Below are 72089 nucleotides of genomic sequence, written 5' to 3' on the forward strand. Positions count from 1 at the left end.
TAACTACTCTCAAGAACCACCTCAATATACACCACCTACATACCCTTACCAAGATGAACCCACCTCCAATTATGAAACTTTCCTCCCAAACAATGAACCTTTCCTTCCACCATCACCTCCCGATGAAGCCCCCACGCTTGAATCTCATATCCTAAGGCGACACGAGGAGGATGAAAAGAAGTTTGAGGAGCTAGGAGCCAAGATGGCTATCCTAGTGGAAGCCGTTAGCAATATGGCCTCCTCCCAACTAAGCCTAAGCAACCAAGGCACTCCCATTGACGAATGTGGAGAAGCAATTAAGGAGCATAGTGAGGGAGTGAGTTTAGAGCTTCAAGGTGAAGAAGAGGAGTTGAAGCAAGAATTACCACAAGGGGAGGAAGTTAAGACAATTGAGCCGGAAGAAGTGGTTGAAGCCTTTGAAGAAGTTGACCAAGAGATGGATTCAATCATTGAAGAATTCTTATATACAATTGAATCCTCTCCAATTAGGTTTGACATAGAGGGTATGGAAGAAGATACCTCACCTCTCATGCCCTTGGTGAGCAATGAAGAAGAGATTGAATTGGAAGAAAGCCACCAAGAAGAAGAGGTTGAAGTTGAGAAAAGTTGTAAAGAGGTGGAGGTAATCAAGGAAGAGCACAAGGGCGTAGACCTCGCATTGGCTAAGTGTGGGGAGGTCCCCCTTCTAAGTCACCATCATCCAACACAACATTCAAGTGGGTAAAATTCTTATCCATAAGCTTTACTTTCTCACTTGAATATGGTTTGATTGAAAATGATGGTCAACTTAGAGCTCTTTGTGGAGTTAAGAGTAAGAGAGAGTTGTGTAGTGGTTGAAAAAATCACTCTAAGTTCATAATGGATGCATGCTCGAAGTTGAATGGCAATGGTTGGTGTAGAACCAAATCGCATGGATCTAGGAGAATGTTTGGATGCTTAATTGAGAATTCTAAGGTCATGCCACCCAATTGGAATCATGATGATCAGTTTGAAGATAGGTGTCAAAACAAAGTGTGGGATCCCGGATCGCACAAGGAGAATCAAGTTTGGGAGCCCATGGCTTGTGTGGAACTCCATCAAGGCTTGGAGTTATCATCTTTGAAGACTAAAGCTTATTGGAGATTCAAGCATTGGTGGATGTTCAAGGATAGCTTCAAGCACAAGCCACCTTAAGAGGAGCTTTCCATAAGTCCAACTTAAGGACAATAAACAAAAGTGCTAGGTGGGAGACACCCCATCATGGTAAATTCTTTTCATTTTTTCCTTTTGTACATATAGGTAATTAGTTTAATTCCATGTTTTATTTTGTTTGTTGAGTATATTTGGTAGTATAATATGTTAAATAAGGTTTTAGGGTGTTTTGGTAGCTTTTTGGAGGTTTGGAAGGCTTGGTTTGGTGCAAGAACTTGGAAAAATTTTGAAAAACAGAGCACCAACCCGCGCGTGCGCGCACCTGGCGCGTACGCGCGCCTCAAGCATTTTCGACCATTGATAAACCACTATTTTATGGTTTATCTTGTGCTCAATTGAGTGGATTTTATCAATCTTTCATACACTTATTCATACAAATTGCATGTTTTACATTTTCCTTCCTGATTTTGTGCTATGATTGAAAACATGCTTTTTTGGGCTTTAAATTTGCTATGTTTAATCCTCTCTTATCACCATTCAATGCCATGATATGTGTGTTAAGTGATTTTAGAGTTTACAGGGCAGGAATGGCTTGGAGGATGGAAAGGGAGCATGCAAAAATGGAAGGAATACAAGAAATTGAAGGAACTGCAAAGCTGTCAGCCTGACCCTCTCGCACTAAAACGGTCATAACTTGAGCTACAGAGGTCCAAATTATGTGGTTCTAGTTGAGTTGGAAAGCTAACGTACGAGGCTTCAATTTGATATATAATTTACCATAGTGGCTGTACATCTAGGCGATGCGAACGCGTGCTCCACGCGGACGCATTGTAGTGACAAAAATCAGCGTGGCAGATTTCGTCCCCAGTGATTTTTGGGCTGTTTCTGGCCCAGTTTTCGGCCCAGAAAACACAGATTAGAGAATATAAAGCAGAGGAATCCATTCATTCAGAAGAGGACTTGGATATTCACATAATTTTAGGATTTAGATGTAGTTTTAGAGAGAGAGAGGCTCTCTCCTCTCTCTTAGGATTTAGGATTTATGATTTAGATTTTTAGAATTAGGATTCCTTTCAGTTTATGGTTATTTCTTCAATCACAGGTTCAATGTTCCTTTAAATTACTTTCTAGTTTTATTTATTCTATTACTTTAATTGTTATTTATCTTTTCAATCTGGCTTATGAACATTTCCATGTTAGGACTTGAATTTATGTTTAAATGCAATTTGAGGTATTTCAGATTTAAGATTTCTTTCTTTTATTTATGTTACTGCTGCTTTCCTTCTGAAGGCATTTTTATTCGAGTATATTTATTTTCTCCTTTTGGCTTTGGTTAAGTAATTGGTAATACTTGAGTTATCAAACTCAGTTGTTGTTTGAACATTGGAATTTGCTGATTGATTTGAATTCCAATAACTCTAGTCTTTTCTTAGGAATTGACTAGGACCTGAGGAATCAAATTGATTCATCCACTTAACTTACCTTCATAGTTAGAGGTTAATTAAAGTGGGAGCAAAATCCAATTTTTATCACACCTGATAAGGATAACTAGGATAGGACCTCAACTTCTTATACCTTGCCAGAGATTTTATTATTATTAATTTATTTTTCTTGCCATTTAAATTACTTGTTTCTTATTTTCAAAATCCCAAAAACATATCTTTTTACATAACCAACAATAAATCATACCTCCCTGCAATTCTTTGAGAAGACGACCTGAGGTTTAAATACTTCGGTTATAAATTTTATTGGGTTTTGTTACTTGTGACAACCAAACTTTTGTAAGAAAGGAATTCTTGTTGGTCTAGAAGCTATACTTACAACGCGAATTTAATTGTGAAAATTATAGATCGCGCGAGAGTTCTGTTCTTCAACCATCCACACGGACACGCCATGTACGCGTATGCGTGGATGCAAAAATTCCACCCCCAGCCAAAAACCTGAGAGTTAGGCCTGCGCTGTGCAAACATTGGGCCTAAGGCACAAACCAACCCGTGCGTGCACGCGCATGAACGCTGTGCGCGCGCGCGCCAATAGCGTCACCTACCCCCTGGTATAAAAATTAGAGAGTTGTGCCTACTCAGTGCCCGCGACTGACGCGCAGGCGCACTTCACGCGTCTGCGCCGGTTAAAAAAAAGAGTTTTTTTCTCATCTTCCATTTTCTTTTGTCCATTGCATTCGCATACTTTTATTCTTTGCATTTTCATTTTGTTTTTATAGCCTGTTTTTACTTTCTTTTTTGAGCTTCTTATTTGAATAATGGTGTTGAATGCTCTTACTCAATTGTTGAAAATTTCTTGGTTAATCTTGGTGCTTCTTGACTTGTTTGATATTGTTGGGTAATGAAACTTTTAAATCAATGCTAAATCTTGTATGACTCTTATATTCTTTGAGCATTGATATGAACTTGCATGTCTTTCATGACCCACTATTTCTAGTCAAACTCGATGCTTTTGAGTGCTCTTCATTCTTTGACTCTACTCTTGCATCAAGTATTAGTTGATATGTCCTTTTCCTATATTGCTCTCTCACTTACATGTTGTAGCTACCATATAGTGAGAACCTTACTCTTATTTGGCATTAGCCCTCGCCTATGTTCTATTCACTTTGATATCTTTGTTGTAGACTTAATTTTCTTTCTTTTTCTTTCCTTTTAGGTTGGCCACCGAAAGAGGAAAAGGAAAAACTTCTAAATGGGGCAACAAACAAGTCCTTCTGCACAACCTCTTGGAGGAGCTCATCAATTGTGGCAACCCATCCACATTGCTCTTCTTTGCATGCACCGAGGACGGTGCAAATTTCTAAGTGTGGGGAGGTCGTCCGACCGACCTCCATGGGTAACAACTTCCTTTTTCAACACCAATTCTTAATTTTATTTGTTAGTTAGTTGTTGCATTGCATGATAGGTTGCATGATAGTTAGAATTTGTACATATTTCACCATTTCTTTTTATGTTAGGACTACTTGGTTAGGGTGATGATTTCTTTTCCAAGAAACTGTTTTTAGGGCACCCTACAAATTTGAAAATTTTTTTGTGTAAACTTGCTTGAAGAATTTATTTTGGAACATGATTTTTGAGCTAAGGACACAAGCATGTGAGTTTTGAGCCCGATTGTGTGGTTACATTTTATAACCACTTATTTCCATTCTTGTGTGCATTATTCTCTTTCTATGATTGTAATCTTTGATTTGTTTGATTCTTTATGTCCATTATTCCATGTATACATGCATTTATATGATTGAGGCCATCATTTCATTTAGCTCACTTACCCAAATAGCCTACCTTTCATCAACCATTGTTAGCTAAATTTGAGCCTATTGAATCCCTTTTGTTCTTAATTGTAGCACATCACCACCCCTAAGTGAAAAACAATAAATCTCTTTAATTATGTTTAAATCATATGCATTAATACTCTTGTATATGCTTTATTACAAAAAAAAATTACAAAATAAAGAAAAAAATATATAAAAAGAAAAAAAATATAAAAAAAAAGAAAAAAATAGAAAAAGAAATAAAAAGGGAACAAAAATGCCCAAAGTAAAGTTCAATAAAAATCAATGCATATAGAATGTGAATTAAAAAGAATGCATGTGTGTGAAAAAGTGGGAATCATGGGTAGCTAGGCATTGTACTAGAATTGTATAGGTTGTTATATGTGTTTGGTGAGAGCTTAGGTTAATCAAAGATTCAAATTCCAAGCTCACTTGACCATATGCATCCTACCTTGACCCTAGCCCCATTACAACCTATGAATAAGTCCTCATGATGAATGTATGCATGCATTGAATAATTGTTGATTGTTAGATGAAAAATAAATCTTGGAAAGCATGAGTAGAAGAGAATTGAGTGAATCGATCCTATACACTTGAGCGACTAGAGCGGATACACTTCCGGTGAGGGTTCGATTTCCCGACTTTCATGAGCTTTCTTCTTGCAAGTCTATTTGAACTTCATTTTGATATTTGAATTGGTAGAGTTTGTGAGTCGTCATATGACCTTTGCCCTACCTGCATATTGGTGCGCAGAAATCGTGACGGTTCCATTCCTTGGTAATGGCGCTAAAAACTCAATATGCACGTTCATAATCTTAGTTCTTCGTCACAACTTCGCACAACTAACCAGCAAGTGCACTGGGTCATCCAAGTAACAAACCTTACGTGAGTAAGGGTCGATCCCACAGAGATTGTCGGCTTGAAGCAAGCTATGGTCACCTTGTAAATCTCATTCAGGCGGATTCAATTGATTATGGAGATTTAGTAATTAAAAGATAAATAAAATATAAAATAAAGATAGTGATACTTATGTAATTCATTGGTGAGAATTTCAGATAAGCGTATAGAGATGCGTTCGTTCCTCCTGAACCTCTGATTTCCTATTGTCTTCATCCAATCATTCATACTCCTTTCTATGGCAAGCTGTATGTTAGGCATCACCGTTGTCAATGGCTACATCCTGTCCTCTCAGTGAAAATGTTCCAATGCGCTGTCACTGCATGGCTAATCATCTGTCAGTTCTCGATCATACTGGAATAGGATCCATTGATCCTTTTACGTCTGTCACTACGCCTAACACTTGCGAGTTTGAAGCTCATCGCAGCCATCCCTTCCCAGATCCTACTCAGAATACCACAGACAAGGTTTAGACTTTCCGGATCTCAAGAATGGCCGTCCATGGATTCTAACTTATACCACGAAGATTCTGATTAAGGAATCCCAGAGATACTCATTCAATCTAAGGTAGAACGAAAGTGGTTGTCAGGCACGCGTTCATAGGTTGGGAATGATGATGACTGTCACGATTATCACATTCATATTGAAGTGCGAATGAATATCTTAGAATCAGAATAAGATTGAATTGAATAGAAAAATGATAGTACTTTGTATTAATTCACGAGGAACAGCAAAGCTCCACACCTTAATCTATGGTGTGTAGAAACTCTACCGTTGAAAATACATAAGTGATAATGGAGTTCATTGGTTTCGGCCCCATAGGGTAACCGGAGTAACCAAGACTAAAAATGATCCGAAGATGTAAATACAATAGTAAAAAGTCCTATTTATGCTAAACTAGTTACTAGGGTTTACAGAATTGAGTAAATGATGCAGAAATCCACTTCTGGGGCCCACTTAGTGTGTGCTTGGGCTGAGCATTGAGCTTTACACGTGTAGAGGCTTCTCTTGGAGTTGAACGCCAGTTTGTAACCTGTTTCTGGCGTTTAACTCCACTCTGCAACCCGTTTCTGGCGTTTAACTCCAGAATGTAACATGGAACTGGCGTTGAATGCCAGTTTGTATTGTCTAAACTCGAGCAAAGTATAGACTATTATATATTGCTGGAAATCCCTGGATGTCTAATTTTCAACGCAATTAAGAGCGCGCCATTTGGAGTTCTGTAGCTCCAGAAAATCCACTTTGAGTGCAAGGAGGTCAGAATCCAACAGCATCTGCAGTCCTTCTTCAACCTCTGAATCTGATTTTTGCTCAAGTCCCTCAATTTCAACCAGAAAATACCTGAAATCACAGAAAAACATACAAACCCATAGTAAAGTCCAGAAATGTGATTTTTATTTAAAAACTAATAAAAATATACTAAAAACTAACTGAATCATACTGAAAACTATGTAAAATCAATGCCAAAAAGCGTATAAATTATCCGCTCATCACAACACCAAACTTAAATTGTTGCTTGTTCCCAAGCAACTGAAAATAAAATAGGATAAAAAGAATAGAATATACTATAAATTCCAAAATATCAATGAAACTTAGCTCCAATCAGATGAGCGGAAGTTGTAGCTTTTTGCCTCTTGAATAGTTTTGGCATCTCACTTTATCCATTGAAGTTCAGAATGATTGGCATCTATAGGAACTTAGAATTCAGATAGTGTTATTGATTCTCCTAGTTCAGTATGTTGATTCTTGAACACAGCTACTTTATGAGTCTTGGCCGTGGCCCTAAGCACTTTGTTTTCCAGTATTACCGCCGGATACATAAATGCCATAGACACATAACTGGGTGAACCTTTTCAGATTGTGACTCAGCTTTGCTAAAGTCCCCAATTAACGGTGTCCAGGGTTCTTAACCACACTCTGTTTTTGCTTTGGACCTTGACTTTAACCGCTCAGTCTCAAGTTTTCACTTGACACCTTCACGCCACAAGCACATGGTTAGGGACAGCTTGGTTTAGCCGCTTAGGCCAGGATTTTATTCCTTTATGCCCTCCTATCCACTGATGCTCAAAGCCTTGGATCCTTTTTATTACCCTTGCCTTTTGGTTTTAAGGGCTATTGGCTTTTTGCTCTTGCCTTTTGGTTTAAAGAGCTTTTGGCTTTTTCTGCTTGCTTTTTTTTTCTTTTTCTTTCTCTTTTTTTTTCGCCATCTTTTTTTGCAAGCTTTTGTATTCACTACTTTTTCTTGCTTCAAGAATTAATTTTATGATTTTTCAGATTATCAAATAACATGTCTCCTTTTTCATCATTCTTTCAAGAGCCAACATATTTAGCATTTATAAACATCAACTTCAAAAGACATATGCACTGTTCAAGCATTCATTCAGAAAACAAAAAGTATTGTCACCACATCAAAATAATTAAACTAGTTTCAAGGATGAATTCGAAACCATGTACTTCTTGTTCTTTTGTAATTAAAACATTTTTCATTTAAGAGAGGTGATGGATTCATAGGACATTCATAGCTTTAAGACATAGACACTTAAACACTAATGATCATCTAGTAAAGACATAAACATAATTAAACATGAAGCATGGAAACCGAAAACAGAAAATAAATAGACAAGGAGATTAAGGAATGAGTCCACCTTAGTGAGGGTGGCGTCTTCCTCTTCTTGAAGAACCAATGGTGCTTTTGAGCTCCTCTATGTCTCTTCCTTGTCTTTGCTGCTCCTCCCTCATAGCTCTTTGATCTTCTCTAATCTCATGAAGGATGATGGAATGCTCTTGATGCTCCACCCTTAGTTGTCCCATGTTGGAACTTAATTCTCCTAGGGAGGTGTTGATTTGCTCCCAATAGTTTTGTGGAGGAAGGTGCATCCCTTGAGGCATCTCAGGGATTTCATGGTGGGGAATTTTCTCATGCTCTTGTTGAGGTCCATGATCTCTTGTTTTCTCCATCCTTTTCTTAGTGATGGGCTTGTCCTCCCTCTATGTCAATTCCAGCCGAATTGCAGAGGTGGCATATGAGGTAGAGGAAAGGCTAACCTTGCCCAAGTGGAGGACTTGTCAGCCACCTTGTAAAGTTCTTGAGGTATAATCTCATGAACTTTCACCTCCTCTCCAATCATGATACTATGGATCATGATGGCTCGGTCTATAGTAACTTCAGACCGGTTACTAGTAGGAATGATTGAGCATTGAATGAACTCTAACCATCCCCTAGCCACTGGTTTGAGGTCATGCCTTCTTAGTTGAACCGGCTTGCCTCTTAAGTCAATTTTCCATTGAGCTCCTTCTTCACATATGTCTATGAGGACTTGGTCCAACCTTTGATCAAAGTTGACCCTTCTTGTGTAGGGGCGTGCGTTCTCTTCCATCATTGGCAAGTTGAACGCCAGCCTTACATTTTCCGGACTGAAATCTAAGTATTTCCCTCGAACCATAGTAAGTCAATGCTCTGGATTCGGGTTCACACTTTGATCATGGTTCCTAATGATCCATGCGTTTGCATAGAACTCTTGAACCATTAGGATCCCGACTTGTTGAATGGGGTTAGTGAGAACTTCCCAACCCCTTCTTTGGATCTCAAGTCGGATCTCCGGATACTCATTATTTTTGAGCTTGAAAGGAACCTCAGGGATCACTTTCTTCTTGGCCACAACTTCATAGAAGTTGTCTTGATGGACCTTTGAGATGAATCTCTCCATCTCCCATGACTCAGAGGTGGAAGCAATTGCCTTTCTTTTCCTCTTTCTAGAGGTTTCTCTGGCCTTAGGTGCCATATATGGTTATGGAAAAACAAAAAGCTATGCTTTTACCACACCAAACTTAAAATGTTTGCTCGTCCCCGAGCAAAAGAAGAAAAAAAGTAGTAGAAGAAGAAGAAAATGGAGGAGATGGGGGAAGAAGATGTATTCGGCCAAGGAGAAGAAGAGAGGGTTATGTTGTGTGAAAATGAAGAAGGAGTGAGGGTTTTATATAGGAGTGAGGGGGTGTAGGGTTCAGCCATTAGGGTTGGGTTTGGGAGGGAAATTAGTTTGAATTTTGAAGGTAGGTGGATTTTATGGGGAAGAGAGGATGGATGTGAGTGGTGAAGAAGTGATGGGAAAGAGTGATTGAGGTGATTGGTGAAGGGTATTTGGGGAAGAGAGTTAGGAAAAGGTGTGAAGAGGAGAGAAGAAGATGTGGGGATCCTGTGGGGTCCACAGATACTGAGGGGATCCTGTGGGGTCCACAGATCAAGTGGGGTCAAGGACTTAACATTCCTGCTCCAATTAGGCGTGTAAAACGCCCTTGCTGTGCAATCCTGGCGTTTAACGCCAGATTGCTGCTTGTTTCTAGCGTTAAACGCCCATATGTAGCCTGTTTCTGGCGTTTAACGCCATGCAGATGCTTGTTTCTGGCGTTAAACGCCAGCTTGGTGCTTGTTTCTGGCGTTAAACGCCAGACAGATGTTTGTTTCTGGTGTTTAACGCTAGACTGCTCTTCCTCCAGGGTGTGCTATTTTTAATGCTGATTTTCATTCTGTTTTTTATTTTTCAGTAATTTTTATGACTTCACATGATCATCAACCTAAAGAAAACATAAAATAACAATAGAAAATAAATAAATATAATTAGATAACATTAGGTTGCCTCCCAACAAGCACTTCTTTAATGTCAATAGCTTGACAGTGAGTTCTCATGGAGCCTCACAGATGTGCAGAGCATTGTTGGGACCTCCTAACACCAAACTTAGAGTTTGAATGTGGGGGTTCAACACCAAACTTAGAGTTTGGTTGTGGCCTCCCAACACCAAACTTAGAGTTTGACTGTGGGGGCTTTGGTTGACTCTGCAGTGAGAGAAGCTTTTCATGCTTCCTTTCCATGGTTACAGAAGGAGATCCTTGAGTTTCAAACACAAGGTTGTCCTCATTCAGTTGAAGGACCAACTCTCCTCTGTCCACATCAATCACAGCTCTTGCTGTGGCTAGGAAGGGTCTTCCAAGGATGATGGATTCATCCTCTTCCCTCCTAGTGTCTAGGATTATGAAATCAGCAGGGATGTAAAGGCCTTCAACCTTTACTAACACGTCCTCTACTTGTCTATAAGCCTGTTTTCTTGAGTTGTCTGCCATCTCTAATGAGATTCTGGCAGCTTGCACCTCAAAGATCCCAAGTTTTTCCATTACAGAGAGTGGCATTAAGTTTATTCCTGACCCCAGGTCACACAGAGCCTTCTCAAAGGTCATGGTGCCTATGGTACAGGGTATTAAGAATTTGCCAGGATCCTGTTTCTTTTGAGGTAATTTCTGCCTATCCAATGCATTCAGTTCATTGGTGAGCAAGGGAGGTTCGTTTTTCCAAGTCTCATTACCAAATAATTTGGCATTCAATTTCATGATTGCACCAAGGTACTTAGCAACTTGCTCTTCAGTAATGTCTTCATCCTCTTCAGAGAAAGAATACTCATCAGGGCTCATGAAGGGCAGAAGGAGGTTCAATGAAATCTCTATGGTCTCTAGATGAGCCTCAGATTCCTTTGGTTCCTCAAAGGGGAACTCCTTATTGGTCACTGGACATCCTAGGATGTCTTCCTCACTAGGATTCACGTTCTCCTCCTCCTCTTTGGGTTCGGCCACACCATGTAAGGCTATGGCCTTGCACTCTCTTTTTGGATTTTCTTCTGTATTGCTTGGGAGAGTACTTGGAGGGATTTCAGTGACTCTTTTACTCAGCTGGCCCACTTGTGCCTCCAAATTCCTAATTGAGGACCTTGTTTCATTCATGAAACTCACAGTGGCCTTAGATAGATCAGAGACTATATTTGCTAAGCTAGATGGATTCTGCTCAGAATTCTCTGTCTGTTGTTGAGTGGATGATGGAAAAGGTTTGCTATTGCTAAACCTGTTTCTTCCACCATTATTAAAGCCTTGTTGAGACTTTTGTTGATCCTTCCATGAGAAATTTGGATGATTTCTCCATGAGGAATTATAGGTGTTTCCATAGGGTTCACCCATGTAATTCACCTCTGCTATTGCAGGATTCTCAGGATCATAAGCTTCTTCTTCAGAAGATGCCTCTTTAGTACTGTTGGATGATTCCTTCAATCCATTCAGACTCTGAGAGATCCTATTGACTTGCTGAGTCAATATTTTATTCTGAGCCAATATGGCATTCAGAGTATCAATTTCAAGAACTCCCTTCCTCATAGGCGTCTCATTACTCACAGGATTCCTGTCAGAAGTGTACATGAACTGGCTATTTGCAACCATGTCAATGAGTTCCTGAGCTTCTGCAGGCGTTTTCTTTAGGTGAATGGATCCACCTGCAGAATGGTCCAATGACATCTTAGATAATTCAGACAGACCATCATAGAATATATCCAGGATGGTCCATTCTGAAAGCATGTCAGAAGGACACTTTTTGGTCAGTTCCTTGTATCTCTCCCAAGCTTCATAGAGGGATTCACCTTCTTTCTGTTTGAAGGTTTGAACATCCACTCTAAGCTTACTAAGCTTTTGAGGAGGAAAGAACTTGGCTAAGAAAGCCGTGACCAGCTTATCCCAAGAGTTCAGGCTATCCTTAGGTTGAGAGTCCAACCATATTCTAGCTCTGTCTCTTACAGCAAACGGGAAAAGCATAAGCCTGTAGACCTCGGGATTAACCCCATTGGTCTTAACAGTATCACAGATTTGCAAGAATTCAGTTAAGAACTGAAAAGGATCTTCTGATGGAAGTCCATGAAACTTGCAATTCTGTTGCATCAGAGAAACTAATTGAGGTTTCAGCTCAAAATTGTTTGCTCCAATGGCAGGGATTGAGATGCTTCTTCCATGTAAATTGGAATTTGGTGCAGTAAAGTCACCAAGCATCTTCCTTGCATTGTTATTATTTTCGACCATGTCTCCTTCTTTTTCGAAAATTTCTGTCAGATTTTCTCCAGAGAGTTGTGCTTTAGCTTCCCTTAGCTTCCTTTTCAGAGTTCTTTCAGGTTCAGGATCAGCTTCAACAAGAATGTTCTTGTCATTGTTCCTGCTCATATGAAAAAGAAGAGAACAGAAAATATGGAATCCTCTATGTCACAGTATAGAGATTCCTTTATGTGAGTAGAAGAAGATATGAATAGAAGAAGGAGAATCCAAACACAAGGGTGAGGAGTAGGTTCGAATTCTTAGTTGAAGAGGAGTGTTAGTAAATAAATAAATAAATAGAAGGAGGTGAGGGAGAAGAATTTTCGAAAATTAGATAAAATAAAAGTATTTTTGTTTTTAAATTAAAAATTAAAAATTAAAATTAAAAATTCGAAAATTAAGCAAGGAAAATTAAATCAAATTGAATTAAATTTAAAACAATTAGTTAATTCAAAAAGGAATTTTGAAAAAGGTGAAGATGATTTTCGAAAATTAGAGATAGAATTAGTTAGGTAGTTTTGAAAAAGATATGATTGAAACAAAAGGATAGGATTAATTAAAAAAAAAATTTGAAAATTAATTTTGAAAAGATAAGAAGTTAGAAAAGATTTTGAAATTGATTTTGAAAAGATGTGATTGAAACTTATTTTGAAAAAGATTTGAAAAAGAAATTTAAAAAGATTTAATTTTGAAATTAAAGTTGATTACTTGACTAACAAGAAACTAAAAAGATATGAGTCTAGAGTTTAAAGATTGAACCTTTCTTATTAGGCAAGTAACAAACTTAAAAATTTTGAATCAATCACATTAATTGTTAGCATTAATTTCGAAAATATGAAATAAAAATAAGAAAAAGATTTTGAAAATAATTTTGAAAGGTTCGAAATTATGAAAGAAAAAAAATTGAAAAAGATTTGATTTTTGAAAAAGATTTGAAAAAGATAAAATTTTTAAATTGAAAATTTGATTTGACTCATAAGAAACAACTAGATTTTAAAAATTTTTGAAAAAGTCAACTCAAATTTTCGAATTTGATGAGAAGAAAAAGGGAAAGATATTTTTTTGATTTTTGGATTTTTAATGATGAAAGAGAAAAACATCAAAAAGACTCAAAACATGAAAATTATGAATCAAAACAAGAAAAATATGCAAGAACACTTTGAATGCAAAGATGAACACCAAGAATACTTTGAATGTCAAGATGAACACCAAGAACTTATTTTTGAAAAAGTTTTAAGAAAAGAAAAACATGCAAGATATCAAACTTAGAAATTTTCAATAATTAGACTCTAACAAATTAAAATTGCATATGGAAAACAAGAAAAGATGCAAAACAAGAAAACATGAAGATCAAATAAGAGGATTCATCAAGAACAACTTGAAGATCATGAAGAATGCATGATGAATTTTCAAAAAATTAAAGGAAAATTAAAACACATGCAATTGACGCCAAACTTAAAAACTGATATAAGACTCAAACAAGAAACATAAAATATTTTTGGTTTTATGATTTTATTAAAAAAAATTTTGGATTTTTCGAAAATTATTTAGAAAAAGCAAAATAAGGATTTCAAAATTTTTAATAGGAATTCTAGGAATCTTGCAGTGTTAGTCTAAAGCTCCAGTCCAGGAATTAGACATGGCTTACTAGCCAGCCAAGCTTTTAGTGAAAGCTCTGGTCCAAAACACTAGACATGGCCAATGGCCAGCCAAGCTTCAGCATACAAATCAAGCATACAACAGCTGATACTTCATCCAACTTCATATGCTGATAAATGGAAGCCTCGGTCCAAATGAATTAGACATGGCTTTACAGCCAGCCAGGCTTCAACGTGCTTCATGAAACTCTAGAATTCTTTCTTAAAAATTCTGAATAAAAATATATTTTTGAAAATAATTTTTTTTTTGAAAATAAGAATAATAAAAACAAAAAGGTTAAAATTAAAATAAAATTACCTAATTTAAGCAACTAGATGAACTGTCAGTTGTCCAAACTCGAACAATCCCCGGCAACGGCGCCAAAAACTTGGTGCGCAGAAATCGTGACGGTTCCATTCCTTGGTAACGGCGCTAAAAACTCAATACGCACGTTCATAATCTTAGTTCTTTGTCACAACTTCGCACAACTAACCAGCAAGTGCACTGGGTCGTCCAAGTAACAAACCTTACGTGAGTAAGGATCGATCCCATGGAGATTGTCGGCTTGAAGCAAGCTATGGTCACCTTGTAAATCTCAGTCAGGCGGATTCAATTGATTATGGAGATTTAGTAATTAAAAGATAAATAAAATATAAAATAAAGATAGTGATACTTATGTAATTCATTGGTGAGAATTTCAGATAAGCGTATAGAGATGCGTTCGTTCCTCCTGAACCTCTGCTTTTCTATTGTCTTCATCCAATCATTCATACTCCTTTCTATGGAAAGTTGTATGTTAGGCATCACCGTTGTCAATGGCTACATCCTGTCCTCTCAGTGAAAATGGTCCAATGCGCTGTCACTGCATGGCTAATCATCTGTCGGTTCTCGATTATACTGGAATAGGATCCATTGATCCTTTTGCGTCTGTCACTACGCCCAGCACTCGCGAGTTTGAAGCTCGTCGCATCCATCCCTTCCCAGATCCTAATCGGAATACCACAGACAAAGTTTAGACTTTTCGGATCTTAAGAATGGTCGTCCATGGATTCTAACTTATACCACGAAGATTCTGATTAAGGAATCTCAAAGATACTCATTCAATCTAAGGTAGAACGGAAGTGGTTGTCAGGCACGTGTTCATAGGTTGGGAATGATGATGACTGTCACGATCATCACATTCATATTGAAGTACGAATGAATATCTTAGAATTGGAATAAGATTGAATTGAATAGAAAAACGATAGTACTTTGTATTAATTCATTAGGAACAGCAGAGCTCCACACCTTAATCTATGGTGTGTAGAAACTCTACCGTTGAAAATACATAAGTGATAATGGAGTTCATTGGTTTTGGCCCCAGTGGGGAACCGGAGTAACCAAGACTAAAAATGATCCGAAGATGTAAATATAATAGTAAAAAGTCCTATTTATGCTAAACTAGTTACTAGGGTTTACAGAATTGAGTAAATGATGCAGAAATTCACTTTCTGGGGCCCACTTGTTGTGTGCTTGGGCTAAGAATTGAGCTTTACACGTGTAGCGGCTTCTCTTGGAGTTGAACGCCAGTTTGTAACCTGTTTCTGGCCTTTAACTCCACTTTGCAACCTGTTTCTGGCGTTTAACTCCAGAATGCAACATGGAACTGACGTTGAATGCCAGTTTGTGTCATCTAAACTTGGGCAAAATATGGACTATTATATATTTCTGGAAAGCTCTGGATGTCTACTTTCCAACGCAATTAAGATCGCGCCATTTGGAGTTCTGTAGCTCCAGAAAATCCACTTTGAGTGCAGGGAGGTCAGAATCCAACAGCAACTGCAGTCCTTCTTCAACCTCTGAATCTGATTTTTGCTCAAGTCCCTCAATTTCAGCCAGAAAATACCTGAAATCACAGAAAAATACACAAACTCATAGTAAAGTCCAGAAATGTAATTTTTATTTAAAAACTAATAAAAATATACTAAAAACTAACAAAATCATACTGAAAACTATGTAAAAATAATGCCAAAAAGCGTATAAATTATCCGCTCATCACATATATATGTTCTTGGAGATTGACTTACTTTTAACCAAGTAAGTAGAATTATTTTTGCACTTAGTTGCATTCATATAGATAGGTGCATATAGTTTATTTGCATTGAATAAATGTTCATACCCTTTTCTTGTCCTTCTTTATTCTTAGCATGAGGACATGCTTAGTTTAAGTGTGGGGAGATTTGATAAATCCCGATTTTGTGGTTTATCTTGTGCTTAATTTGGGAGATTTTATCACCTTTTCCCACATTTATTCAATAAAATAGCATGGTTTTGTAATTCTCCCTAAATTTGTGCTTAAGTGTAAAAACATACTTTTTAGGTCTTAAAATAGCTGAATTTAACTCACTTTAATTCCATTCGATGCCTTGATATGTTTTTTGAGTGACTTCAGGTTCATAAGGCAAGTATTGGATGGAAGAAGTGAGGAGAAAAAGCATGCAAAGTGGGAGAACTCATGAAGAAATGAAGGAACCGTAAAGCTGTCAAGTCTGACCTCTTTGCACTCAATCAACCATAACTTGAGCTACAGAGGTCCAAATAAGGCGGTTTCAATTGCATTGGAAAGCTAACATCCTGGGCTTCAAAATAATATAAAATTCGCCATATTTTGCTTTGTGTTTAGGGGCGGGCACGCGCCATGTACACGTGCGTGCCGATGCTGCTCATGGCCCACTAAAGTGAAATCGACCCCAGCGATTTCTGAAGCACTTTGGGCCCAACCCAACTCATTTCTAATGCTATTTCATGCAGAATTCAAGCTTGGGCAAGGGAGAGCAATTGTTTGTAGCATTAGCATCATGTAGGTTAGTTTCTAGAGAGAGAAGCTCCCTCTTCTCTCTAGAATTAGGTTAGGTTAATCCATCTCAGACCTAGGCATGATTTCTTGATTTCATCTTGTTTTCTTTTACAATTTTTTGTTTCTACTACTCTATTCTTCTTAGTTCTCTTGTTAATTTTACTTTTATATTTATGAATACTCATGTTGAATTTGTTTATATTTAAAAAAATTTAATGTTTGGTGTTCTTTTATTGATGATTTGAGTTGTTGATTTACTTTTCTTGCAATTGGTAGATTGGTAGATTTATTATTCTTGCATTTTTACCATGCTTTCCTTTTATGCCTTCCAAGTGTTTGACAAAATGCTTGGTTGGATTTTAGAGTAGAATTTTATGCTCTTGTCTTGGGAAGGTAACTTAGGAACTCTTGAGTTACTAATGTCCAAGTGATTGACGATTGGGAGCCATTAACACTAGATCTCACTAATTAATTTGGTATAGAACTAGGACTTATGGACTTGGATTGACATAGCTCATTTGACTTTCCTTTATTAGTTAGAGGATGACTTAATGGGGTTGATCCTTGCCAATTCTCATGTTGTGGTTAGTGATAAGGATAGAGATCCTTGACCGCCAACCTTTGCCAAGGCCTTTTTAGTTGTTAGTTTATTTTCATTGTTATTTACATTTCATGTCGCTTATCCCAAAAACCCCCCAAAATATCTCATAGCCAATAATTGAGCACTTCATTGCAATTCCTTGTGAGACGACCCGGAGTTTAAATATTTCGGTTAATTTTTATTTGGGGTTTGTTACATGTGACAACCAATATTTTTTTATGTGAGAATTGTTTGTTGGTGTAGAACTATACTTGCAACGAAAATTCATTCATTTTATGTGAAATTCTATACCGACACGACAATTTTCACTAATCAGATACAGATAGCTAGAGAGATTTGGGGAGGCAGTTATTTAGATAAGCATAAGCTGCCTCTTTGAATTGTGCTTGACCTCTTTAAGGAGGTCAGGTATGTAGTAGGGACCACCCTCTTAGGCAGGCCTTTTATCCTTATTGAGTCTGACTTTTGTGTTTTGGGTTAGGTTATGAACAAGAAGTATGTGAGTCATTCTTATATTAGCATAGCATTCCATCAGTTAAGTGCCTATCTTACGTCCAAATTGGGCAGAAAATCTCACTTTCTCCTCAACACGGTGTAGCAGAATTGTGCCTCCTGGGATTTCAGCATAGAACAAACTTGACTCCCTATCAGCTTGTGTCTTTAGAAATTTTCTTCCATAAAAAATGCTATCAAATTTGTCACAATAAAGATCATAAGAATGAATATAAACTCTAAAACGAGTTAAAGTGTAGATCATTTTCCAGAATAAACAAATTGAAATTAATTTCTCAAGTCATGTCATTAGTAAGTTAGGACTAATAGGTGCGCGAAGAAACTGAGAAATAATTTGATAAATTCCCAGAGAAAAAGTCTTTGCTGAGGAACCCGAATGATGTTGGCAAAAAAATGCATGTAAACGACGAGAGCGGTGCCGTGAGCTGCAATGGCAACGAAGCCGACGGTGGCATGAGAAAAAGTTTTTGCTGGAGGAACTGGATTCTTCTTCTTCTTTGTCCAGATGGAGAGGAGAACGATAGAGAACGACATTGTGACTGTTGGTGCGTGCTGCTACTGCATGTAGACCGACGGAGAGGGAGCGCGACTACGAAGAAGGGAGAGGGTGAGGATAGGTTGCTGTTGTCCGGGTAGGAGATTAGGGGTGATGTTACTCTTTATTGGTAGACTGATATAAAATGATGAAGAATAATTTTTTAGATTTATTCTTCTTTTTGGTATGAATTGGGTAACAGAGATTAGATTAGGGTTCATGAGAAACGAAATAATTTTTTAGTATATATGATTAATGAAATGTATTTTGGTTTTGATTTTTAAATTAATGATTTAAAATTTTAAAACTAAAATAATTTAAATTTTGACTAAATTAAAAGGATTATGGTAATTTTTGTCCAATATAAAAAAAATAATATTTAATTTTTTTTATAAAATTAAATAAAAAATATTTTTTATTTTTATTAAAGTACAAAGGTGATTTAGTAAAAGTATTGATATGATATATATTCAAAAAAAAATTAATTACAAATGTGAAAAATACAATCCACATTTAATGTTTTAATTTGTCCATAATTTTATTGTACCTGTATGTATGAATTTATCATCGTACCGAAATAAACACTATAAAATATTATAAAATAAAAGAAGAAACTCCTACATGTTCTATCATTTGAGTTAGGGTTAAGTACTGTTTTCGTCCCTAAAATCTGAGGTCAAAATCAAAATCGTCCCCGACCTTTTTTTGTTATTAAAACCATCCTCAACATTACAAAACGTTATAAAATCGTCATTTTTCTACTTTAATTTTATTTTTTACCAAATTACCCTTAATTAATAATTAATATAAATAATAAAATTAATATTAAAAACTAAAAACAAACCCTCCCCCTCCACCTGCACCCCCAGTCCATTCTCTTCCCTTTCTTTTCTCTCCCATCCAAGTAGAAAATCTACAAGCATAAAACCTCACAACAAACTCAGATTATGCAATACAAACATAAATTCCAGTTCACACAGAAGAAGAAGATGAAGAAGACGCAGAAGAAAAATTAAATTTCTGTTTCATAGTCCAACCACAGCAACAACAAGTAAAATCAACAAAATGACAGTTCAAACAACAATTCAACAATCCTCATTGTCAAGTTATAGTTACAAACATGCGGTGTCACAATTTCAAAAACAACAACAAAATTCATGCCAAACTTCAAACCAGATTTGAACAAAACCGCATCAGAGATATCTTCTTCCAGGAATAAGTTCAACCGATTTGAACACACAAGCAACTCGAATTTCAATTCTGCAATCAGATTTCTTGATTCAGGGACCAATTTACCTGTATGCCGAAACGTAACCTTTGGATGCCGGTGGTCATCCATGGCGGGGAACAAATCCGATCGAGAACGAAGCAGCGGCAGATCAGACAACAAGTAGCGGCGCGAAGGACGGCACCTCCGTGAAGGGAGGGCAGATGCTCGTGACGCCCTGGGTTGACGGAGTGGCAGAAGCGACTTGCACCAGAGATCCTCGAAGGTGTGGCGGAGGGTTCCGGCGCGTTTCTCCGATCTTGGCAAGACCAGTTCCACTCCTTGCGGCGGTCTTTCCTTGGGATCTCGAAGAGGAGGATCGAACGACGAAGAAGCAGGTGGCGGTAGCGTTTCCAGGGAATTGCGATGGAGCACGAGATAGCGATGGGTTGCTGCAGCTAGCAGTGGATTCAGCAACAGACGGTGCGAACGGAACTGAGGGAAGGTGGAGAAGGAGCCAGCGGAGCCAGACGGTGGTAGAAGGTTTGTTTTTAGTTTTTAATATTATTTTTATTATTTATATTAATTGTTAATTAAGGGTAATTTGGTAAAAAAATAAAATTAAAGTAGAAAAGGACGATTTTATAACATTTTGTAACATTGAGGATGATTTTAATAACAAAAAAAGGTCGGCGACGATTTTGATTTTTGCCTCAGACCTTAGGACGAAAACAGTACTTAACCCTTTTGAGTTATTAACTTATTATCTCCTACATATAAATCTTTCTTTTTGAGTCTCGAAAAAACAAGAAGAACCCAAGTCATATGGTGAGGAAGCAATTAAGGATCCTTATTGGCAAAGTGCTATTAATGATGAATTATGTGCTCTAAAGAGGAATAAGATTTGGTTACTTACCACCTGACCACCTGGAAGGATATTTAGTCTCAATCTCAAGATTAATGGCACTACTGAGTGAAACAAAGCTAGGTTGGTTCGCTCAAACAGCCGAGCTAAATTACTTTTGAGACATTCAGTCCAGTTGTGAAAATGACAACACTGAAGATTGTCTATCTTGGCAGCAACTGTTATGTAGAATTGGTCTATTCACCATCTGGATTTTAACACTGCCTTCTTAGGTAGAGATCTATCAGGATTCAGGAGCTATGTTCATCAAAGTCCCACAAGGATTAGAAGTCTTGAATCCAAGTCTGGTGTGTAGATCAAATAGGTCACTCTATATATGGCCTCAAACGAGTCAGTAAACAGTAAAATACTATATTGAGATCTGTTTTAGTATCAATATACAGTGCAACTATCAAGATTTTCAGGAACAACTCTTGCATCAACTTCTGATTATCAAAGATTGATAGGAAAGTTACTTTATATACTTCACCAACACTAGACCAAAAATTAGCTATGCAGTACTGAAGTTAAGCCAATTTTTGGACTCTGCAATTGATGAACACTTTCAAGCAGAATTGGTGGTATTGTGATATCTAAAAGGTGAGTCAGCTTTGCAATCGTTTAGGAGGTAGATTTCAGGATAATGCTTCTTAGGGACTTCAATTGTGACTTGAAAGAGTAAAAGGTGGAATTGATGGATTATACATGGTCCCAACGTGAAAGGTGGTGTGGCTTGAGCTAATTGGCAAAGGAACTTATTTACTTGTTTTAACTAAGTTTGTTTGTTAAGTTAATTATTATTAGGATTCATTGTAACTAATTTATTGTATATTAGTTTGGAGCATCTATGAAAGTGTGATTCATCATTATCATTCAATGAAGTAAACCTAGATGTACATCAATACATAGTTCAAACCTCAAGTAATTGAGATAATATTAATCTAACTTGTAGATCATATATTAGATATGTTATTGTATACAAAAGAAAGGGACTACTCTAACAAATGAAATAATTTTAGTGCGTAGTAATTGATTCTGGAGTACATTATTCAGGCATTATAATTATTTTACACCTATGTTATTTGATGAAAATTATTTTAAAAAATGTCTGCTGTGAGTTTTGTTGAATAAGCTTGCCAAGGAACACTTGTTTAAAAAATTTATTCAAGCGCGGATCAATGTCTAAATCGGACTACCACATGTAATTTCATTTAAAGCTCGTCCAGAACAAGCGGACAGTCAATGAGTTATAGCTCAAACGACATAATCTCTTCATCCTCACCTATAGATGTTGGATTCGAGTCACATTCCTAACTTTATAGGGAAAAAAAAAAAAAAAAAACAAGCAGACAGTCGGATACCAAAGTCTTCCCTCTCAAACATGTGCCAAAACAATTATACCAACTCAAGTAAATCTTGAAATGGAAAACAAGGTTTTATGCCAACATATAGCTAGTAACCAGCATGATGAAAATCGATAATCGCACACTTGAAACCTTTTTTAAAAGTGAATAGTTTTTCTTTGAAGTCTTCAATAGCCTTCAATTCTCTTTGCCAACCATAATACGAGAAGCTCATCCTCTTTAGTACTAAAGCATTTTCCACAATAAATTTAGCCAAACAAAGCTCATGCTCACTTCCATGAATTCTTCCAAATTTCACCACTTCTAGGGTGGACACCAAGCATTTGGGCACGGCAGCAGAATTCAATATCTCTTTCTCAAACATAGATATTCCCTGATTAATTAACAATGATCAATCATTTTTTTTTTAATCATTTCAAATATCTAGCTAAAAATAGCACAATGCATATCGTAAATTGGAAAGGGTTAGAAAAATAAAAAATAAAAATTCTGGTTAAATGAAATCTGAAATATTGGTAGCTCGAAATAAGGGGCACACTAATAAATAAATAAATAAATAATGATATATTCTTCTAATAATTATATTGTAATTTTTTAATACGAAACTTTTAAGTATTTTTTATTTTTTTAATAAATTAAATACAAATTAATATTATTTTTTTGTTTAAAGTTAAGAGATGATTCAAATATTTAAAAGTATGTAATATTACTTTTTAGTTTTAAATCTTACACCTTAAATTATAAATACTAACCTTTAAAATTAGCTAATATTGACTAACCTAATCTTCCATACTTTTTTTTTTAATTATAAAAAAATTTATTTTTGTAATTAAATTCAATAAAATTTCTTTTTTTATGTTTCTCTTCCTTCTCCTCTTTCAACAACAAATATTTCTCAATCCTTAAGTTTAAGTTATTGAATCAACTTAATTAGTTTGAGTTAGTTATCAAAATACTTTGTCACTTAGTATTACCATTGTTATAATACACTTATAATCATTGCAATAACAATCCCTTACTAACAGCATTTCTGCTAATTTCTGCCAACTCTTATTTATAATTGTGTTTAATGGGAGTGTTTTTGTGGATGTGTCTAATAAAAATGTTGGTTGTATTTAATAGAAGTGTCTTTATAGATATATATATTTTTTAGATGTATTTCTTTATATAAATATTTAAAATATAATAATTAATTATTGTTAGCAATAAATTGAAAAATAATATGTTGGTACCCTATACTTTTCCTTACAATAAATGGTGACTTATAAACCTCTTGTGATCACTAACCTTAAATTCAAGGGTCCTGATAACTGGGGACATCTGAAGTAAGCCTAACAGAGTTTCACCATTAACCAAGTCAAGCTCAAGATGGGTCAACATTTTCATCCATGGCAAAGTAGTCAAAGAAACTTTGCATTCTGCCAGAACCTGCATAACTTCAAATGAAACTTCTTTGCAAATATAAAAGATTTTTGTACAAATATATAGATATAGCAAATGTTTCGCATGTGTCCAAAAATCTTGAATTATACAATATATCTATTATCAATAACAAAGGATATATGAGAGAAATTTTGTATATAATTTTTTTTTAAATGTTCTTTATTATATATAACTTATAATAAATATGTTAATTTCGAGAATTAAACTCATTTAACTTTTTTATTTTAGTATAACAATTATTATTCACGTCTAATTTATAAACAAGTGAATTAATAAAGTAGTATCTATTAGCAAACTAGGATTATAAAAAAACATTTTAAGTGTATCGGAGAGTACCATCAATACTCCCGTACACTTGAAATGTTCCCAGGATTATAAGTTATTTATATATATACGTGTATTATTGAAAAAAAAAAAAACTAAGTTAACAATTCTAACGGTTATTATATAAAAAAAAATAATAATAAAATTGTTACCTGTGTGCCCACAAGGTTGAGGCATTTTACTTGAGTGAATTGTTTAAAAAGTTTAGAAATACGAATCTGTGTTTCTTGTAGAGTCACATTTTGAGGTCTCCGTAAAATGATATTTGCAGTAGCACCTTGGGCTGATGATGGATCACCAAAAACAAGATCTTCTAACATATAACCACGCCATGTGAATTCGGTTAGACGCGAAGAACAAATCTTGATCATAGCAGCAAAATTATTAAGCGACTCCTCGCCAGATACAGCTCTGCTGCTGCTGCTGTGTTTAACGGAAAACCTTTCAAGCAAAGGTACTTCGAAAGTCACACATTTTACCCTTAGCCAGTAGCAATTTTTTGTCTTCAGCTCTTTGAGCACAGGGCAACTAAGTCTCACATCTTTCAAGTGATAAGTAAATATAATTCCAGACAGGTCCAAGAATTTTAGGTTGCTGAAACGGAAATGACCATATGACGGCGTCGGAATTCGAATAGCACAACGACTCATTTTCAAGACCAATTCTTCGATATAATGTTCGTTTTTCATAAAGAGACAATGAGAAGAAAGAGCTGATAAGTTAAGATCATGATCTAAACGAAGATCAAGTTTCTTGACACGTCTACTCAAGATATTTGCCATCCATGTGTTCACAACGGATGGGTCGTATTTGTTGGAAATAGCAAGAATCAAACTCTGGACACTTGAACTTTCAATGAGGAGGAGAGATCTGTTCATGAAGTCTATAAAGTGTTGTTTTCCTGTCTTCTTCTTGCCGTGATAGAAAATGTGCTCATCCAATTCTAGCTTGGTGACACATGTCCAGCGGCCTATCCATGTCTTGGATAACACGCTTGTACGGACAGCGTCTCTGATGGGGAGACAAGAGAGTATTTGGCTTATGATTTGTTCGGGTAGGTTGCTCATTATGTCTTTGCCTTCGTCTGACTTTTGCCTTTTGCGATCCATGTGTTTGTATCAAGTCCGATCCGGTCCCTACAAATACATACTTTGTAACATTAGATACTAATAAGTAATAATATATATAAATCTATGTGGTAGCAAGTTGAGGAAATTGATAAACACTCATCACTACTATCCAATCGATCCTACCTCTAATTGCGTACGCAGAAATCTTAATTCATAATGCCTTGAGGCACAACATCGTGGCTTTATGTTACTTATATACTATTAGATGTGAGAATGATAGAGATTGAGGGATGTCTAGAGGCACAAAGCAGGAGTTTCTGATCTTCTAATTAAGTTGGACTATTATAGGATATTATTAGGATGGTTTAGTAATGTTAGGGATTCTAGATAGTCACACGATCATAAATTTTCATATTTGTCGCTAAAAATATCATTATTATTTGGCGTTAATAATTAATCCCTTAAATGAAACTAAATTTTCACAGTCATATTGAAATTCCTGATGTGCCTAATTTGACTTTGGAAATTTCAATTGTAGTATGATCGTTTTTAAGATTGGACTTTGGATACTATAGTAATTTTTCGACTCATTTTCAACCGTAACTTTACAAGTAGAGTGATGAGTTAGCATTCTCTTATCACTGTCATTTGCTTTTGGCACCCCATTAAAGTGACTTTATTTGCAACATTTTCTATGAATTCTAAAAGACAAATAACGTCGTTTCACTGTAGTACAATGTGGTAAGATAGTACCAGCTCATTCCATTTAAATTTAGCTCCCAAATCAGTTATTATGTATTTGTGTAAAAATATAAATATAATTTAATTTATTTTTAATATGTATTTTATATATATATATAATAATTAATTTTAATAATTAATTTTAATATATATCTAATATAATTAATTTTTATTTAATCACATTTATAATATCATATAAAATAACATTTATCTATCCAACCGAGCATCAAGTTCATAATTTTTTACATTAAATTATTCAATTACATAAAAAAATATATTATAAAAAATATTAATTCATATAAATATATAAATTCTGATATTAAATGTATTTTATTTTATAAAATTATAAAAATTATATAAAAAAGGGACCAAAGTCGTGTTAGTGTCAGATAATGACATTTAATTAAGTTATTTATAGAGTTGTCATGTCAATACTAAATTTAATTAGTTTTTAAAAATGTAAAGAAAAATCTATTTATATAGTCGCATATATAATATCTTCGAGAATATTCATCTATGTAAAACCAGCTTAAGATCAATCTCACCTGTTTTTAATAATATAGAGAAAAACATATATTGTCATAGCTGAATTAATTTATAATATCACAGAAAATAAATTATGTAACTAACCAAGAACTAATATATAATCTCATAATTTCTCATATTAAATTTTTTAATTATATAAAAAATTATATTTTAGAGGATGCTAATTTATATTAAAGGTTTATTAAATTATATTCAAATATTTTATGTATTTTTTTTAAATAAAAAACTCAATACAACAAAGTGGAGTATTAATGAAAAAGTACTAGACAGATAAAATAAATTAATTCTTAATTACCTTCGACAATGTCATCAACTACAACCTAAAAGATTAAATATCTCCACTCTTTGTAACTCCTAATCGACCTGTTGACTACTTTCGCAACACCTATTTCTTGATTTCTGAAAATTTTATCATTCTTTTCCAACCAAGTACTCTAAATGATAACAATAAAACCAAACTCACCAACATTCTATCAATTTGACTACACGATTGACCCCTGAACCACGTAAACTTACGGTCATTCAGTTCTATATTCACCAATTCTATATCATGTATCCATGTTCTAAAGTCTTTTGCTGTTGCTGTTAACACACTAGCGCATTTCCTTTCTTCCAACTGCACAACCTCATTGAAGTCACCCATGTAACAAAGAAGAACCTGACATATTCCCGATAAAAAAACTCAACTCTTCCCACATAGCAAGCTTCTCCTCCCTTGTATGGGCACTATACACCAAGCAAACTGCACAATGAAAATTATTGTTTGTTAATTCTCCTTCTATACACAACCAGTTATCTCCTTTGTAACAATTACTCAACATGAATGTCATATCATCCCACATTATTAATAAACCTCCAAAAACACCGTTCGATCCCAGAAATTCCCAATCCACTGCATCATTACCCCAAAATTGCACTATATCAAACTTACTAATCACCTCCTTCTTTATCTCTATCAATCCTAACATATTCACATTATTTTTACACTTAAATTTTTTACCATTCTCCACTTTTCAACACCCGTAAACCCCTCACATTCCACAAACTAAAATCATTTAAAAACTTTATTACACACCTTATTTCGATATTTGGGGCGACTCCTTCTTGCTTTCTCTTTCTATTTTACTTGCCTTCTTTTTTGTGCCAATACTTCATTCTGAGTTTGCAGAATAGCCATAAGATCCTCATCCTCGTCATATAAAACAGCTCCTGATTCGACCACAGCTCCTGCAGCTCTGTTTTTAGCCATATCTTTATCCCAACTTCTTTCATGCTCATCTTGATTAGTTTTACCGTCTGCATCCTGCTCTGAGTGTCCCGAATCTTCTAAGTTCCTTATAGCCCTTTCATCCTCCAACCCAGTTTTCTCCACCACTGTATTCAATACCAAATTAACCCCTTCTTTTCATTTATCCCCATATTCCTAAGTCTCTGTTCTTTCAGAGATTGCTTCGTTACTGATTATTTGAGATCCCATAGATTCTGCACTCACCATAATTGTCGGATACACCTAAGAATTATCCGTTTGCGTTTTCAAAAAACCCCCATACCACTCATCCAAATTCTCAACAACAGTTACCTTTCTATCCTTGTCATGCTCTGTCTCCCGTAGCCCCTATGACATCATTACGCCGCATCCCATCCCAACTCCAACAGTTCCTTCTGAGCTTCTAGTTCTTCACTTCCATGGTGTTCCAAGACAACTCTCCCTTTCTCTTTCATCTCAATATCATTTTCTTTACTTCTTTCCTGTTTTTTATCAGGAAACTCCCTGGCATCTTCATCATGCATAGTGGTTTTTTCTCGGACATCAATCCTTCTCCTATACTTAGCCTCACCCACAAAGATCTCTTTACTCCTTAATCGTATTCCATTCATCTCCTTGATGGCATTTAATGCCCCTCCTTTTGTAGTATACCTGATGAAAGCAAACAGATGGATCTGGCCATACCTCTCTTTACGTGCAAATAGATGTCATTTATCCTTCCTATCCACTTGAACATATGAAACAATTCATTCTTCGAAACATTGTCTGGTAAATTATCTACAAAAATTGGGAATGATTTACTCTCTAATCGGAGATACGCTTTTCAGTTCCAAACCTGTAGGTCTTTCTCAACATGGGGTTGCCTAGCTTTACATCCGCTTGCATTAGATATAGACGGAGTATGTACTCTCATATTGCGAAACAAGAGTCTCGAGAAAAAAGTTGTGATCGGTGAGAACGAACAGGAATTAGAAACTTGGAGCACGCCTACAAGAGAAACAAGGAAGCTCCTGAGTGCGACAGATGACCGCAGTATCCTACTCCTTCCGGCGACAGTGGATGACTAAGGTTTAAAGTACTATATATATTTTATGTGTATTTATTGTACAAACTTTATTTTAAAAAATTATATAAAAGAAGAGACTAAAGTATTATATAATGAGCTAATAAAACATAAATTTTTAAATTTTCTATGAATATATAATACTAAACTTATTTTGTTATCATATAGAAAATAACGTCTATCTACATAATTACATTTATAATAGAATAATTTACACTAATAAAATAAATGGAGTTTAAAATTATGCAGTTCTATATTAAAATTAGTTACATATTTTATTTTAAATATTTTTATATAAATCGAATCAAGTTGATTTGATTTATCATGTATATGTTGTATCAGTAATAGTAAATTAAATACAACATATACACTGTAAATCGAATTAGTTTGATTCGATTTACTACTGATATTTTTTACTTTTAAGTTCATTAACTTTAAAATATAAATATCAATAAAAAATACCCTTTATTTGGATTCAAATAAAATATTAAAAAGATCAAATCAAATAAGAATAGAAATCTAACTTTAATGTTTTAGTTCAAATTTCAAAAAAAATTTACATTTTTACAAACTTATGAATTTAAAATGGAACAACAAAAAATTTATAAAAACTCATTAAAAATCATTATTTGACTCATTAGCATCTAAAGAATCATTACCAAGACTTTTGATATTGAAAAATTTATTCTAAAGTATAACCCTGGCATAAGAGTTATTAAAACTTAAATTTTTGTTCAGAGTCAGAAATAACAATAGTTATATAATATAAAAAAAATTAACTATATTTATATAATATGTAATTTAAAAAATAATTAAATATTATATCAGAGGTTACTCATAAAAAAGGTCTACAATCAAGAGGTTACTCAGAGGTGTATCAATTTTAGGAAAAGTCTTTATAAACCTTCTATAAAAACCTACATGTCCTAAGAAACTCTAAATTGCCTTTACATTAGTGGGTGGTGGTAATTTTTCAATTACCTCCACCTTAGCTTTATCAACATCTATTCCTTTACTTGAGATCCAATGCCCAAGAACAATACCTTCAGTCATCATAAAATGACATTTTTTCCAATTCAAAATAAGGTTTATTTCTTGGCACCGCTTCAAAACTAAGAAAAGATGTCGTCTCAGACAAGAATCAAAAGAATTACCAAATATAGAAAAAAAATCATCCATAAATACCTTAATAAACTTTTCAACCATGTAAAAAAATATGAAAAGCATACACCTTTAAAAAGTTGTTGGGGCATTGCACAATCCAAACGGCATCATTCGGTAAGCAAATACACCAAAAGGACAAGTGAATGTCGTCTTCTCCTGATCTTGAGGGTCCACTACAATCTGATTATATCTAGAATAACCATCTAGAAAATAATAAAATGTATGTCCAGAACTTCTCAAGCATCTGATCAATAAAAGGTAAGGAGAAGTGGTCCTTCCTAGTTGCAGTGTTGAGCCTCCTGTAGTCAATTCACATACGCCACCTGGTGATGGTTCGTGTAGGAATCAGGTCATTCTTCTCATTCTTGACCACTGTCACGCCTCCCTTCTTGGGAACAACTTGCACAGGACTCTACCATAAACTGTCAGAAATTGGGTAAATTATCCTGGCTTCTCAAAGTTTCATAACCTCTTTCTGAACCACCTCTTTCATAGTTAGATTTAACCGCCTTTGTGGTTGCACTATGAGTTTAGCATCCTCCTCAAGTAAAATCTTGCGCATACACATAGCTGGACTTATCCCTTTCAAGTCACCAATAGTCCACCCAAGAGCTATTTTGTGGCTTCTAAGCACCTGTGTTAATGCCTCCTCTTCATCATGACTCAGAGATGAGCTAATAATCACTGGGTAGGAATCCTGCTCGCCTAGAAAAATATACTTAAGAGAGGGAGGCAAGGGCTTCAACTCAAGCTTAGGTGGCCCTTCTTCCTTAGTATGCATGTTTGGTTCCCCCTTTTGTGGTGGTGAATCATCAATCTCTAGCAAACCATCCTCTGAAGGGCGTTCCAAAATACTATCAAGCTCTTCCGCTTCAAGAACCTCTTGAATCAATGGCTCAATTAAATCAATTCTCATGCATCCCTCAGAATCACTAGGATGTTGCAAGGCCTCAAGCACATTAAGAACAACCTCTTCATCATTGACTCTCAGAGTCAACTCATCTTTTTGCACATCAATAAGGACTCTCCCTGTAGCTAGAAAATGTCTTCCCAAAATAATGGAAGCATTCACATCTTCTTCCATATCCAGTATTATAAAATCAGCAGGAAAAATAAAGGGTTCTACTTTTACTAGTAAATTTTCAACAACTCCAAGAGAAAATTTAATGAAACGATAAGCAAGTTGAAGAGAAATTCTAGTGGATTTTACCTCATCAATTTGGAGCTTTCTCATCAAAGAAAGTGGCATGAGATTGATACTTGCTCTAAGATCACATAAAGCCCTCTGAATAGTAATATCTCCAATGGTGCAAGGAATTAAAAAGCTTCCCAGATCTTGCATCTTCTCAGGGAGATCCTACTGGATAATTATATTGCATTCCTTGGTGAGCACCACGGTTTCACTCTCTTTCCAATTTCTCTTATTGGTCAAAAATTCCTTCATGAATTTAGCATAGAGAGGTATTTACTCCAAAGCCTCTATAAAAGGAATGTTGATCTGCAGCTTCCTAAAGACCTCTAAGAATCTTGAAAATTGCTTATCTTTGGATGCCTTCTGAAACCTCTGAGGATATGAGATATTTGGCTTGTATTCAGGCATTGGAGACTTCACTTTGTATTGCTTAACATCAACCGGAAAGGGTTGTTCGGATGTCATGGGCGTGATCTACCTTGTCCTGAGCCTCCTTCGGAGCTTCTTTTTCAACCGGCTACTTACTAACCTGTTCTTCTGTACATGCTACCTTACCACTTCTTAGATGTATGGCGTTGTACTCTTCCCTTGGGTTGGGTACTGTATCACTGTGAAAGGTGTGAGTAGGCCTCTTAGCTACTTGCTTGCTTAACTGACCCATTTGAACCTTCAAGTTTCTAATTAAAGCTCTGATTTCCTGCATGAAATTATTAGTGTTCCTAGAGAGTTCTGTAACTAAAGATTCCAAGTCAGAAGGTTTCTGAGAAGGAGGGAGCGCATGGTATTATTGAGAGGACTGAAACTGACGGTTGTTGTTCTTGAAATTATTCTGATTGAAATTACCCTGAGGAGAGTTGTTGTTGTTGAAATTTGGTTGCCTCTGTGGTTGATTTCCCCATCCAAAATTTGGGCGATTCCTCCACCCCAGATTGTAAGTCTTAAAAAAAGGGTCATTATTGATGGGTCTAGAGGAATTACCCATATAATTAACCTGTTTAGAGGGAAATTGACCATAATCAAAATTCTCACATTGAGGAAATCCGCCACTCATGTCATAAGAAGTATCTTGGATATTAATAGCTAAAACTTGTAATCCACCCAAGTGTTGAGTAATGGCATTTATCTATTGAGACATGGCTTTATTCTGAGCAAGAATAGTATCCAAAACATCTAGTTCCATGACTCCCTTCTTCATGGCGGGTCTCTCAGAAGAGTATAAATACTAGTTGTTAGCAACCATCTCAATCAACTCTAGAGCCTCTTTAGTGGTTTTCTTCATGTGAAGAGATCCTCCAGTAGAATTATCCAAAGAAGTCTTGGTGGCCTAAATAATCCAATAATAAAATATTTGCAATTGTATCCAATCTGGAAACATGTTGGGAGGGCACTTTTCTAAGCATAACCTTGTACCTCTCCCAAGCTTCAAAGAGATATTCACCCTCTTGTTGCCTGAAGGTCTGAACATCGGCCCTTAGCTTGGTCAGCTTCTAAGGTGGAAAGAATTTAGTCAAGAATCTGCTGACCACATTGTCCCATCTATCTAGGCTCTCCTTGGGTTGTGTATCAAGCTACTGCTTGGCTCGGTCCTGTATAGCAAACGAAAAGAGAAACAATCGATAAACATCAGGATGGACTCCATTAGTCTTGATTGTATCACAAATCTATAGAAAATTAGAGATGAACAAGTTTGGGTCTTCCTGCGAGAATCCATGAAACTGACAGTTTTGTTGCACTAAAGTGATGAGTTGAGGCTTCAACTCAAAATTATTATCATTAACAGGGGGTACAACAATGCTACTACCATAGAAAATGAGATTTGGAGTAATGTATGAGCCAAGAGTTCTCCTAGGTTGTTTGGGAGCATTAGGAGCAACAACGTTGTTGTTGTTAGGCTCCATAGTGATTTTTTCAACTTCTTTGTCAGAATCATCCTTGAGACTTTCAGCAGCTCTATAAGCTCTACCCTGCTGTTGGTATCTTCTAACAGTCCTTTCAATCTCAGGATCGAAATTAAAAAGAGGTCCCTTGTCCCTGTCCTTACTCAAACAAACAGAGAACAAAAAAAAGTAGAAATCTCTACATTAGAGTGAAGAGAATTTTCAGTGAGGTAAATCGGATAAAAGAAATAAAATAAAATAAAATGAATAAAAGAAGAAGAAATTTTTGAAAATAAAGAAAGATACTAAAGCAAAAAAATCAAAACTAAGAAGGGGGAATAAGAAAATAAAATGAGTAAAACTAAAGAAAAATAGCAAAGGAAATTTTGAAAATTAAGGCAGAAAAATAAGCAAAATTAAATTAAGAAAAAGTCCAATCTAGCTCATCAAATAACAAGTAGTTGTTAATCACAGATAATTTCTGGCAACGGCGCCAAAAACTTGATGCGGATTTTGAATACCACAAACTAACCGGCAAGTGCACCGGATCGTACCAAGTAATAGCTCAGGTGAGTGAGTGTCGATCCCATGAGAATTAATGGATTAAGCAACAATAGTTGAGTGATTAGGCTAGTTAGACAAGCTAAAATGAGAGGTTTCAAGTTCAAATAGCATAAAGTAGTAAATCAGAGAGTGCAAGAAAGCAAACAGTGAATGGTTAGTGAAAATAATATGAGAAAATAGTTAAGGCTTTTGAGATGTTTAAATTTCCGGATTAATAATTCTTATCAACTACTTTAATCATGCAAAGATTCAATTCATGGCAAAACTTAAGTGATCAAACCCTAATTCCTTAGTAATTTAATCTCCTTTAACTCAATCAACCGTCAATTCCTTGGTCGCTTAATTTAAATTAGAAGATTAAGTCCACTTCTAGTTTATGAGCCACACAAACCCTAATTACCCAAAATTGAGGCGATTATATGTCACATATCGCGTTAAATTCATATAATCAGAGAGTTGTGAGGAATTGATTTCTTGCTGTAATTCTAATGATATAACTTTTCCAAGATTCAACAAGAATTCAAATAGAACAAGAGTTATCTTCCAATATACTCTAATTCCTAGGATGAAGAATGAAACTAATCCTTGAAGTTAAATCAGTGCACTGATTAAGAGTAGAATGACAATAGTAATAATCCATTAAAATAAACAGAGCTCCTAACCTTAACAATGGAGATTTAGTTGCTCATGACTCAAAGAAAAATCCTAGAGTAAAAAGTATAAAAGTGCAGAATGAGCTAGAAGAGAAGAGAGCCCAAAGGCCTGAATCTTTTCTCCTTTTATATCTAATCCTAATTAATACAAAATGAAAATTCTAAAAACTAATAATATTCTTAATTCACGGGCCTAGCGTTTAGCGCCACCTTCACAAAATGCTTTTCCCGGTTTACAAGGCACCTGGCGCAAAACGCCGGATAGTGGCGTTTAGCGCCACCTTCATAGCATCATTGTACAAATTACGAGGCCCTCGGTGCTAAACGCCGAGTCGGGCGTTTAGCGCCATCTTCACAAAATGTTGGCACAAATTTTGAGGCTTGCGGCGCTAAATGCCAGGTAGTGGCATTTAGTGCCTGCTTGACAACAACCATTTTTTCTCTCTTTTCTTCTGCACGAATTCTGTCAAACTCACCCGAATTTTATTTGTAATTAACAAATTAGCAATACAACTCAAAGTAGCATTCATGATGGTCTAAAACACCAAAATCTCATAAAAGCCCAACAAATCCACATCGAATTTACTATGAAAGGATAGGAAAGATGCTCACGCATCACACACACATCAAAGATGCGAAATCAACGCAACTAAGTAACAGTTGGCAATTCAAATTCAAGTCAATGCTATTCAACTAAATTTCAGCAATTGTTCAACAAAATAAAAATTCTTTTAACATCAATTCACATAAATTCAGCATGTTTAACACATAATCAACAGCATTAACCATAAATTAAGTCAGTTTCCAACACTTTCAGCAATATAACACAAACTAATAATCCTAAAAATAACCTAGCTTAACCACCTAAAATCTACTAAAATCAGAAAATTATCTCTAACTAAATTAACTAACTAAAATTAGACTAATAAAAGAACCTAACCAAAACAGAATTTGAAGAAGAAAGAAAAACAGAGGTTGAAGAAACCTGGAATGCGGAACAAGCTAAGGAGAGAACAAAGAAGAAGTAAAGATGCAGCGGCACTATGATGTTACCGGAGCTAGAGGTGGCGAAAGGGTGGTCACCATATGCTGGGGAACTCGGCAGAAAACTGGGACATGGGCTTCCTTGTTCTGCTGTGCTGAAGGTTGGACTCGCGACGAAGCAGGTTAGCGGCGGCGCGATGATGGTGGGGGCAACAATGGATTGACGGCAACGGAGAGGGGGCTGTGATGGTGGTGGTATCGACGGCGGTGATGGAGAGAGTGGAACAAGTGAGAGAAGGGGTGAAATTCGAATGAGGGGAAGAAGGTTCACGCTTTTAATTTACATCTCAGTTACCGTCGGATTTATCGTTAGAAAAGTCCGACGGTAAACCATTGTGGGTCACCAAAAGGCATCATTTCACTAAGTTGGGTTAAATCTGACGGTAAATCCGACACTAAAAGACGCGCTAATATATTTTTGTTTTCCTTCAAATATTACCGGCAAAGTTATTGTCGGAAACTTAAATCCGACGGTAATTATATAACCTTATGAATTCGACATTGTTATTGACGGTAAATCTACCACTATTATGCAACGCTAAATTTGACAGTACTCAACGTTTTTCTTGTAGTGTTATGAATATCAATATCACTCAAAAACAGAGACGGACCTAAAAGGGGTGAGTAGTAGCCTCTGCCCCCCTAAAATTTTAAAAAACTATACTTATATATGAGATATGTGTTTAAAAAATAAAAAAATATTATATAATTTAGTAATTTTATATGTATTATTTTTTACTATGTGATGAATTTATGTCTTAATTATTTAATTCACTAATTTTTTCACTTAACTAATTTAATATCATACCCACAAGTCTTTGTACCTTTTAAATTAGTTTTTATATAATAATCTCTATATTTATTTAAAAAAATCATTTATTTTTTTATATTAACATATTTAATATTTATATTATTATATTAATAATGACTTACGTAGTTATATTTTAGTAATCACATTATGTATTTTAGATTTTTTTTGTAAAAAATACTCATTTTTCTTCTAAATTTACGTTGTTAAAATTTTTTTTTATAAAGATATCTTATATCTTGTATTCTATAAGGGTACTGTGTCTTACAAACAATTGATAAATTATAATTTATTTTAAAATTTTTTAAAATTTTTAAAAGAATTAATTTTAATTAATAAGATATGTGATAATTTTTAACTAAACACGTTATAATTTATTGGTATTTTATAATTTTATAATGTATTATTGATATTGTTATAGATATTAAAAATAAAATTATGAAAAAAATTTATAATTATATATATATTGATAAATCTTTTAAAAAATTAACTCTAATAACTATATATTAATTATTTTTATAAAATAAAAAAAATTATCTAAAATTCGATCCCTCCATATTAAAATTTCTGGGTTCATCCTGCTCATAAAGCATTAAGCAAATTGTACTTTTAATTTTCAATGCAAATTTTATTCTATTTAGTTTATTTATTTTACGTTGCATAAAATGTATAAGATAACTGTGAGTCTTATCTTAAAATAAGTTTTATTGATTAGATGTATTTTATATTTGAAAAAGTTAGATGAAAGGACTGAAGTCTTCAAAACTAAAGTAATAATACAATTCATCCTCTAAATTTTGACTGATTGAAATTGTCCCGAAATTTTTAAAATGTTTAATTGATAGTTTGATACCCTAAAGTTATTGAATGCAGAAACATAAAAATTATGTTCTATTTTCTTCCAATATTTGATGTGTTTTACTTTAATTTACTTCTCAGTAGAAAATAATTTCAGAAGGAAAATTAGCAATATATATATATATTTTAATCTTCTCTGTTAACTTCATGTAATCAAATTGAATATTTCAAATTTTTGTATATATAAATTGAAGTATACCTTATTTTTAATCCAATAGCCACTAATTTTAATTTATATCCAATAGTCACTAATATTTATAAAAAAATAAAATACTTGATGTTAGATACAAAATTATCGCTTCTCATTTAAAGATTTCACATATCCGGTTATCAAAATAATTTAGTCAACCTCGTTAATTTTTTTTTATTAAAAATAGGAGTAAGACTCGAACCCACAATTTCGTTATTATTTATGTAAAAATTTTGAATAAAATTTATATCATATTTATATTATCAATTTTGCTAAGAAATAAATTAGGAGTGTAGTCAATTAAAATTAATTAATTAAAAAATAAGTTTATTATAAAAAAAATTTCTATTATCTTAATTTTTAAATTTTAAAATTAAAATAAAAAATTAATTAAATTAGTTTATATTATTATAATTGATTCTTTAATTATTTTTTCTTTTTTTTTTCAATAAACATTAAGTACCCAACAATAAGAGAAAGAGATACGGATACCCAAAGAAGAAAATCAACGAAGAGATAAGTATAAACTCCATAACATAAGAAAGACTTGCATATAATACGTCACTCTTAATCTAGTTGCACAAGTTGAAGAGCCAGTTGTTAGTGAGCATGCAATATTTCCGTACCCTCAAATAATGGTATGCTCATCATTCAAGAATCAAATTCATAGAAGTACATTAGACCACAGATAATATCATTGACTTATGAGCTGGAGCGACATAACCATGTGTGGAATTCTAGCTGTAATTTTAAGCCTCCCTTCTGTTTCCCTCTTCACTCTAATTTCCACAAATAAAGATTCTTCAATATTGTCTCAACTTTAAAGTTTATATTTAGTTATTAAAGACATATTTTAATAATATAATAATAAAAATTTTAAATTTTTCATATATTTAATGTATTAATATTTTTGGTAAAATATTTTTTAATACTTTTAAAATATATTTTTAGAGTACATATCAATAAAACCTTTAAATTTTATTAAGTATATGTAACTTAATAACATATTTAATTTTAAATCAATCATGTTAGATGCATACTAAAATCAGTCATTAAAATTAACTATTAGTATAAAATACATATAAATAAGTTAAATAATATATATTATGGTAACTGATTTTATTATATATAATAATATATAGCATTTTTTATTTTCAATATATCAAAATATAAAAATAATAAATGTTCTAATATAAAAAGAATAATATTTTTTAGACTAATTATGTTGCAAGTCATATTCATTCATTTTCCTTCTTAACTTTTTTTTTTTTTTTATCTTTTAGAAATTGCATTATTCTAAAATTAAAAACTATTTACTCGAATTATCATTATTAACTATAAGTTCAATAGTTATACAAAAAGTATGCCCGATTTTCATTTCACACTAAAGGCCCTATAAATATCTCAAAAACGGTTTTACCTTCTTTGTCCCACACTCTTTGAGCTGCTAACATGGCTTATTTATTCCTCTTCTCCGTGAACTTATTATAGGCCACTTACTCAATATGGACACGGAATTGTACCACATTTTACAATTTCTTTTTCTTCTTTTTTCTCTTCATTGTTATGTTCAAGTCACTACTCAAAATGCTTCACTTCCAAACACTTTGGAATTGCAACACCATCCTTGTTCCATTGACTGGCCTTACATATGAGTGAAACCTTTCAAATGTGCTCTCAAGTCCAAAACATTCATATCGATGCTTTATACTTTCATCAATTTGTTCAAAAAGTTTGGCGAAGATGTTTGGGTCTTGAGAGTACATGTGAAATGTTACTCTTGAATATTAAGCCCAATACATGGAATCAAGTTGGAGACCAATTCTGTGTTTGGAAGATAAAGATTTGGTGAAAGAGAAAAGAAGCATTAAAGGAAAATATGGTGCTTTGTTCTGGGGTGTGTATGTGGCTTATAATAGTTGATTGAGAAAGCAGGATTGGTGATTTTTGGTAAAATAATCCCAACAAAGTTCATCAGTGACTATAAGAATTTGAATCAGAGTAGTCCTTATCAATTTAAAGGTAACAATCTGCTCAAGCTATTTTATCTTATTTTGTTTCTTGTTTTCTATTATTCTTGTTTGTTCAAAAAGAATTTTGGTGATTATATGTTTCCCCATTTTATTGATCCTATTAGAATATACTTCCTGTGTAGTTCATATATACTTCTGATTCAAAAATTATTATGCCTTGCAATAACAGGGAACACCAATGTTAATGTTAATGTCATTTTTTTATTGAATTGCTGGAGAAAATATAAGCATAGTTGTTCAGTTTCTTGCACTCTTAATTCTAAGAATTGGATTATTTTTCTTTGGATGGTTGTTTACTTCGTCCTAAATATAATGCTGCATAGTCAAGCACTCCTGCCACATAAAATAGGCCCCAGATTTAGAATTAAAGAATCACAGATTATAATTTTGAAACACTACAGTATTATATTTTTGGTATAAATATGGAGTAATCTACAACCAACAAAATATACTTTACATGACTATAATATTACAAACACTATAATTAGAAGTCATAAAACTGAATTAGGATTTACATCAGAACTAATATGTAACACTGTAACCACGAATTCAAGTCGTAGAAATGAAATCTGTAAGTGTTGTCTGCCTCATGTTAGGCTGCCTACATTACAACACTTTTTGGGTATCGATGCTTCCCTTTTTTTTATAGAGCGATTAGTATTGTTAGAGTAACTCAACTCTAAAAGCTAGCTATTGAGGTGAACGATGTCTAATTTCTTGTAATAAAAGCTTCCCGCCCAGACTTTATATCTGAACAATTTTGGACTCTAACAAGTAACACTAGTATAAGAGGAAAGTAGGATACAACATAGAAGAGACACAAATTGTACATTTTTATAGCCATGGGCTACGGCACAAACATTACTCCAGAAAGGGTGGTTCCTGAACATGTTGACTGAGTTTAAGTTATCCATTGTATTATATATCTAGAAAAAGCATAGAACTGGACGTTGCATTTATTATTATTGCTTTTTTTTTTTTGTCTGAGATAAAGCAAGAGTTTCTAGACTTGCAATGAGTGAAACAAGTGTGTTAAGAGTTGAGTAATTGTGGAGTAAGTTCAACAAGGCTTCATTAGTAGGATTTAGGAGCTACGCCAGGAAAAACTGTTCCAATTCAGTGAGTCAAATTTTCTTTCCCATTTTTGTATGCAAGAAAGCAGCTATAGCCAAGAAAGTTTTGTATCAGAAACTAGCAAGATTGATCATTTTTTAAATCATTTTTAATATAATAACAATTGTTTTAATAGTATTTATATTTTGGACAGTTTAAACGATTTTCAAGTTCAATTACGCCAGATATCTTAAGAAACCAATCGTACCTTGTAAAACAATTAAACAAAAATTCCGGTCTTTCTGCTTCCTGGATTTGACTGAGAAGCTTATGAGCTTGAAATGTAAATTTCTCTATTGTTTTCTTCATGTATTCAGTATTCATCAATAACAATCACAACCAAAAGCACTATGAATCCATGACAGATTCAAAAGAACGATTTATAAGTTTTAACTAGAGTGAGGTCTGCACAATGTGTTAGGTGGTAAATTAATGATAGTATATAATGTAAAGCCCGGTTAATTAACGGCTAATTAACCCATAAATGAGAATTTATTCTAGAAAGCCTAAAATGATATTTTTATGGCTTAATATGATAGAGGAAATTGAGACGAGAATTTCGGTACCAATTTTATGGAAATCGGACCAAGATTGGACCGAACGGGCCAAACCGGTCCAACCGGACCCAAAGTGGGCCCTTGGCCCAACATAACTAAATCAAAACCCTAGTTTTCAGCACTCTCTCTCTCCTCACACAACACCAAACACGCTGAAAAAGAGAGGAAATGGGGGAAGAACACTCTCTCAAACCTCTATCTCTCACTTGATCTTCAAACCACCATAACTTTTGATCTAGAGCTCCGATTGCCGCTCCGTTTGCGGCCACGCGTTCACCGCGGAGAGCTCTACAAAACCCATACAACTAATCTTGAGGTAAGCCATGTGTTTCTGTTCGAAATTCCAGCCCTTATTTTCGAGTTTCATGGGTAAAATGTTGAGATTTTGGGTTCTTTGATGTTATAGGACCCAACTCTCTTGAAGGAGAAGGTTAATCTTGTCTCCTTGGACCTTGGGTGTGGTAAGATTCTCAACCCTAGTGTGATTTTGTTGTTCTATGATGTTTGGGTTTTGAGATGTTGTGTATGAGTATGATGGTTGTGGCTTAGGTTGTGTATGTGTGGGTATTGGAGCTTGATTGGTGACTTTGAAAAGCTTGGAAAGGGTTTGGTGGTGAAAAATCTGTTCTTGGAGGTGTTGAGGCCTTGAGAGCTTGTGGATAAGTGGTTTGGAAGTGCTCCGGGGGAGCTTGGGAAAATCAGCTAAGGTATGGTTTCGGTTTCCCGTATCTAATATGTAATGTGGTAGGAAATACTTAGGCTAGAGGCCCTAAGATAGGCATTGAATTGTTGATGTTGTTGAATGATTGAGATATATGATGTGGTCATATATGTGATGATGATTATTAATGCCTTAGTGGTATGATGTATGAGAAATATGCATGTTGTGATATATATACTTGATGACTGGTTATGGTTGAATTGTGGGTTGAACCATGTTGATGGTGAGTATGATGTTGATTGTGTACAATAATAATTTATTGGAATTGGTGTTGTTGAGAATTGGCATGAGGAATAGTATATGATATGTCAATGTGTTTGAGTTTGAGCCACTTGGGTGAAGTGGGGTAAAATGATGAGATAGTGATTTTGGTAATTTGTGGTAATGTGTCAATGTGTGAGTTGAGGAGGCTTGATGTTGAATTTGATATATTTTGATTGATTTCAAAGAAACGGGATGAACTTGGCATGTTTTGATTGGTTTTGAAAAGAGTTGGAAATGGCTTGTTTTGAAATTGGCACTTTGTGGTTTTGTATGAAAATATGGTTTTTGGGCACACTTTGGCGGGACATAACTTGGACTACGGATCTCCGTTTTGTACCAAATCTGTTTAGAAATGAAATTGGATCCGGGATGTCCATGCCGTTCAAAGAACGGGTGAAAGACGATTTAAAATGAGGAAGTTATGTCCGTTGGAAGATTGGGGTTTAAATCTGTGAATTCTGCAGCTTTTAACTTAGAAAATTTTTAGCAGAATGACCCCTTGCGCGTGGGCGTACCTGGCGCGTACGCGCCGATCTTCCAGAAAGCGCCATCCACGCGTGCGCGTGATGTGCGCGGGCGCGCCGATTGTGCTGCACCCAATGCCCAGCCATTTTCCAGAGAGTTATGCCAGAACTGTGCCAGTGTTGTGCCTGGGGCACGAGAACACCCGCGCGTACGCGTGGTTGGCGCGTGCGCGTCGATTGGCAAATCTTTAATCCACGCGTTAGCGTGCATGACGCTTGCGCGTCGATGAGTTTTTGAGGCCATCCACGCGTGCGCGTGGAGTGCGCGTACGCGTGGCCCTGTTTTCATCCCAAAGTTGATTTTTGAGTTTTAAAAGCCAAATCTCATACTTCTAAGCCTCCGATCTCACCATTTATGTCTTAAATCATTATGACATGCCTAGCTATTAAAAAGGGGCTAGTGAATGAGGTAACTTGCGAGTGAAGCAAGGGAAAAATGAATGATCAATGAGGATCAAGATGATTATGTGAGATGCGGAGGATGGTGGTAGAAGTGCTTGTTAAGCCATGGGCCGAAAGGCTGTAATTGCTACTGAAACGGCTGGTTATGGATTTAACCGTGATCCGGAATGGCTGTGTATAATATGAATATTGGCTGGTTCTGGACTGAACCATGAGCCGGATGGCTGATATGGATGTTGATCCATGGATGAGAATTTATGCATGCTTATGCTGAATTATTGATAATTGAGATTTGCACTTCCACTATCAGAGGCACGAGATCCCTGGGAGGAAGCAGTGGCTAGCCACCACGTGCTCTAGGTGGAGGCTCGAGACTCTGTTGACCCTATGTCGTAAGTGTGGCCGGGCACTGTGAAAGACCCGGATGAGCTCGCCCCCGAAATATTCACCAGTGAGGGTGATGGATATGGATCATGTTTATGATCAAGTTTATAACGAGTATAACTCGAGTTGGGGATGCGCGACAGAGGGACAGTCCAATGGTTAGCTACCAGGACTTGTCGGGTTGGCTCTATAACCGACAGATGATATCATCAGCCACTAGGGACAGGCATTCATCATATGCATACTATGTGAATTGTTTGAGATTGCCTATTTGACTGCATATTACTTGCTAATTGTCTAAATGTCTTAACTGCTCCTATTTGTATATTCTTTGTCTGATATAATTGTGTTTGCTATTATATACTCCTGCTGGTGGTTGGGAGGTTTGAAGGAATTGGAAAGGGAAGTATTAGTTAGACTGAAGAATCTTTAGTCAGATACCCTTATATGGTTTAGCTTGTTTATAAGCTTTGATATTATCTGGAGGAAGTTCTAGGATTGCCTTTGGCTTTCCTCTATTATTATGTATTATATATGTGGAAGCTGTTACCGTGCTGGGGACCTCTGGTTCTCACCCATGCGGATTTTGTGGTTTTCAGATGCAGGACGCGAGGCTTCTCGTTGAGGCATGCTGGAGACTTCTGGATTAGCGAAGATCCTTTGTTCTTGGGACTCTGTTTTGGTTTATATATCTTGTTTAGATACTTTTATCTCCATTAAATAATACAAACTGTGATGACTCCTTCTAGAGGGGATTTTGGAGAATAGGTTGTATGTATTTGTGTCCCTTTGGGTTTCCTTTGGGGTTTCCTTATTTTATTATATGTATATATTATTATGCTCGGACCGGTTATCTTCGCAGCCGGATTTTGAGTCTTGATATTCCCGTTTTTGACACTCTTTATATATATGATCTTGCGTTAGCTTATCTTTTTCTCGTTACGTTATCGATCGGAGTGTTGCGCGTTCGAGTTACGGTTTTTGTTTACCCCTTTTTCTACAAAGGCTCCTAGTTATAATCAATTATTCATACTACTATACGTACTAAATTTTTGTTTTAGAGGTCGTAATACCTTGCCATCTCTGTCTTATGACTTAAGCATAAGACTCTGTATGGTAGAGTGTTACATTATGGTATCAGAGCAGTTCATTCCTATAGAGCCTGAGGGATGGACTGACTATGCTTCTGTGCATTCTCTGTGTGTGTGTTATGTGCTATTAGTATATCTGCTTGATATAATTGGCATAAACGTTCATGAGCATGCATTTGGGACTTTGAAGCACTAGACTTCCGATATTGAGACTGATCAACTTAATATCGATTGTTGGGTGTGTATAGGAACCAGATGGCGCCTCGTGGACGCGGTAGAGGTAGTGTGAGAGGTCGTACGAATGCTCGTGCACCGGAGAATAACCCTAATGACCCGGTGAACTTTATGGCTGCGTTGGAGAACATGGCTGCTGCTATGCAAGCCACTGCTGAGGCTCTTGGTCAGCAGATGAACAACCATGGTAATGATGGAGGTGGAGTTCAGGGTCCGATGACCTTGGCAAACTTTTTGAAGGTTAATCCGCCTAAGTTCAAGGGAACTACTGGCCCGACTGAGGCTGATACATGGTTTCAGGCTATAGAGCGAGCATTACAAGCACAAGTGGTACCTGAAGGACAGCGTGTCGAGTTTGCCACTTATATGCTCACCGGTGAAGCGTCGCATTGGTGGCAAGGCATCCGACGTCTTCTGCAGCAGGGTGATGACTATATCACCTAGAATGTCTTTCAAGAAGAGTTCTATAAGAAGTACTTTCCGACTTCTGCTAGGACGGCTAAGGAACTTGAATTGTTACAGCTGAAGCAGGGTACTATGTCCATATCAGAGTATACTGACATGTTTGAGGAGCTGTTCAGGTTCTCTCGTATGTGCCAAGGGACTCCGGTGGAATATGAGGAATGGAAGTGTGTTAAGTATGAAGGAGGACTCCGTAGTGATATCTTCAGTTCAGTAGGACCAATGGAGATTAGGACTTTCTCCGAATTAGTGAACAAGTGTAGGGTTGCTGAGGAGTGTGTGAAAAGGGCAACCACTGAGAAAGGGAGTCACAAAGGTTCATTTCCACAGAACCGAGGGAAGGGCTTTGCACCTAGAGGTCCGTCTTTCAAGAGGGGAAGCTCTTTCAGGAGGCCCAACAACAACAACAATTTCCAAGGGAAGAAGTTTGGGAAGCAACCTCAGAATGAACAAGCTTGTACTAGGTGTGGGAGTCACCATTCGGGAGTACCATGCAAGGCCGGATGGGGTTTGTGCTACAATTGTGGAAAGGCGGGGCATAAAGCCGCAAGTTGTCCAGAGAAGCAAAAGCAAGGTGCTGGGAAATCACAACAGACTGGTCGGGTGTTCACCACCTCAGCTGTGGGTGCAGAGGGATCCGAGACACTCATTCGAGGTAACTGTGAAATGGCTGGTCAAACTTTAAATGCTTTATTTGATTCGGGAGCATCGCATTCATTCGTTGCATTTGAGAAAGCCCATGAGTTAGGGTTGAAGATCGTAACCTTAGGTTATGACTTAAAAGTGTATAATGCTACCCATGAAGCCATGGTAACTAGACTAGGATGCCCGAAAGTTTCGTTTAGGTTCAAGCAGCGTGATTTTGTCCATAATCTAATCTGCTTACCGATGATCGGTCTTGATCTTATCTTGGGATTGGACTGGTTATCCGAAAACCATGTCCTGCTTGATTGTTCTACCAAGTCGGTGTACTTTATGCCGGAGGATACAGAAGGGCCGGTTGTGGTGAATAATTATTACTTGAATTCAATGATGGTGAACTGTTCTGGAACCGAATGTCAGGGTATCCTGTTGTTAACCGCGGGTGTTTCGGGTGATGATCAAAGGTTGGATCAGATTCCGGTAGTGTGTGAGTTTCCGGAAGTGTTTCCCGATGATATTGAGGAATTTCCACCTAACCGAGAGGTCGAGTTTGCTATTGAATTGGTGCCTGGGGCGGGACCAATCTCAAGTGCTCCTTATAGGATGTCACCGTTAGAGATGGCCGAGCTAAAGTCTCAGTTAGAGGAATTGTTGGGTAAGAACTTTATCCGACCAAGTGTTTCCCCGTGGGGAGCTCCAGTGTTACTGGTAAAGAAGAAAGATGGAAGTATGCGACTCTGTGTGGATTACAGGTGATGCCAAGGCATCATAGGCTAGTTTCACTAGCATTTTTCTGTTAGTTTTAGTTGTTTTATGCATTTTCTTGAGCTTAAAGTAACCAAAAATGGTTAAATGAAGAACAAAGTAATGAACCATCCAAACAATATGATTTTGATGCAAATTCCATGAGTTTTAGTTCTATTACTTAATTGCTATGAATGAAAGATTTCTCATGAAATTTTGCAAGACTTTGATGCAATTGTTTGGATGATTTCAGGGAAGAAGAGGCTAAGCAAGGAAGCTTGAATATCACATGTGGAGTTTAAGTTCCAGTTTAAGCCTAAACTGGAGCTTAAACGCCAAAATCATGAAGGATAAGAAATGCTGGGATTGAAGTTTAACCTCCAGTTTGACCTCAAACTGGAGGTTAAACGCCAGAATGAAAAGCCTCACTTAAGGAGCATTCCACGTTTAACCTCCAGTTTGACATCAAACTGGAGGTTAAACGCCAGAATGAGTATGCCACCCAGGGAGGAGTTCCACGTTTAACCTCCAGTTTGACCTCAAACTGGAGGTTAAACGCCAGAACCAGGAAGAGTACCAGGGGCCATTCCACGTTTAAGCTCCAGTTTGACTCAAACTGGAGCTTAAACGTGTTCGATAGCTTTTCTACTCCAGGGTTGCTCTCTCCATCTCCACGTTTAACCTCCAGTTTGACCTCAAACTGGAGGTTAAACGTGTTCGACACCTCCAGGGCCACCATTCTAAGCTTCCACGTTTAACCTCCAGTTTGACCTCAAACTGGAGGTTAAACGTGTTCGACCTCCAGTATGCCTCCACCCTTTTCCACGTTTAACCTCCAGTTTGACCTCAAACTGGAGGTTAAACGTGTTCGACCTCCAGGGCTGCCCTTCCTATCTCCACGTTTAAGCTTCAGTTTAACCTTAAACTGAAGCTTAAACGTGTTCGACTACATGACTCTCCAGGGCTACCTTCTTCCATTTCCACATTTAAGCTTCAGTTTAACCTTAAACTGAAGCTTAAACGTGCTTCTACAAATGGCCTCACTGGAAGTGTCTGGCGTTTAAGCTGCAGTTTAAGCTTAAACTACAACTTAAACGCCACTCTTGAAAAAGGTTTCTGGGCCAAAAATATTGTGATTTAAGTTAGTCTTTGAGCACAATTATTAACTTAAACTTACTTTGGTATGAAACCCAATTGAATATCATGGTTTATGGGATTGGGCCTGAAGGATTGATGAGTTTGAAATCTCAATTTATTGAGTCATGTGTCATTATTTGATTATCACTAAGTTGGCTCAATAAATGTTACAGGATTTGGATCAACAACCTCATCAAGATTATGGATCATAAACCCAAGGCAAAAGGAAAGCAAGGAGAGGCCTCAAAGCCCAAGAAGCACAACTGAAGCTCAATATAGAAAGTGTATAAATAGGATAGAAGTTAAGTTAGAGGGGACTTTACTTTCACTTTTAGCTAGTTTTCCTTTTCTTTGTAATTGAATTCAGAGCTATGATTCACTAAACCCCCTTTCATTGGGTTAGGGAGCTCTATTGTAATTCAATGAATCAATAATAGTTTATCTTCTTCTTCAATCTTTTCTCTTGAATTTTGTTAGAAAGCTTCTCGATCTAATTCCATTGAGTAGTTGTCTTGGGAAAGAAACTACTCATACTTGGAATCCTTCGGAGCCTTGGGAAAGGAATGGAGGATTCATGCTAGAGAAGCTTTCTCACAGTGGATTGGATTGGGGTTTGGATGGATATTGTGACATGTAATCCTACCAAATTGTGGTTCATGACATTGTGTGGTATAATCAGTGATCAAGCATCATCTCTTCTTATGAACATTTAAACCAAGGGATTGGGAATTTGTTTGTTTTTAGAGAGCATTGGTGAGCCAAGGAATTGGGATCCAATCATATAAGATTGCCAAGCAAAATTCAATGAATGCATTGGTTGAAGAAGAGATTTACATGTTTTGATTCGGAGATTTCAATATCTCCTAAACCCAATGAATTCCCCATTTCTGATCTACCACTTTCTCTTTACATTCTGCAATTAAATTCATGCAATCACCCCATCCCTTTTAATTTCAGCAATTTAGTTTCTGCTCTTTAATTCATGCAATTTAAGATTCCGCCATTTCAATTTCTTGTCATTTACTTTTCCCGCCAATTTTACATTCCGCAATTCTCATCTAAATCTTAATTCCGCTCAACTAGAACACACTTCTAATCCGAATTGCTCACTCAACCAATCCTTGTGGGATTCGACCTCACTCTATTGTGAGTTTTTACTTGACGATAACCGGTGCACTTGCCGGAAGGAATTTTGCCGATCGTGCAATTTCCTAAATCGTAGCATAACAAGTTTATGCGCATCAAGTTTATGGCGCCGTTGCCGGGGATTGGTTTTCGATTGACAATTCTCAAATTGGAAGCTAACTAGATTGAGCAATTTTCTCTTGCTTTGTTAATTCTGTTCTAGATACTTGTTGAATTTTAATTTCTGCACTTGGTTACATGCTTTCCTTCGTTATGCCTTTAAATTCATGCAACTAACTCACTGACTCACTAACTGTTTGATTTAATTCCTCAATTGATCTAACCATACTCTTCCATTAACCAAGAGTATTTTACTTGTTTGTGTTTGAGCTGTGTTCTTGTATGACAGGTAGGAGAGGAGAGACATCAACTCCTCCATATACCGAACCGGAAAGGACCCTTCATAGACTTAGAAGGGAAGCAAGAGGGAAGAGAGTAGTGGGAGAAGAGGAATCTGAAGGAGAATCTGAGGACAATTTTGAGGAAGCTTTAGATCTCAACATGGATAGAGAAGTTCACAACCATGAGAGAGCTGATGGAAACGATGCCATCCCTGAGAGGAGGGTTCTTAGTTCATACATAAACCCAACCTCTGGGAATTGTGGTAGTAGCATCCAGAAACCACCCATTCAGGCCAACAATTTTGAGCTCAAGCCACAGCTAATATCACTGGTGGAAAATCATTGTTCCTTTGGAGGAAGTGCTAATGAAGACCCAAACCAACATCTCACAAAATTCCTGAGAATTTGTGACACTGTGAAGTCCAATGGAGTCCAGGAAGATGCCTATAAACTGCTCTTGTTCCCATTTTCACTTAGGGACAAAGCAGCTAAGTGGCTGGAATCATTCCCAAGGGGGAGTCTAACAACATGGGATGAGGTGGAAAGCAAGTTTCTGGCACGTTTCTACCCTCCACAAAAGGTCAATAGGCTTCGATCTGAGGTTCAGACTTTTAGACAACAAGATGGTGAAACCCTCTACGAGGCATGGGAGAGATTCAAGGACTTGACAAGGAAATGCCCACCAAACATGTTCCATGATTGGGTGCAATTGCACATCTTCTATGATGGGCTTTCTTATGAATCAAGGAAGGCTGTAGACCATTCATCAGGAGGTTCATTGAACAAGAAAAAGACTGTGGAAGAAGCCATTGAAGTGATAGAGACAGTGGCTGAGAATGAGTACTACTATGCATCAGAAAGGCACAACACTAAGGGAGTCATGGAGCTGAACCATGTTGATACAATTCTAGCCCAAAACAAGGTGTTTGCCAAGCAACTAGCAGAGCTCACCAGGCAATTAGAAACAAAGCAAGTGGCTGCAATACACACACAAGATCAAGAGGAAGTAGGCATTGAAGGAGGTGATTGGGATGAGGCTAACTATGTGGGAAACCAACAAAGGCAATCATATGATCCACATTCCAACACTTACAACCCAGGCTGGAGAAACCACCCAAACTTTGGGTGGGGAAACCAACAAACCCAACCACAAAACCACAAACCTTACAACCACAACCAACATAACAATTCCACATACCAAAACTCCAACCAAAGATCATACCAAGCCACACAAAACACTTACCCCCAATCATCATATCATGGCCAAAATAATCAACATACCCAACCTAATCCGAACCAACAATTTCAAGATCAATTAAATCGAATAGAAGGAATTATGGCAACCATGAGTCAAGACATCATTGAACTGAAGAGCTTCAGGGATGATGTGAGAACTACCTTAAGAAACCATGGTGAAAAACTCAAAAGGATGGAATCTCAAGTAGGAGAGCTATCTCAACAGGCACCCAAATCAACTGCAGTGTTCCCTAGTGACACAGAAAAGAATCCTAAAGGGGAACAAAAGAGAGTAAGATGGGAAGAATGCAAAGCCATCACCATAATGAAGGAAGGTGTGGAAGAAGTTAAGCAAGAAGGTGGACTTGAGCAAGCCAAGGAACTGCAAAAAGGCATGATGGAAGTATACCAACCAAAAGCACCATTTCCTGAGAGGTTAGGAGGAGGTGAAAAAAGGAAAACCTATTCAAGGTTTCTAGAGACATTTAACTTTCTTCATGTCAATATTCCCTTTCTTGAGATTCTTCATCAAATGCCCACACACATCAAGTATTTAAAGGAATTGTTAAGCAAGAAAAGAGTTTTGAAGGGAGGACAAACGGTAACAATGAACAAAGAATGCAGTGCTCTCATCAAGAAGGACACACTCTCTAAGAAAACGGACCCAGGAAGTTTTCATATCCCTTGCATCATAGGGGAAACAAAAATTGACAGAGGATTCTGTGATCTAGGAGCTAGCATAAACGTGATGCCCCTAACTCTTATGAAGAGGCTACAACTGAATGAGGTGAGATCCACTGATGTAATCATACAACTGGCTGACAAAACTCAGAAGCAAGCTGAAGGGGTAGTTGAAAATGTGCTGGTGAAAGTGGGGGATTATTATTTCCCCACAGACTTTGTCATTGTGGACATGGAGGAAAGCTACTTACACCCTATCATTCTGGGCAGACCATTTCTAGCCACTACTAGAGCGCTCATAGATGTAGAACAAGGAGAGCTAATTCTGAGAATACATGATGAACAGCTCATTTTCAAAGTCTTCAAACCTGCATCTGAGCCTGAACCAGAACCTGAAAAGCCTAAAGATGATAGTAGCCATCCGTGTTTGGAGGAAAGTAATCCAGAAGCTGAGACTCTAAAACAGTCATGGGAAGGCAAACAAGAGTTGCAAGAGTTAGAACCACAAGAATCAGTAGAAACAGATCAGAAGGATCCTCCTGACATTAAGGTCAATGAAGAAATCCTCAAGAGAAAGGGAAGAGTGATAGGGAGATTGCCAAGAGGATGGAGAAACAAGAAAATTCCCACTGAAGGTTTTTCTCCGGGAGATAACGTGATATCAAGTCATTATCTGCCAATCCCACCTGGCCTCAAAACCATTCCTTCCCAGCTCCCTCAAGTGTTCACAATCAGGAAAGTTCTCTCTATGGAACATTTAGAGGTCATGAATGAATCAAGTGGGGACGTTTTCATAGTGAGAGGAGAAGACGTCAAGCACTACAATCCACCCTAACAAGGGACAACCGTCAAGCTAGTGACGTTAAAGAAGCGCTTCATGGGAGGCAACCCATGTTTTTTAGTATCCTTAATCTTTAGTGCTTTGCTTTACATCTAATAAAGCATGGTTTCTTATGCATGAACTTGAATCCTCAGGACAACTATTGATTAAGCGCACTAAACCTTGCATGTAAATTACAATTGGTCTCTAAGTTTGGTGTGCCTGATGGCACTCCCAAATCTTACTCAAATTGAATTCCATCTTTCATTCAAGGTGCACAACCAAACATTAAGTTTGGTGTTCTTTTTGAACACAGTTTATGAAAAGCAAGAAGTTCCTCTGGATTTCAAAATTCATGACAAGTATACCATTCACATGTTTTAATACTTTGGTTTCAATTACTTAGGGTAGTCACTTTGTTTAGAATCAAAGAGCCAAGGTGACTATGATTTATTAGAATTATGCACACTCATTAAGGACAACCAATATGGATTTCATGTCATCAGGAGACTTAACCAAACACTAAGTTTGGTGTCCAAATAATAAGTGTGCATACATGTAGAAGTCACGGCTATAAGCTCATAAAGACAAGCATTGATTTACATGTGCAAATACTATTCATAATTCACATGGACCGAAAAATGATAGCAAATTTGTTTGTTTGTGCAGGTACAAAAGAAAAGACAAAAATGGAGGAAAAAGACAAAGGGAGGTACGTGCTTGGTCAAAAAGAAAATTCACAAATCTTTGAAACTAACACATGGGAAAAGGAAGTTCTGCAAGAAAAGAAAGCTACATGTACAACCTAATGCATCCAGAATACTTCCAAGAAAATGAAAAGCCAATCGTCCTTATCTACAATTCATATATTTACCATCAAGCCACCCTTCACAAACCACCCTAGCCGTTCATTTTTCACTCATGGGCACTATAAAGAACCACTTGGGGAACGAGTCCCACACCACCAATTCTCCTTCATACACATTTTCCTTCATCATAGCATAACTATCTCTTGCCGAAAACAACCTCACCATACCTCCAACAACACTTCTTGCTTCACCTTGTCAACTTTAGCTTGTCACTTACCAAAACTAAAAAAAAAAAAACCAATGGCAGCTTCATCTAGCCACAAAAGAAGAAAAGACAAGCAGCCAATGGAGGAAAACAGGGAATTCGATGCATGGAGATACAGATCAGTGTTCCATGAGATTCAAGCCGAATGGATGAGACCTAAAACGGTACTAGCTGAGGTTCCCTTTGACCTTGAAAAGGATGAGTTCCCAGGTGTTTGGGAAAAGATCAAAAAGAGGAAGTGGGAGCTCCTAACTAAGCCAATCACTAGAATCAACATCAACTTGGTGAAAGAGTTTTATGCAAATGCAGTAAGGGAGGATCAAACCAAGAACCCCACATACAAAAGCTATGTGAGAGGGGTGGAAGTTGACTTCAGTCCCAAAGCAATCATGAAAACTCTTGGCCTGAAAAACATACATTTCAGCCAAGCAAGTTATGAAGAAAGGATGATAGGTGAACCTGACTATACAACTATTGCTGAAGACCTTTGTGCCATCAGAGCTGAATGGGTGAGAAAAACAAGAGGGGCTCCAAGAGTCTTGAGAAGGGGAGACCTAACACCTGAAGCTAAAGGGTGGTATGCAATAGTTAGGAGATCCATCCTACCCACTGCAAACTCTTCAGAAATAGTCCCTAAAAGAGCCATCTTGCTACATTGCATTATGGTTGGAGGAGAGATCAAAGTTCATAAACTCATTGCTGAACAGATACAAGAGTTTAGTGAGAAAAGTGACCCTGAATCCTGGCTCCACTTCCCTAGCACTATCATTAGACTATGCATCGATGCCCAAGTACCACTTGAGGATGAAAGACCTAATTGGCTATATCCTGGACTGGCCATAACTGCGCACAGAATGACTCTTGGCCCAACTCCTCCAAGACATACAAGAAGAAGAAATGAAGAAGGGCAACAAGTGGAAGCCGAGCAAGAAGCAGAACAAGAAAGACAGGAAGGAGAAGATAGAGAAGAAGAGCAAGAAGAGCAAGCAACTCCTGAAAGAAGACAACGAATTCCCAGAGACCCCATGGATATGAGCAGAATGCAGGAAATCATGGAAGGAATGTCTCAACAATACATGAGGTCTCAGGAGAGACAAGAGGACTTTCATCTAAAAATGATGGATATGCAAAGGAACTTTGAATCAAGATTCTTCGATCTGCAAAGGGAACAAAATTTACACTTACAGGAATCCTTCAGCCACATATGCCAACACCAAGATGCCAATGTCTTGGCAATCAAGGAAGCCACCACTTTACAGAATGCAAGATACTCAGTCCAAGCTGATTACAACATCAGTTCGCAAATCAAGCTTAACTACATAGGGGAACATCTACACAAGATGGACCCAGCATTCCCAGCTTATGATGAGTATTTCAAAGGGAGGAAAGAAGGAGAAATAAACAAGGCAATGATCCTTGAAAAAGGAGTGGAAGAAACGATGAAAAAGGCTGGATTCTGGAAAAAGCTCATAAGAAAAGACAAGGGAGGCACAAGTGGTCAAAAAGAGGCAGGAAGCAAGAAGAAGCAGGATCCCAAGAATTAAGAAGAACCAAGCAATAAATAAGAGGTGGTCTCGTTCCTTAATAATCAAATGATAATTGGTGAATTGTCTTTATGAACGTGTTTTCATCATAAGTCATTTAAGTGTTATGTGGAGTTTTTTTTTTTTTTTTTTTTTTTTTTATGAGTCGTTTTTTTTTTTTTTTTTTTTTTTTTTAGTATGTGTGCTTGTTAAGTGCTTTGAATAAAGTGAATGCCTGGATGTTTGGATATAACTTCACCTTCTTAAACAAGTGCGTGCCATGCTTGTTCTGTTTCCAAAAATAAAAGAAAAAGTTTGAACAAAAGTAACTTGGCTAAATTAGTGACAAATCAAGTAGAATTAAGTGGTGGTATGCATGCTTGATTGTTTAGTCAGATCACTAAAATTAGAGTGTAGAATTATCATTTTTTATGTAGAAAGTAAAAATTGTCTATGGATCTTGATGAATAAATGTCTTTGGCCATGAAAAAGAAAGAAAAAGAAAAAGAAAAAAAGCCATGGAAAAAGGCAACCAAAAAGCAAAAAAATTGAGAAAATAAGCTAGGTACCTATGGTTTGAACTTCTGAGACAAATGCCTGTGGTGTTTATGTATTAAGGATATGCTTGGATGAATAGGTTCTGAGGAGTGTTTCAACACTTGGTAACTTGGGTTAACTAACCCGGGATTATCAACCAAAAGTCCATTATCAAGAGCAACCTAAATACAAAACATTTAGTCACACAAAGAGGTGCTGGGCACCAATGTCTCAAGAAGACATGTGAACTAAAATGCCTAAAGTGGATATGTGTAGTGCACTGATAAGAAAAAGAAAATGCCAAAGGCTTGTGCAACACATGACACTAAGCAAACAAGGAGCAAAAGAAGCTCTAAGAAAAAGAAAAGAAAAACAAAGAAGAGAAAAGTGCCAAAGACATAAGAATAACAAGAGGCCATAGCAATTTTTGATGGATGCAATGAAAAAGTGATAATCCTACCTGATAAGTATGAAAAAGTGATGCTGCAACTTTCTGCATAAAACCCTTCTGATGAACTTCAAATGCTTGCTAATATAGCCAATGTAATTGCTTTCTGTTTCATACTCTCTTCTCAAATAACTCAGGACTTGCTTAGGGACAAGCAAGTATTAAGTTTGGTGTTGTGATGCCAAGGCATCATAGGCTAGTTTCACTAGCATTTTTCTGTTAGTTTTAGTTGTTTTATGCATTTTCTTGAGCTTAAAGTAACCAAAAATGGTTAAATGAAGAACAAAGTAATGAACCATCCAAACAATATGATTTTGATGCAAATTCCATGAGTTTTAGTTCTATTACTTAATTGCTATGAATGAAAGATTTCTCATGAAATTTTGCAAGACTTTGATGCAATTGTTTGGATGATTTCAGGGAAGAAGAGGCTAAGCAAGGAAGCTTGAATATCACATGTGGAGTTTAAGTTCCAGTTTAAGCCTAAACTGGAGCTTAAACGCCAAAATCATGAAGGATAAGAAATGCTGGGATTGAAGTTTAACCTCCAGTTTGACCTCAAACTGGAGGTTAAACGCCAGAATGAAAAGCCTCACTTAAGGAGCATTCCACGTTTAACCTCCAGTTTGACATCAAACTGGAGGTTAAACGCCAGAATGAGTATGCCACCCAGGGAGGAGTTCCACGTTTAACCTCCAGTTTGACCTCAAACTGGAGGTTAAACGCCAGAACCAGGAAGAGTACCAGGGGCCATTCCACGTTTAAGCTCCAGTTTGACTCAAACTGGAGCTTAAACGTGTTCGATAGCTTTTCTACTCCAGGGTTGCTCTCTCCATCTCCACGTTTAACCTCCAGTTTGACCTCAAACTGGAGGTTAAACGTGTTCGACACCTCCAGGGCCACCATTCTAAGCTTCCACGTTTAACCTCCAGTTTGACCTCAAACTGGAGGTTAAACGTGTTCGACCTCCAGTATGCCTCCACCCTTTTCCACGTTTAACCTCCAGTTTGACCTCAAACTGGAGGTTAAACGTGTTCGACCTCCAGGGCTGCCCTTCCTATCTCCACGTTTAAGCTTCAGTTTAACCTTAAACTGAAGCTTAAACGTGTTCGACTACATGACTCTCCAGGGCTACCTTCTTCCATTTCCACGTTTAAGCTTCAGTTTAACCTTAAACTGAAGCTTAAACGTGCTTCTACAAATGGCCTCACTGGAAGTGTCTGGCGTTTAAGCTGCAGTTTAAGCTTAAACTACAACTTAAACGCCACTCTTGAAAAAGGTTTCTGGGCCAAAAATATTGTGATTTAAGTTAGTCTTTGAGCACAATTATTAACTTAAACTTACTTTGGTATGAAACCCAATTGAATATCATGGTTTATGGGATTGGGCCTGAAGGATTGATGAGTTTGAAATCTCAATTTATTGAGTCATGTGTCATTATTTGATTATCACTAAGTTGACTCAATAAATGTTACAGGATTTGGATCAACAACCTCATCAAGATTATGGATCATAAACCCAAGGCAAAAGGAAAGCAAGGAGAGGCCTCAAAGCCCAAGAAGCACAACTGAAGCTCAATATAGAAAGTGTATAAATAGGATAGAAGTTAAGTTAGAGGGGACTTTACTTTCACTTTTAGCTAGTTTTCCTTTTCTTTGTAATTGAATTCAGATCTATGATTCACTAAACCCCCTTTCATTGGGTTAGGGAGCTCTATTGTAATTCAATGAATCAATAATAGTTTATCTTCTTCTTCAATCTTTTCTCTTGAATTTTGTTAGAAAGCTTCTCGATCTAATTCCATTGAGTAGTTGTCTTGGGAAAGAAACTACTCATACTTGGAATCCTTCGGAGCCTTGGGAAAGGAATGGAGGATTCATGCTAGAGAAGCTTTCTCACAGTGGATTGGATTGGGGTTTGGATGGATATTGTGACATGTAATCCTACCAAATTGTGGTTCATGACATTGTGTGGTATAATCAGTGATCAAGCATCATCTCTTCTTATGAACATTTAAACCAAGGGATTGGGAATTTGTTTGTTTTTAGAGAGCATTGGTGAGCCAAGGAATTGGGATCCAATCATATAAGATTGCCAAGCAAAATTCAATGAATGCATTGGTTGAAGAAGAGATTTACATGTTTTGATTCGGAGATTTCAATATCTCCTAAACCCAATGAATTCCCCATTTCTGATCTACCACTTTCTCTTTACATTCTGCAATTAAATTCATGCAATCACCCCATCCCTTTTAATTTCAGCAATTTAGTTTCTGCTCTTTAATTCATGCAATTTAAGATTCCGCCATTTCAATTTCTTGTCATTTACTTTTCCCGCCAATTTTACATTCCGCAATTCTCATCTAAATCTTAATTCCGCTCAACTAGAACACACTTCTAATCCGAATTGCTCACTCAACCAATCCTTGTGGGATTCGACCTCACTCTATTGTGAGTTTTTGCTTGACGATAACCGGTGCACTTGCCGGAAGGAATTTTGCCGATCGTGCAATTTCCTAAATCGTAGCATAACAAGTTTATGCGCATCAACAGGCAGCTGAACAAGGTCACCATAAAGAATAAGTACCCATTGCCGAGGATTGATGATCTCATGGATCAGTTACAAGGAGCTGGGGTTTTCTCTAAGATTGATTTGCGATCCGGTTATCACCAGATAAGGGTGAAGGGTGAGGATATCCCTAAGACCGCTTTCAGGACTCGTTATGGTCATTACGAGTACACTGTAATGTCCTTTGGGTTGACGAACGCTCCTGCAGTATTCATGGATTACATGAATAGAGTGTTCCGTCCGTTTCTGGATAAATTCGTGGTTGTCTTCATTGACGATATACTAATTTACTCCAAGACTGAAGAAGAGCATGCGGAACACTTGCGGACCGTGTTGCAGATTTTAAAGGAGAAGAAACTCTATGCGAAACTGTCTAAGTGTGAGTTCTGGAAGAGTGAGGTGAAGTTTTTGGGTCACGTGGTGAGTAAGAAGGGAATAGCCGTAGATCCAACCAAGGTAGAAGCTGTGATGGATTGGAAGCAACCAACCACAGTAACTGAGATAAGGAGTTTTCTGGGTTTAGCTGGCTATTACCGAAGGTTCATCAAAGGCTTTTCGCAATTAGCTTTGCCGTTGACAAAGTTAACTCGCAAAGACACTCCGTTTGTTTGGACTCCTGAGTGCGAGGAGAGCTTTCAGACATTGAAGAAAAAGTTGACCACTGCACCTGTGTTAGTGTTACCTGAGCCGAATGAGCCATTTGAGGTGTATTGTGACGCCTCATTGAAGGGTCTAGGGTGCGTGCTGATGCAGCACCATAATGTGGTGGCGTATGCCTCACGACAGTTGAGACCTCATGAAGTTAGTTACCCTACGCACGATTTGGAACTCGCTGCGGTTGTGTTTGCCTTGAAGGTGTGGAGGCATTATCTCTATGGGGTTAAGTTCCAAGTTTTCTCTGATCATAAGAGCTTGAAGTATCTCTTTGATCAGAAAGAGCTTAATATGAGGCAGAGAAGGTGGATGGAATTATTGAAGGACTACGACTTTGAGTTAAATTACCATCCTGGAAAGGCGAATATAGTGGCGGATGCGTTAAGTCGAAAGTCGTTATATGCGTCTTGGATGATGCTTCAAGAGGAGAAGTTGCTCAAGGGATTCGAGAGTCTAAAAATTGGTGCTCGAGAAGTATCTGGAACCTTGTGTTTGAGCCGATTAGAAATCTCGAGTGACTTTAAGTCCGAACTCCTAAAGGCTCATGAAAATGATGAAGCGTTATGGAAGGTGTTACCGGCTATCGAGCAAGGAAAACAGTGGAGAGTGTCGGAAGAAAAAGATGGGTTATGGAGATTCAAGGGTAGGATCATTGTGCCGGATGTTGGCACTTTGAGGCAAGATATCTTAAAGGAGGCACACAAAAGCGGATTCTCCATTCACCCGGGAAGTACTAAGATGTACCATGATTTAAAGGCGATGTTTTGGTGGCCGGGTATGAAGAATGATGTGGCGGAATATGTTTCAAAGTGCTTAACTTGTCAAAAGGTAAAGATTGAACATCAAAGACCTTCCGGGATGTTGCAACCCTTAGAGGTTCCGCAATGGAAGTGGGAAAGTATTGCAATGGACTTTGTGTCGGGATTGCCAAGGACTAGGACTGGTTTTGATGCTATCTGGGTGATCGTGGACCGACTGACGAAGTCAGCTCACTTTTTACCCGTTCGGATGACTTACACCCTTGAGGAGCTAGCTCGGTTATACATAAAGGAGATTGTGAGACTCCATGGTGTACCTGCTACTATAATCTCTGATAGAGATCCTCGTTTCACTTCGAGGTTCTGGGGTGCATTTCAGAAAGCTTTTGGAACTCGATTAAGCTTGAGTACAGCGTACCATCCCCAAACAGATGGTCAATCCGAGAGGACGATCCAAACACTAGAGGATATGTTGAGAGCTTGTGTTTTGGACCAACCGGCGAGTTGGGATCGGTATATGCCGTTAGTAGAGTTTGCATACAATAATAGTTACCATGCGAGCATCGGAATGGCTCCGTATGAGGCTTTGTATGGGAGAAAATGTCAATCTCCACTATGTTGGTATGAAGCTGGAGAGAAAGGCTTGTTGGGGCCGGAAATGATAGCTGAGACCACTGAACAAGTCAAGAAGATCCGAGATAGGATGCTTACGGCGCAGAGTCGTCAAAAGAGTTACGCCGATCAAAGGCGGAAGCCCTTAGAATTTGAGGCAGGAGATCATGTTTTCCTGAAAGTTACTCCAACTACAGGAGTAGGTAGGGCGATTAAGGCAAAGAAGTTGAATCCTCGATACATTGGTCCATTTCAGGTCCTGGAGAGGGTTGGACCGGTGGCGTATCGGATGGCTCTACCACCTTATCTCTCGAACCTGCACGACGTGTTTCACGTGTCGCAGCTTCGAAAGTACACTCCTGATGCTAGCCATGTGTTAGAACCTGAGTCGGTTCAGTTAAGGGAAGATTTGACGCTTCCAGTGGCTCCGGTCAGAATTGATGATACTAGTATTAAACGGTTGCGTGGAAAAGATGTTTCATTAGTCAAAGTGGCATGGAGTCGAGGCGGTGTTGAGGAACACACTTGGGAACTTGAGTCGGAGATGCGAGCGGATTATCCGCATTTATTCTCAGGTAATTGCATTTGAATTTTGTGGGCAAAATTCCCAATTAGGTGGGTAGAATGTAAAGCCCGGTTAATTAACGGCTAATTAACCCATAAATGAGAATTTATTCTAGAAAGCCTAAAATGATATTTTTATGGCTTAATATGATAGAGGAAATTGAGACGAGAATTTCGGTACCAATTTTATGGAAATCGGACCAAGATTGGACCGAACGGGCCAAACCGGTCCAACCGGACCCAAAGTGGGCCCTTGGCCCAACATAACTAAACCAAAACCCTAGTTTTCAGCACTCTCTCTCTCCTCACACAACACCAAACACGCTGAAAAAGAGAGGAAATGGGGGAAGAACACTCTCTCAAACCTCTATCTCTCACTTGATCTTCAAACCACCATAACTTTTGATCTAGAGCTCCGATTGCCGCTCCGTTTGCGGCCACGCGTTCACCGCGGAGAGCTCTAAAAAACCCATACAACTAATCTTGAGGTAAGCCATGTGTTTCTGTTCGAAATTCCAGCCCTTATTTTCGAGTTTCATGGGTAAAATGTTGAGATTTTGGATTCTTTGATGTTATAGGACCCAACTCTCTTGAATGAGAAGGTTAATCTTGTCTCCTTGGACCTTGGGTGTGGTAAGATTCTCAACCCTAGTGTGATTTTGTTGTTCTATGATGTTTGGGTTTTGAGATGTTGTGTATGAGTATGATGGTTGTGGCTTAGGTTGTGTATGTGTGGGTATTGGAGCTTGATTGGTGACTTTGAAAAGCTTGGAAAGGGTTTGGTGGTGAAAAATCTGTTCTTGGAGGTGTTGAGGCCTTGAGAGCTTGTGGATAAGTGGTTTGGAAGTGCTCCGGGGGAGCTTGGGAAAATCGGCTAAGGTATGGTTTCGGTTTCCCGTATCTAATATGTAATGTGGTAGGAAATACTTAGGCTAGAGGCCCTAAGATAGGCATTGAATTGTTGATGTTGTTGAATGATTGAGATATATGATGTGGTCATATATGTGATGATGATTATTAATGCCTTAGTGGTATGATGTATGAGAAATATGCATGTTGTGATATATATACTTGATGACTGGTTATGGTTGAATTGTGGGTTGAACCATGTTGATGGTGAGTATGATGTTGATTGTGTACAATAATAATTTATTGGAATTGGTGTTGTTGAGAATTGGCATGAGGAATAGTATATGATATGTCAATGTGTTTGAGTTTGAGCCACTTGGGTGAAGTGGGGTAAAATGATGAGATAGTGATTTTGGTAATTTGTGGTAATGTGTCAATGTGTGAGTTGAGGAGGCTTGATGTTGAATTTGATATATTTTGATTGATTTCAAAGAAACGGGATGAACTTGGCATGTTTTGATTGGTTTTGAAAAGAGTTGGAAATGGCTTGTTTTGAAATTGGCACTTTGTGGTTTTGTATGAAAATATGGTTTTTGGGCACACTTTGGCGGGACATAACTTGGACTACGGATCTCCGTTTTGTACCAAATCTGTTTAGAAATGAAATTGGATCCGGGATGTCCATGCCGTTCAAAGAACGGGTGAAAGACGATTTAAAATGAGGAAGTTATGTCCGTTGGAAGATTGGGGTTTAAATCTGTGAATTCTGCAGCTTTTAACTTAGAAAATTTTTAGCAGAATGACCCCTTGCGCGTGGGCGTACCTGGCGCGTACGCGCCGATCTTCCAGAAAGCGCCATCCACGCGTGCGCGTGATGTGCGCGGGCGCGCCGATTGTGCTGCACCCAATGCCCAGCCATTTTCCAGAGAGTTATGCCAGAACTGTGCCAGTGTTGTGCCTGGGGCACGAGAACACCCGCGCGTACGCGTGGTTGGCGCGTGCGCGTCGATTGGCAAATCTTTAATCCACGCGTTAGCGTGCATGACGCTTGCGCGTCGATGAGTTTTTGAGGCCATCCACGCGTGCGCGTGGAGTGCGCGTACGCGTGGCCCTGTTTTCATCCCAAAGTTGATTTTTGAGTTTTAAAAGCCAAATCTCATACTTCTAAGCCTCCGATCTCACCATTTATGTCTTAAATCATTATGACATGCCTAGCTATTAAAAAGGGGCTAGTGAATGAGGTAACTTGCGAGTGAAGCAAGGGAAAAATGAATGATCAATGAGGATCAAGATGATTATGTGAGATGCGGAGGATGGTGGTAGAAGTGCTTGTTAAGCCATGGGCCGAAAGGCTGTAATTGCTACTGAAACGGCTGGTTATGGATTTAACCGTGATCCGGAATGGCTGTGTATAATATGAATATTGGCTGGTTCTGGACTGAACCATGAGCCGGATGGCTGATATGGATGTTGATCCATGGATGAGAATTTATGCATGCTTATGCTGAATTATTGATAATTGAGATTTGCACTTCCACTATCAGAGGCACGAGATCCCTGGGAGGAAGCAGTGGCTAGCCACCACGTGCTCTAGGTGGAGGCTCGAGACTCTGTTGACCCTATGTCGTAAGTGTGGCCGGGCACTGTGAAAGACCCGGATGAGCTCGCCCCCGAAATATTCACCAGTGAGGGTGATGGATATGGATCATGTTTATGATCAAGTTTATAACGAGTATAACTCGAGTTGGGGATGCGCGACAGAGGGACAGTCCAATGGTTAGCTACCAGGACTTGTCGGGTTGGCTCTATAACCGACAGATGATATCATCAGCCACTAGGGACAGGCATTCATCATATGCATACTATGTGAATTGTTTGAGATTGCCTATTTGACTGCATATTACTTGCTAATTGTCTAAATGTCTTAACTGCTCCTATTTGTATATTCTTTGTCTGATATAATTGTGTTTGCTATTATATACTCCTGCTGGTGGTTGGGAGGTTTGAAGGAATTGGAAAGGGAAGTATTAGTTAGACTGAAGAATCTTTAGTCAGATACCCTTATATGGTTTAGCTTGTTTATAAGCTTTGATATTATCTGGAGGAAGTTCTAGGATTGCCTTTGGCTTTCCTCTATTATTATGTATTATATATGTGGAAGCTGTTACCGTGCTGGGGACCTCTGGTTCTCACCCATGCGGATTTTGTGGTTTTCAGATGCAGGACGCGAGGCTTCTCGTTGAGGCATGCTGGAGACTTCTGGATTAGCGAAGATCCTTTGTTCTTGGGACTCTGTTTTGGTTTATATATCTTGTTTAGATACTTTTATCTCCATTAAATAATACAAACTGTGATGACTCCTTCTAGAGGGGATTTTGGAGAATAGGTTGTATGTATTTGTGTCCCTTTGGGTTTCCTTTGGGGTTTCCTTATTTTATTATATGTATATATTATTATGCTCGGACCGGTTATCTTCGCAGCCGGATTTTGAGTCTTGATATTCCCGTTTTTGACACTCTTTATATATATGATCTTGCGTTAGCTTATCTTTTTCTCGTTACGTTATCGATCGGAGTGTTGCGCGTTCGAGTTACGGTTTTTGTTTACCCCTTTTTCTACAAAGGCTCCTAGTTATAATCAATTATTCATACTACTATACGTACTAAATTTTTGTTTTAGAGGTCGTAATACCTTGCCATCTCTGTCTTATGACTTAAGCATAAGACTCTGTATGGTAGAGTGTTACATATAATATATTTTAATAAGTATTATATTGTTTAAAAATTAATTAAAAAATATATAAATTAATATTAAATTTGATGTGTTTTTTATTTAAAATATTTTATAATACAAATTTTTTTATATTGAAGTTGTACAAAGCTGTGTGTCTTCATTTATTGTTTTTATTTTTGTATTTGTTTTAAGGTTTAATTACTTTGTCGGTCCTTATAGTTTAAACGAATTTTCATTTAGTTCCTATACTTTTTTTCTTTTCAATTAGATCTCTATACCATATCATATTTTGTAACTAAGTCTTTACCGTGACAAAAACGTTAAAATTAACGGAATATTCTATTAAATTATACAGAATATTCAATCAAGTGTTAGGTTATATTCGTTTTGTTTAACGAAATATTCCGTTAATTTCATCGTTTTTGTCATGGCAAGAAAATAATTATAAAATCTGATGGTATAGGAACTCAATCGAAAAGAAAAAAAGTATAAGGACCTAATTGAAAATTTAGTGAAATTATAGAGACAAACAGAGTAATAATTAAACCTTGTTTTAATTGACAAACTTAGTTTTTTTATGTGGTGTTTGTCTTCCTTTTTTTTATTTTCAGTTATTGTTAGACTTGTTTCTTCATATGTTCTTGTGAAGATATGTTCATTCTGAACGGTTAGCTTGTATTTATTTTCTATTGTCTTTTTTGTTCTATCTTTGTATGTATATTCTTCATCTGAAGATGTGTCTAGGATTCATTTATATACTTTTTTTTATTTCTTGATTAGTATGTCATCTAAATCTGATGATATTAGTATTGGTAAAGTTAGTTCTTATAATTAATAAAGAATATAAATGAGAAATATAAATTATTATAAAATTTGTGTAATATTACCTATTTTATTTGTTATAATAAGGGTTGAGTTTCAGTACTTTTTGTTGGGACAAATATTTTAGTAACAGTGTATTGTTTAGAACCTTTTTAAAAGTTAAAATCATTTACTTTGACTTTTAATATAAGTGTAATAGATTTAAGGCAGTTGTGTCCAATCATTTTTTTATTTTCTATGAAATAGCACAAAAAATTATTATAGCACTTTTGATTTGCAATCTTTAATTTAATTTTTGAATATGTAATAATTATTGAGTTAGTAATTTATAATTTGATAGAATTTTTTATGATAAGTATAATTTGATAAAATTTGATAGAATTTTTTATAATTTGAATATGTAATAATTTTTTATGTTGTAGCGTGAAAACTTCATTTTTCGTATTTTTTGTAGATTTTTTTATACCTACTTATTTTTCTTCTCCTAGTACATACAGATTTTTAGTGATATCTATAATAGTAAGAATAATTTTTTTTAGAATATTTATTGTCTTGTATATATATATATACATTGAATAAGTTATTTTTAATAAGAATAATTTAAATAACATAAAGTAAAAATACCTGTTAGTATTTTTTTTAACCCATTTTATCAGATAATGTCTCGAGTGATATAAATTTAAAATAGTATAAAAAATGATCAAAATTGATTCTTTGATTTAAATAGCATATTGAAATAAGTATAATAATTATAAGGATCTTAAAATATAATTATATGTAAAATATTACAAAAACTAAAAAAATTATAAATAGTAAAAGTAATAAAAATATTTCTTTCTATAAATTTGTTTTAAAAATATAATAAATATTTTTATTTCGTACTTAATCGTCTAATAGAATCATTTCTATATAGATAGATTCTTTTTTATTTGTTGGTGTAAATATTTTTAATAGATGAATCACCAATTGTGAAATGAAGTAATAGTAATAAAAGTCTTATATGATATATAAATAGGTCAAATAGAATAAAATTTAAATATTTTATAATTTAAAATTTATTAAGATAATATTATTATTATAACACTTTTAATATAAATGCTTATTAAATTATTAGAGGAAAAAATATGGTTTAAATTCAATGTACAAAAAATTGGTATCAACTGTTATATAATACAAATAGATAGATGGACATAGAACATTTTCACAGTGCTATAGTTAATCACTTACAAGTCACATCCTGTAGCTTCAAACACTCTGAGAACTAGGAAACTAACTACTATATCTTCTGAATAAGTGTATGAATGATTCAGAAACCGAATCCCACAAATGCTCAGATTTTGAAGATTTGGAAAACAAGCATAATTGGGTGCACTTAGAGTGCTTCTAACTCGAAGCACCAATTGTATTAATAAGTTGCGGTTCAAGATTGAATAGGAAGAGAGCTTAACTCAGCAGCATACTGAATGAAGCTTCTGAAGAACTCGTCTTCCTAAGATATTTGAGATCCATTCAATGACTTGCATTGGGATGATTCATATTCATTGAGTTTTGAAAGTGTCAAGCATCCGTAATAAGAAACAGAGATTAAAAATAAATGAAAAAAAAAGAAAAATTATTCTATGATATATCTAACTTCAACCATCATTGCATTGGTTGAGTGAAAGGTTAGTTCACCTTGAGTTTACGATGAACCCTAAAACCTAAATGGATAAGAAAACAACATTACCATAACTCCAAGCAAACACCATATATTTAAAAGTGTATAATACCGTTGAGCTTCATAGTTCATACTATTGGCAGAGAAGGGATATATAACTAGGGGTGTACAAAAGTTAACCAAAATGTGGTTAATAGGTTAAAAAGCCATAACCACATTTTCGTTAACCAATTTAATAAAATAATTTTAAAAATTATATCTATATTTTTTAAAATTAGTTAACTAAAACCAAATAAAAAAAAACCAGTTTTAATCGATTAACCAAAACCAAAATCAAATTAAAAGAAAAACCTAATTTCAAAACATAATTTCAAAAATCACTCTTCGTCTTTTCGAACCTCACTCTTCGCAGCTTCTCCTTTGTACGCTGCCGGCCGCCGTCAACAATTTTTCTCCTCTGCTTTTCGCCGGAACTCGCCGATGGTTCGTCGGACCTCTGTCTCTTCGAGTGTAAAACCCGGTCAAACCATAATTAATTAAATAATAAATTAGATATGAGCGAATATGGTTCGGAAAATTGAGCAATCGGAATTTGATAATTTAAATATGATATTTGGATTCAGTGAATTTTTCCGCGTAAAAACGCGCAGTGAAATTTTGGCCGGCAGTACCGGCTGAGATCTGTCTGGTACTACAGTTGAGAAAATTGATTATACGTAAATAAGGTTAAGAAATGAGGAATTATAATTAGGGAAGGTAGAAATATTTAAAGTGCAATTTAGAGCGCTAATCTTAAAGGTTTTGGCCCAAAATTGGGCCAACGGACAAAAATAAGTGAACCGGGCCTAAGTGAGCCCAAGATCCAACATATATAAATATTAGTTATGAGCATTTCAGCTCATTTTATCCTAAGGGAAGGGTGTGAGGCGCTGAATTGAGAAGGAAAGAAGAAGAGAGAAAACCCTAACTCTCTTTGATCTTCAAATCACCATAACTTTCTCTCCGGAACTCCGATTGACGAGCTGTTTGCGATCACACGTTGCTCTTCTCGTCCTCTACAATTCTATCTTAAGTTTTGTGGTGAGTATTCCATTCATCTCTGCCCAGTTTTCGAAATTCCCCACTGTTATACGTTTTTGGGTAGTTAGTGTTGAAATCTTGTGATTTTGGTTGTTTAGGGATACTCTAACATGGATTCTAAGTGGGTTCTATCCCTATTTCATATGGGCTGAGGTAAGAAGTACTCAAACCCTTGTGATTTATCATTTTCATGAACCCTAAGTTGATGTATATATGTGAAATTGGTTATGTTAGTGTATTTGGTAATTTTTGTGCACAATTGGGAGGTTAGTGTTGCTTATGGAGCTTTGGTGAGGCTTGGAGCTAAGGGTTGGTGGAGACTTCCAAAGAAGAAGCTCAATTGGTTTGGCTACAAGAGGTACGGTTTAAATTTCATTTAAGTACCATGTGGTGTGATGAGAATTCCTAGGCTAGATGCCCCTAGGATTAAGTTTGGATTGTGTGATTGGTTGGTGCTAATATGCATAGTTGATATGTAATGTAAATTAATGATTGGATTGAGAATTGTGTGAATTTGTATATATAGTGTGTTGAGGATTTGATGAATTGAATAATGAATATTGTTTTGTGGACTATGCATTTTAATTGTGAATTTGGGCAGGAGGTCGTGAATTCTGGGTCGGAGGCCAGAAAAAGGTAAGGTAAGTTAACGTGTGGATTGTGTGATGACATGAGTAATTGGACGGATTTTAGACATCGAATATGTGAATAATTGGTTTGGTTATTGAATAATATGGTTTGAGGAATTTAAGAGTGGAATTTGATGGTTTTGGGTGAAGATGAGTAGATGAGGTGGGTTTGGTTTTGGTTGAGTGTAATTATGTGGTTGTGATTGGGTTGTGGTAATTTGGATGAGTGAAAATGAATTTGTCTTGGGAACATTGGAAAAATTTGTGATTTCTATATTTGAGCAAAAACTAATTTTTGACCAACTTTGGCGGGTCGTATCTCGGTCCACGGAGTTTAGAATTCTTCAAAATTGGATTTTTATGAAATTTTATTCAACGATCTTTCCAACGGTTCAGAAATGGTTAAAAAAGTTTTGTAGAAGAAGTTATGTGTGTTAGAAGTTTGGGGTTTGAAACAGTGAATTCTGCAGCTTTTTAACTTAGTAAAATTTTTGGCAGAACGCTCACCCACGCGTAGGCGTGGCCGACGCGCACGTGTCGTTTTCGAAAATCCACCATCCACGCGTGAGCCTGGCCCACACGTACGCATCGATGAGCTAAATCAGTTGCTCATCCAAAGTTCCCGAGAGTTGTGCCTGAGTTGTGCTGGTTTTAGCCTGGGGCACAAAACGCACCCACGCGTACGCGTGGCTGACGCGCAGGCGTCACTTGGCTTTTCTCCCATCCACGCGTGTGCGTGGGCGACGAGTACGCATCGCTGTCTCTTGCTGCCTTCCACGCATGCGCGTGAGCGACGCGCACGCGTGACCCTGTTTTCATCCTAAAGTTGATTTTTGAGTTTTTAAAGCCAAATTCCAGACTCCTAACTCTCCAATCTCACCCTTTATATCCTCAATACTTATAGTATGCCTAGTATTGAAAAGAAGCTAGGACATGTAGTAACTTGTGGATGAAGAAAAGTGAGAATCAATGATGAATGGTGAGTAATGATGATTGTATGAATTATTGAGGAAGATGGTTCAAGTGTTGTGTATGTTATGAGCTGGATGGCTGTGATAAGCATTAATTATGGCTGAGTATGTATATGTAGATGATTAATGTGTTAAATGAATAATGATGGAAAATGTTGAATGTGACGTGTGACCTCGAGTAGTAGGTAGTGGCGTTGTCCACTTGCTCCGGGTATGAGATGGGAAAGGAGGATTATAATAAATGAGTTTAATTATGGAGTTTTGAATGAATGTATTTATAATACCTGGGTAGTAGCAAGGGTCGTAGTTCATCCCGCTTGCTCCGGGTCTTTGTCTGAGAATTGATAATAATGAAGGGTGATTATGAATAAATGTATATTTGTGATACCTGGGTAGTAGCAAAGGTGGTGGTTCGTCCCGCTTGCTCCAGGTTAATGTTTGAGATTTGATAACAATGATAATTGATTCTGAACTGAATGAATGTATGTTTAGAGATCCTGGGCAGTAGCAAAAATTGTGATTCGTCCCACTTGCTCCAGATAAGAGATTGTGACGCCTGGGTAGTAGCGGCAGTAGTATTGATTCCACTCGCTCCAGGTTGAGCTTTTAAACACCCGCCTGGGTAGTAGCCGCAGTAGTGGTTATTCCACTGGCTCTGGGTTGAGCGGGTAGTAGCAAAGGGGTTGTAGCTCAAACCTACTTGCTCCGCGATGGGTGTTTCTGTCCATGGTTAGCTACCAGGACGTGTCGGGTTGGCTGTATAACCGACAGATGATATCATCAGCCATAGGGCAGGCATATATCATTTGCATATGTTTGATTTGTTTGGGTTTGCCTATTTATTTTGGATTGTTAAATCATATATTCTATGTTACCTGATTATGTGCTACTTGTTCTACTTGCACTTTAATTGTGTATTACTTGTCTGTATTGCTTGTGTTTGTACAACTGAGAGGTCCCTCATGCTGGTGTCGGTGGACGTGAGGGCTGTTCTGGATAAGATGAGTTAATGATGTAATTGAATAATGATGATGATTATTGAATGAGGTAATTTGGGCTCTCTGGGTAGACGCAGTGAAGTGATTTCACTTGCTCCAGGCGAGGATATGATGTATTGATATAGAATTATTGAGATAGAATAATTGGTGATGGTTTTATTTATGACTCTGATTCTGATTCGTTGAAGCGTTAGAGAGAGTTGAGAAGCATGAAGAACAAGATTTAGTCTTAGCATTCCCTTATGACAGTTGCCTATTTATGGATTAGCGAGAACATAGGGTGAATGTTTGGTGAAAGGAAGTTTAGGATGCTTAGTGAGTTTTTATTACACTGTATTGTATTTATTTGGCACTTTTACCGTACTGGGAACCCATGGGTCGGGGGTCCTCATTCCGTATATATCTCTTATTTTTCAGATGCAGGTCCAGATGCTCAACAGTGAGTTGTGGTACATCTGAGAGATGGCGAAGATCTTTATGTCCTCTACTTTATATTTTGCTTAGAATCTCTCCACCTTTATTTTGAGGAACTTATATTATGTATTGAACTCTTTTGAACTTGCCTATAGAGGCTCTTATGTTTCTTTTGGGAGAGATTAGGATATATTGTTGTCTATCTCTTAATCTCCTTTATGCCCTTATCCGTATATCGCTTTCGATTTCACGGTTTATCTTTTATTGTCAAAATGTGAGAGATACGTCTTTGCAATTTTATTTTTACTCTTTTCAGGCTCCTCGATTAATACTCATTTCAATTATTCTTATATTTATATATTAAAGATCCACCTGAGAGTCGTACCACCGTAATATCATTGACTTATGACTCGAGCATAAGGATTTGAATATTAGGGTGTTACATTATGGTATCAGAGCAGTTCATCCTCGTGAGCCTGAGGGATGGAACTGCTTATGCTTCAATGCATACTCTGAGTCTGTGCTTGTGCTAGTTAGGGTATCTAACTGATACATCTAGCATGAAGTCCATGAATGTACCTTTGGTACTTTGAAGCACTTGACTTGAGATATTGAGACTGATTACCTTGATATCGATTGTTTGGTGTGTATAGGAACCAGATGGCACCTCATCGATGCGGTCGAGGTCGTGAGGGAGGTCGTACTAGTACTCAAGGACCGGAAATCAACCCAAATGACCCGGTAAACCTTATGGGGGCGTTGGAGAACATGGCTGCTGCTATGCAGGCTACTGCGGAAGCTCTTGGGCAACAGATAAACAATAATGGCAATGGCGGAAGTGAAGCTCAGGGCCCGACGACACTGGCAACCTTCTTAAAGGTTAATCCACCTAAGTTCAAGGGAACTACCAATCCGACTGAAGTTGATACTTAGTTTCAGGCTATGGAGCGAGAACTGCAAGCGCTGTTGGTACCTGAAGAGTAGTGTGTTGAATTTGCCACATATCTCCTCACTGGGGAAGCATCGCATTGGTGGCAAGGAGCCCGACGTCTCCTGCAACAGGGTGATGACCCTATCACTTGGGATGCCTTCCAGGTGGAATTTTATAAAAAGTACTTTCTGAATTCTGCCAGGACGGCCAAGGAACTGGAGTTACTGCAACTGAAGCAGGGTGCTATGTCCATATCTGAGTATACAGACAAATTTGAGGAGCTATTCAAGTTTTCTCGCATGTGTCAGGGAGCTCCGGGAGACTTCGAGGAATGAAAGTGCATCAAAAATGAAGGAGGGCTTCAGAGCGATATCTTAAGTTCAGTGGGACCAACGGAGATCTGAACTTTTTCAGAGTTAGTGAATAAGAGCATAATTGCTGAAGAGTGTGTGAAAAGGATGGCTGCAGAGAAAGGAAGTCATAGAGAGCACAACCAAGGATTCGCACCAAGGGGTCGATAATTTAAGGAGAGAGGATACACACAACACTTTCCCCAAGGACGGAATAACTTTGCGATGAGTGAGGAGTCCCAAAGGAACGGTATGGAAAAACAGGCGGTGGTTGCTTTAGATGTTTTGTGCTGTCAGAGATGTGGAAGTCATCACCAAAATAGGCCGTGCCGGTTGGGGTTAGGTGTATGTTAGTGCGGGTTACCAGGTCATGTATCAAGAAATTGCCAACAAGGAGGGAGTCAGGATGCGGGCCGATTGCGACAGTAAAATTGAGGTAATTGCAATAATCAGGCTTAAAGGACAGTGCATGATTTTATAATACCACCTTTACTGTAAAACTGGAATGTCGAGCTTAATATTAGACTTAGAACCAAACCAGATAATCCGAGTAGGGATTTACCTTAAACAAAAAATGCTTTGGGCTTTGAATACTTGATAAGTTTAGCAGATTAATACAAATGGATAAATGCCTGTGACATAAATGGTTTTCTGTTGAGAATGATACGTTGTGTTTGTTATTTAGTTGGTTGATTTCTGGATTTTTTGGTGAAACGGATAGAACCCGTGACTTTTAGTTCCTTTGATTTA

General features: G+C 36.8%; 2 protein-coding genes and 2 non-coding genes across 4 annotated transcripts; 2 read left to right on the top strand and 2 right to left on the bottom strand.

Annotated features, from left to right (window-relative positions):
• Window positions 1-11684: 11684 nt before the first annotated feature.
• LOC112774515 (small nucleolar RNA R71) lies at window positions 11685-11792 on the top strand. Its single transcript, XR_003189002.1, has one exon. It is a non-coding gene; the product is annotated as a small nucleolar RNA R71 (small nucleolar RNA).
• A 9783-nt stretch (window positions 11793-21575) lies between these two features.
• On the bottom strand, window positions 21576-24852 carry LOC140181579 (F-box/LRR-repeat protein At4g14103-like). The gene is made up of 3 exons (XM_072225600.1): window positions 24813-24852; window positions 23080-24695; window positions 21576-22165 (listed from the first exon to the last, which is right to left on the bottom strand). Exon 2 carries the CDS (start codon window positions 24666-24668, stop codon window positions 23679-23681), a length of 990 nt encoding a protein of 329 aa, XP_072081701.1. The 5' UTR covers window positions 24669-24695; window positions 24813-24852; the 3' UTR covers window positions 21576-22165; window positions 23080-23678.
• A 13171-nt stretch (window positions 24853-38023) lies between these two features.
• LOC140181525 (uncharacterized) lies at window positions 38024-51857 on the top strand. Its single transcript, XM_072225309.1, has 2 exons — window positions 38024-38618; window positions 46021-51857. Exon 2 carries the CDS (start codon window positions 48432-48434, stop codon window positions 51180-51182), a length of 2751 nt encoding a protein of 916 aa, XP_072081410.1. The 5' UTR covers window positions 38024-38618; window positions 46021-48431; the 3' UTR covers window positions 51183-51857.
• On the bottom strand, window positions 49017-49120 carry LOC112773412 (small nucleolar RNA R71). Its single transcript, XR_003187963.1, has one exon. It is a non-coding gene; the product is annotated as a small nucleolar RNA R71 (small nucleolar RNA).
• Window positions 51858-72089: the final 20232 nt, after the last annotated feature.

This window comes from Arachis hypogaea, chromosome 18, assembly GCF_003086295.3.
Source record: "Arachis hypogaea cultivar Tifrunner chromosome 18, arahy.Tifrunner.gnm2.J5K5, whole genome shotgun sequence".
Taxonomy (NCBI): domain Eukaryota; kingdom Viridiplantae; phylum Streptophyta; class Magnoliopsida; order Fabales; family Fabaceae; genus Arachis; species Arachis hypogaea.

Bases quoted from the DNA above. Each gene is read 5' to 3' on its own strand.
- LOC140181579 (XM_072225600.1), bottom strand. From the start codon at position 24,668: ATGGATCGCAAAAGGCAAAAGTCAGACGAAGGCAAAGACATAATGAGC.
- LOC140181525 (XM_072225309.1), top strand. From the start codon at position 48,432: ATGACAGGTAGGAGAGGAGAGACATCAACTCCTCCATATACCGAACCG.